We start from the raw sequence: 72089 nt of genomic DNA, 5'->3' as shown, positions 1-72089 counted from the left end.
GAATCGAACCCGGTTCTTCGGCACGACGAGCCAACGCTTTAACCACAAGGCTATCCAACCGCAGGCAGAAGGAGATAGAGGGGTATGGGAGAGATGAATGTTGTTTAAAACTAGCTTGTTTGAATGTATAATCGCGATTGGACAAGAAAAACCGGTGGTCCGACTTTGTCACAACCCTGACTTGAATGTCTATTGGTGAATATCTGTTGGTAGGCAGTCATTGATCAAAGAGATAAGTTACGTTTTGATTGCCCTGAGGTCTCTAAGATCATGTCCTATAAATATATAACTATATACATCTACATACATGTTACTTGACATTAATAACACGTTCGACACGTGGGAGTACATGCAATTTGCACCAACAAATCGCCCTTAAAAGAACTACATGAAAGCATGGAGCCGAAATTCTGCTGACGAAGTGTTAAGACATATTTTCTCACAGAATTCAAAATAAACATCCAATTCAACCATTCACCCACAAGTGCTTATATCCAACAGTTAGCCACAAAATGACCTAATGATACCAATCTTCAACAAACGGCCTTAGAAGTGGTGACCAGACACAAACACTCATCAAAGAGATCGATACTTCGAGATTCACCTTGGTACATCCAGCAATGTTATACAACTATCAGGAGAGACACGTTTGCATCGACGAGGCTAACCGCTGCAGCAGTTGTAACCACGAGACGAAGCCAATCACGTCGTGTATGATACCGATGTCAAAGACGCTGTTTTTGAGTTCCCAATCAGCTTCGTCTGTACTCAAGTATGTATTTAACACCCCAGCAATCCGTCTGATGGTGGTGTGTAGACGGTGCTTCGTCTTGCTGTAGTGTTTGGACGGAGACAACTTGGAGGCGGTGAGGGACATGGAGTACCGTGTTGTCTGTTTCTTTCTACAGATCGATTATGTCGTTATCGATCTGACGTTCTGTATGTGCGGAATGGGAACTAGAAAATCTGTGAATGACAGGAGTGTCAAATATCTTCTTGACGGGAGTATCAAATGTCTGACTGATATGAGTTTACACATTGTGTGACTGACGTGAATATCAAATGTCTGGCTGACATGAGTTACACATTGTGTGATTGACATGAGTGTCAATCCTGTGAGTGACAGGAGTATCAAACGTGAAACTGACAGGGGTATCAAATGACTGAGTGGCAGGAGTATCAATCCTGTGAGTGACAGGAGTATCAATCCTGTGAGTGACAGGAGTATCGCATGTCTGACTGACATGATGACATGAGCTACACCAGCTACACGTTGTGTAAGTGACATGGGTATGAATCCTGTGAGTGACAGGAGTATCAAATGTCTGACTGACATGAGCTACACGTTGCGTGACTGACATGGGTATGAATCCTGTGAGTGACAGGAGTAGCAAATGTCTGACTGACATGAGCTACACGTTGCGTGACTGACATGGGTATGAATCCTGTGAGTGACAGGCTACACGTTGCGTATCAAATGTCCTGTGACTGACATGTGTCTGACTGACATGAGCTACACGTTGCGTGACTGACATGGGTATGAATCCTGTGAGTGACAGGAGAGTAAATGTCTGACTGACATGAGCTACACGTTGCGTGACACGTATGAATCCTGTGAGTGACAGGAGTGACTGACATGGGTATGAATCCTGTGAGTGACAGGAGTATCAAATGTCTGACTGACATGAGCTACACGTTGCGTGACTGACATGAGTATGAATCCTGTGAGTGACAGGAGTAGCAAATGTCTGACTGACATGAGCTACACTAGCTACACGTTGCGTGACTGACATGGGTATGAATCCTGTGAGTGACAGGAGTATCAAATGTCTGACTGACATGTGCTACACGTTGCGTGACTGACATAGTATGAATCCTGTGACAGGAGTAGCAAATGTCTGACTGACATGAGCTACACTAGCTACACGTTGTGTGACTGACATGGGTATGGATCCTGTGAGTGACAGGGTATCAAATGTCTGACTGACATGTGCTACACGTTGCGTGACTGACATGAGTATGAATCCTGTGAGTGACAGGAGTAGCAAATGTCTGACTGACATGAGCTACACTAGCTACACGTTGTGTGACTGACATGGGTATGAATCCTGTGAGTGACAGGAGTATCAAATGTCTGACTGACATGTGCTACACGTTGCGTGACTGACATGAGTATGAATCCTGTGAGTGACAGGAGTAGCAAATGTCTGACTGACATGAGCTACACTTGTCTTGTGACTGACATGGGTATGGAGCTATCAAATGTCTGACTGACATGCTACGTTGACTGACATGAGTATGGATCCTGTGAGTGACCGGGGTATCAAATGTCTGACTGACAGGACTATCAGTGTGGCAGGTGTGGCAAAAGTGAGATTGACAGGAACATCAAATGTTTTATGACAGCAGTATCAAATGTTTAGTGACAGGAGTATCAAATATTGTGACTGTATTTGACAGGAACATCAAATGTTTTATGAATTTCAAATAGTGTAATATTGTGAATTTCTAGTGAATTTCACAATGTCGTTCACTTAGTGTTGTATAATGTCGTTCACTTGGTGTATTGTAAGGAGACGCAGAATGTGTATTGGTGTATTGTAGTGGAAACGCAGAACATGTACATGTGTATTGTTGCATTGGAGTGGAAACGCAGAACATGTGCATTGGTTTATTGTAATGGAAACACAGAACACGTGTATTGTAGCATTGGAGTGGAAACGCAGAACATGTGTATTGGTGTATTGTAGTGGACACGCAGAACTCAAGCCGTTATATTCCTCTTCTCTTTATTCTAAATTGCCGCACTTAGTTTTGTCATCAAGTCAGGATAAAACACTCCTGTGATAGTAGTTTTAGGTGGTTTATAATCAACAACTTAAGTGGCCCTCGAACCTCAGAATATCTTAGCCATTATCTTCCCAGCTGATGGTTGATTTCGAAACTTCCTCGGTGCAGGGGAAAGCTTTCCTTCTGCATGTATTCCTGCTTGGTGACTTCATCTCAGCGATGACCCCAGGCTTCATCCCCAATAACAAGCTGCGAATAAAATTCAGGCGGTAAAACCCTTTCCTCATCCATATGAAATCTCCTCTAAAAGCCGAGACGACTGCACAATTCCAACTATATCATGTTCATGTATCTCTATCAAATACTGATGGCACCCAATAGGTGATCGTATCTAGCCCCACCGGTGGCACCCGTCATAAACAAATGCAAAGGCGAGTCAATTGTTCACCTGCATCTCTTAAGCACTTGGAAGCTCTCAACTGGATTCATTGGTCGTTGGTGCCATTCTTTGGTATTAATGTTTCGGGGTCCCCATCTTGCCGAGACCTTGGACTTTTCGTGGATTATTAAGCAAACACTTCTATGAGTAATATCACACTCTGAAGCAATCTCCTCCTCTTGTACTCGGCGATCAGTCATGATTAAAGCCTGGAATCCTGCAATCAAATCTTTAATGACACAGAAGGTCTTCCCGACCGAGGGTCACCTTCGAGGAAGCTGCGACCATGCTTAAACTGTCCATTTTGCCATGGTGGAATATTGAGGTCCTGTTGCCCCATACATGTCAGCCATTCGTTTGTGGATTTCTGTTGCTTTAGTGCCTTTTGGGTGAGAAAGCTTTTTTACTGCACTGTTTCACACTCGACATATAGAACAGTAATAATGAACAAGCAACCATATTGCAACTGGCTAATGGTGAGTGCGTGGTTTTACGTCGCTTTTAGCAATATTCCAGCAATGTCACGACGGGGAACACCAGAAATGGGCTTCACAGATTTTACTAATTTGGGGGATCGAACAAGGGTCTTCGGTGTGACGAGCGAAAGCTTTAACCACTATGCTACCCCACCCAATACTAGGCTAAGCAAGGAATACACTGGAACTGATCTGGGGTGTATTTTGATATTTTATGAACTGTTTGACAGCTCCTCGTACCATACTCACTCACTCACTTCAACCACACCAAAACCATTACTCTAGATCGTCATCGAGTCAGTGCTCAGTTTTTTGTACAAAATTGCCTCCCTTACATTCGCCAGTATCCGATGATCGACAGTTCGTATCCAGGATTACCGCTGACTAGGATATGATCTGTTACCGTATGTGTCACTAACACCCCTCCCCAACCGTACACGCACGCACACGCACACGCACACAAACCGCGCAAAGCTGACACTCCCAGATACAAACGTCATCCTCTTCAAATCGTCATTAAACCAACGCCTTCACTCACACACCAGCGCCTAATACCACCCCTCTCTATCTCTCAACAATCCATATTAATCCCTGTGCCTCTCTGAACGCTATGGTATCAATGTCTCCCAATCAGACGTCGTGGGTTATCATCGTCTTCATCCACCAGACTGTCTAATACCGTTATACGATTTATAACCCCACTCTGTTGCTTAAGTATGTTTGTACAAACACATGTTCGATTAGGCAGCGGGGCAAATAGCTTCTTTTAATGTCTTTTGTCATTATACGGACGCGTTATTCCTGCAATTCTGTCTTTTTATTGTAAGAGGGCTTCCCCAAACAGGATTAGTACACAATGAGACAAAGAGTAAAGGGGAGATACTCTCTTTCATAGTCGCACTCGAGCTTTAAGTCGCACAGAAATGAGAACATCTGTGAAAGTTTAGTCATGGTGGCCGTGAGTCACTTTTTGATGTCAAAAGGGTCGAGAAATGGTCTTTCTTTATAACAGTTTTCCATCAAACCGAAAATTTCATTCGCGAGTGTTAATGTATGATTAATTACGAGGGTCGTAACATATGATTTGTTTCAGTCAAAGGGTCTATGAATATGTATGAGGATATTATTGGTTAATATCGCAAAGTGTTGTATTTTGTGGGGAAATAATAACAATATCGATAGACTGATGACTAGTACGGTCAGTAATAATACACGTCATTTTGTTTTATCTCTTGGTACACGATATTGATGTTATAACGTAAATTACACATTCTTGTCTTGTAGGAGTCGATACGTGTTATGTCAAACTCAGATCAAAATCATCGAAACATAATGACTTGGTGAATTATGCTAAAACGGAACCCACATATTTTAATTGTATTCTGATCAAATGAGAGGGTTGGTTTGGCGAAAGACATTTCCATGTGTGAGTTGGGTTTTACGCGGCTTTTAGCAATATTCCGGCACTGTCGCGGCGGTGGACAACAGAAATTGTCTCGACACCTTGCATCCATGTATAGAATCGAACCCTGGTCTTTGTAGTGATGAGTGAACGCTTTAACCACTAGGCAATACTCCACCTAAACCCTCACACCCACATGACGTGGTTGATGGGTGTCATGGTATCCTAATTGCCTGGATCGATTGTCGGGATATTAACCACTAGGCAATACTCCACCTAAACCCTCACACCCACATGACGTGGTTGATGGGTGTCATGGTATCCTAATTGCCTGGATCGATTGTCGGGATATTAACCACTAGGCAATACTCCACCTAAACCCTCACACCCACATGACGTGGTTGATGGGTGTCATGGTATCCTAATTGCCTGGATCGATTGTCGGGATATTAACCACTAGGCAATACTCCACCTAAACCCTCACACCCACATGACGTGGTTGATGGGTGTCATGGTATCCTAATTGCCTGGATCGATTGTCGGGATATTAACCACTAGGCAATACTCCACCTAAACCCTCACACCCACATGACGTGGTTGATGGGTGTCATGGTATCCTAATTGCCTGGATCGATTGTCGGGATATTAACCACTAGGCAATACTCCACCTAAACCCTCACACCCACATGACGTGGTTGATGGGTGTCATGGTATCCCAATTGCCTGGATCGATTGTCGGGATATTAACCACTAGGCAATACTCCACCTAAACCCTCACACCCACATGACGTGGTTGATGGGTGTCATGGTATCCTAATTGCCTGGATCGATTGTCGGGATATTAACCACTAGGCAATACTCCACCTAAACCCTCACACCCACATGACGTGGTTGATGGGTGTCATGGTATCCTAATTGCCTGGATCGATTGTCGGGATATTAACCACTAGGCAATACTCCACCTAAACCCTCACACCCACATGACGTGGTTGATGGGTGTCATGGTATCCTAATTGCCTGGATCGATTGTCGGGATATTAACCACTAGGCAATACTCCACCTAAACCTTCACGCCCACATGACGTGGTTGATGGGTGTCATGGTATCCTAATTGCCTGGATCGATTGTCGGGATATTAACCATTCGACTGCCTATACTGATTCGAATACAGGCAGGTATCAGAAGGCTGGAAAACTGCTGAGTCGGGCGTTCAAAAACAAACAAACTAGTACACAAGTGATTGGGTGAGCTGGTGTATCCTAGTTACGTCAAAGTTTTTCGTCTTCATATGGAATGAAGAGCTCCGTAACAGGGACCCTACACGTTTAATAAGCTGGTGAAGCTCGTAAGTCCGACTTTGACGCTCACAGACCAAGGACCATTCTATGGTGGATATACAGTGTCAAAGTGATGCACCTCTACACCTGGCGCCCTGTAATATTGGTCCACTATCGACATCATTCCAGGGTGGATTTAGTCTGTCAAAGTGATGCACCTCTACACCTGGCGCCCTGTAACATTGGTCCACCAGCGACATCATTCCAGGGTGGATTTAGTCTGTCAAAGTGATGCACCTCTACACCTGGCGCCCTGTAACATTGGTCCACCAGCGACATCATTCCAGGGTGGATTTACACTTGTCAAAGTGATGCACCTCTACACCTGGCGCCCTGTAACATTGGTCCACCAGCGACATCATTCCAGGGTGGATTTACACTGTCAAAGTGATGCACCTCTACACCTGGCGCCCTGTAACATTGGTCCACCAGCGACATCATTCCAGGGTGGATTTACACTGTCAAAGTGATGCACCTCTACACCTGGCGCCCTGTAACATTGGTCCACCAGCGACATCATTCCAGGGTGGATTTACACTGTCAAAGTGATGCACCTCTACACCTGGCGCCCTGTAACATTAGTCCACCAGCGACATCATTCCAGGGTGGATTTACACTGTCAAAGTGATGCACCTCTACACCTGGCGCCCTGTAACATTGGTCCACTATCGACATCATTCCAGGGTGGATTTACACTGTCAAAGTGATGCACCTCTACACCTGGCGCCCTGTAACATTGGTCCACCAGCGACATCATTCCAGGGTGGATTTACACTGTCAAAGTGATGCACCTCTACACCTGGCGCCCTGTAACATTGGTCCACCAGCGACATCATTCCAGGGTGGATTTACACTGTCAAAGTGATGCACCTTGGTCTACACCTGGCGCCCTGTAACATTGGTCCACCAGCGACATCATTCCAGGGTGGATTTACACTGTCAAAGTGATGCACCTCTACACCTGGCGCCCTGTAACATTGGTCCACCAGCGACATCATTCCAGGGTGGATTTACACTTTCAAAGTGATGCACCTCTACACCTGGCGCCCTGTAACATTGGTCCACCAGCGACATCATTCCAGGGTGGATTTACACTGTCAAAGTGATGCACCTCTACACCTGGCGCCCTGTAACATTGGTCCACCAGCGACATCATTCCAGGGTGGATTTACACTGTCAAAGTGATGCACCTCTACACCTGGCGCCCTGTAACATTGGTCCACTATCGACATCATTCCAGGGTGGATTTACACTTTCAAAGTGATGCACCTTACACCTGGCGCCCTGTAACATTGGTCCACCAGCGACATCATTCCAGGGTGGATTTACACTGTCAAAGTGATGCACCTCTACACCTGGCGCCCTGTAACATTGGTCCACCAGCGACATCATTCCAGGGTGGATTTACACTGTCAAAGTGATGCACCTCTACACCTGGCGCCCTGTAACATTGGTCCACCAGCGACATCATTCCAGGGTGGATTTACACTGTCAAAGTGATGCACCTCTACACCTGGCGCCCTGTAACATTGGTCCACCAGCGACATCATTCCAGGGTGGATTTACACTGTCAAAGTGATGCACCTCTACACCTGGCGCCCTGCCCCAGCGACATCATTCTGGAGTAACATTGGTCCACCAGCGACATCATTCCAGGGTGGATTTACGCTGTCAAAGTGATGCACCTTTACACCTGGCGCCCTGTAACATTGGTCCACCAGCGACATCATTCCAGGGTGGATTTACACTGTCAAAGTGATGCTCCTCTACACCTGGCGCCCTGTAACATTGGTCCACCAGCGACATCATTCCAGGGTGGATTTACACTGTCAAAGTGATGCACCTCTACACCTGGCGCCCTGTAACATTGGTCCACCAGCGACATCATTCCAGGGTGGATTTACACTGTCAAAGTGATGCACCTCTACACCTGGCGCCCTGTAACATTGGTCCACCAGCGACATCATTCCAGGGTGGATTTACACTGTCAAAGTGATGCACCTCTACACCTGGCGCCCTGTAACATTGGTCCACCAGCGACATCATTCCAGGGTGGATTTACACTTTCAAAGTGATGCACCTCTACACCTGGCGCCCTGTAACATTGGTCCACCAGCGACATCATTCCAGGGTGGATTTACACTGTCAAAGTGATGCACCTCTACACCTGGCGCCCTGTAACATTGGTCCACCAGCGACATCATTCCAGGGTGGATTTACACTGTCAAAGTGATGCACCTCTACACCTGGCGCCCTGTAACATTGGTCCACCAGCGACATCATTCCAGGGTGGATTTAGTCACTTTGTCAAAGTGATGCACCTCTACACCTGGCGCCCTGTAACATTGGTCCACCAGCGACATCATTCCAGGGTGGATTTACACTTTCAAAGTGATGCACCTCTACACCTGGCGCCCTGTAACATTGGTCCACCAGCGACATCATTCCAGGGTGGATTTACACTGTCAAAGTGATGCACCTCTACACCTGGCGCCCTGTAACATTGGTCCACCAGCGACATCATTCCAGGGTGGATTTAGTCTGTCAAAGTGATGCACCTCTACACCTGGCGCCCTGTAACATTGGTCCACTATCGACATCATTCCAGGGTGGATTTACACTGTCAAAGTGATGCACCTCTACACCTGGCGCCCTGTAACATTGGTCCACCAGTGACATCATTCCAGGGTGGATTTACTCTGTCAAAGTGATGCACCTCTACACCTGGCGCCCTGTAACATTGGTCCACCAGCGACATCATTCCAGGGTGGATTTACACTTTCAAAGTGATGCACCTCTACACCTGGCGCCCTGTAACATTAGGTCCACCAGCGACATCATTCGAGGGTGGATTTACACTGTCAAAGTGATGCACCTCTACACCTGGCGCCCTGTAACATTGGTCCACCAGCGACATCATTCCAGGGTGGATTTACACTGTCAAAGTGATGCACCTCTACACCTGGCGCCCTGTAACATTGGTCCACCAGCGACATCATTCCAGGGTGGATTTACACTGTCAAAGTGATGCACCTCTACACCTGGCGCCCTGTAACATTGGTCCACCAGCGACATCATTCCAGGGTGGATTTACACTGTCAAAGTGATGCACCTCTACACCTGGCGCCCTGTAACATTGGTCCACCAGCGACATCATTCCAGGGTGGATTTACACTGTCAAAGTGATGCACCTCTACACCTGGCGCCCTGTAACATTGGTCCACCAGCGACATCATTCCAGGGTGGATTTACACTGTCAAAGTGATGCACCTCTACACCTGGCGCCCTGTAACATTGGTCCACCAGCGACATCATTCCAGGGTGGATTTACACTTTCAAAGTGATGCACCTCTACACCTGGCGCCCTGTAACATTGGTCCACCAGCGACATCATTCCAGGGTGGATTTACACTTTCAAAGTGATGCACCTCTACACCTGGCGCCCTGTAACATTGGTCCACCAGCGACATCATTCCAGGGTGGATTTACACTTTCAAAGTGATGCACCTCTACACCTGGCGCCCTGTAACATTGGTCCACCAGCGACATCATTCCAGGGTGGATTTAGTCTGTCAAAGTGATGCACCTCTACACCTGGCGCCCTGTAACATTGGTCCACTATCGACATCATTCCAGGGTGGATTTAGTCTGTCAAAGTGATGCACCTCTACACCTGGCGCCCTGTAACATTGGTCCACCAGTGACATCATTCCAGGGTGGATTTACACTGTCAAAGTGATGCACCTCTACACCTGGCGCCCTGTAACATTGGTCCACCAGCGACATCATTCCAGGGTGGATTTACACTTTCAAAGTGATGCACTCCTCTACACCTGGCGCCCTGTAACATTGGTCCACCAGCGACATCATTCCAGGGTGGATTTACACTGTCAAAGTGATGCACCTCTACACCTGGCGCCCTGTAACATTGGTCCACCAGCGACATCATTCCAGGGTGGATTTACACTTTCAAAGTGATGCACCTCTACACCTGGCGCCCTGTAACATTGGTCCACTATCGACATCATTCCAGGGTGGATTTACACTGTCAAAGTGATGCACCTCTACACCTGGCGCCCTGTAACATTGGTCCACCAGCGACATCATTCCAGGGTGGATTTACACTGTCAAAGTGATGCACCTCTACACCTGGCGCCCTGTAACATTGGTCCACTATCGACATCATTCCAGGGTGGATTTACACTTCCAGGGTCAAAGTGATGCACCTCTACACCTGGCGCCCTGTAACATTGGTCCACTATCGACATCATTCCAGGGTGGATTTACACTTTCAAAGTGATGCACCTCTACACCTGGCGCCCTGTAACATTGGTCCACTATCGACATCATTCTAGGGTGGATTTACACTTTCAAAGTGATGCACCTCTACACCTGGCGCCCTGTAACATTGGTCCACTATCGACATCATTCCAGGGTGGATTTGCGCAAAGGAATGCACTTGTACACGGCCATGGTGCCCTAAGACACCGATCCAGAGACGACTCCAGATTAAGTGGATAAAAAATGTGTATGGTAAGAATACCCCGAAGGTATTGGCATCTTCACATATTTCACACTTGACTGTTCAACCAGCTAGAAGAAGTTAGAAGGACCAATACTGTCCTGAATATTGACATTTGCGTTGATGCAATATGTAACACAGAGTTGCAGACAGCATGCCAGAAGATGACATTCAGGCCCATCCAAAGAGACCCATAGTCGCCAGAGAAAAATGCAGTGGTATATCAATTACCTTCGATTTTATTATCCCGAACAGGTCACATTCACGATAATCACGGGGAAACATCATTGCGTCCGTTGTAACATATTACCACCGACAGGGTCCTGATTAAGAAATGTCCTGATTAACAAATCATTCATTCAAAATTATGTCACTTTGTAAACAAACAAACGTTCCAGGTAAATACATATCCTGCATGAGAGGTTTTTGGATAAACGGAATACGGATTAGCGGAGTTTTTCAATATTCGCTGTATCTTATATATCGTTGTATCTCATTCCAGACACAAAGGCGTTATTTCAAGACTTTAAAGGTTTGTGATAGTGGAGTATGATTGCGTTGAATATTATAGTGTGAAAGTACGTATTGTGGAGGAATGTCTGGTTTAAGGAGGGTCCTGTTATTAAAATGCCCCCGCAGGCACAAACTATTTCAAAACAGACGTAAAGGGTAGACAAATAAATGCAAGCTGGGCAGAAAGATCTTGGGAAATCAATGTAATTTTGCGTAGTTGATGAAAATGCTTTTTTACGAGAATAACCTATTTTTTACCGCTTTATAGACCATTCAGCACCTTGTGACAATAGCCTAAAGTGCAGTGTGTCAAGTGTTATTTACAATGATTAGATTCGCGCAGATCACTCGTTGCTCATGTAATTTCTGTCTTCACAAATGTTATGTAATTCACACAAAAATGTGAAAAGCCTAAAAACGTAGTGTCATGTCCTGTTTGAACATATGGGATTCCAACAGAGCACTCTCATCAACTAAAGATACCGCTAATCGAAAATCCATGCCCACCGTGTCTGCCCATGCGCAGCAATCTGCCGACGGCTTCGAACCGGAAGTACCAGGGGAGCCATCTTGTCCCTGCGTCCGGCCCCCTGGGATGTAAAATTTGGCCGGCAGATCTCAAAAAGTCATTCCACTGATGGCAAAGTTCTGTCAACTGAGAAATGTTCCCCAGGATGCCGTTTTTGTAAACAGATTGCAGCGGAGCTGGTAAAGTCACAGAATTTCTGCCGGAAGCTAAATGAAGCATGCATTTCGTAATGGCGGCCTCCTTAGAGGGATTCACTTAATGTGGAAGTAATTACAGACAGGACATATCAGAATTCAGACTAATGTGCCTTGAAATGTTCCCCAGTCGCTCCTCAAGGTATGTGGAAGTGACATTTTAAGCTATCAGCCACGGTGTTTGAGCGCCAGGGATGTAGCAATTCCAATTCGAAAAGTGTTGTGTAGTTCCATCCTCGACTTCATCACAGATCGTAAATCCGCCTTATTTCAGGCCCCTTTGTTCTGTCTGCAGTACAAATCCCCAGGGATTTCACACACATGTATAATCATATCATTACCCAACAATATTTGTTTACAATTTCACGCTAAAATAATAACATCCATTACTGACAAAAACGATTTCTTTATAAAAATTCACATAAGAATACAATAGAAATCTATTTCGAAGAAACCCAACATTATTCTTGTAATGCATCTGTACATGGCTGTCTCGTACAACAATTGATGTTCATCTGTCAAACAAATGATAAGATAGTAATCCAGATATATCGACATTCAAAAATTACAACGCACCACTTTACAAATTCTTTCCCCATTATTCTATCGGTTGTTTGTTGGCAACGCGTTGTTTGTGTCCTAAAAGCAAAGCGGGGTCTCCTTTGCAGTAATTCACTCTTCCCAGTGTTTGTTTTATCGACTTAGATCCTCTTAAACATCTCAACACAAATTGCGCTGCATGAAGAACTGAAGTATGCTTCAGTGTATTGTCTGCTTCCTCCCAGATCCATCAGCTCCCGACAGTTTTTACGTAGGGCAAAGTTTTATCTTTAACGAAACGGTCACTGCTCTTTGTTTCCTCTACACTGCCTTAAGTCATTTCTAATAGGCCTTGGAGCTGTAATCAAGCTTTAAAGATAATGCAAATACGAGTGAATGATTGATCGTGGCCGGAAAGGCTTTCTTACACGAAGAAGATTGAACAAAAAGTTACAATGAAAGCATAAAACCCTGAGTTCAAAAATCCAACGACGTTTCAAACTCATCGAAAAAGCAAATCTTCACGAACTTCCTAAATATTCTACCGCAATCAAATTACGGAAACGTGTGAGTTTTTGCCCCGTTGACATGACAACAGTATTTTTTTAAATCCAACAGGTCCTTGTGAAGATATTGCTGAATGTAATTTACTCGACTCTTATGAAATGGTAATTGGGCTGGATACGGTCGCATCTTCTGGTGGCATTGAATTCATAAATAAATATTAGCGAAAGATATCGTCTTTTCTGATTGCCCGATCACTGTATCTATGCTTGACTATCGACCTGGAGGAATGGGGGAAGGGATGTTTACACTGGGCTGTCCACAAGTCGATTGGTGAAAGGCAAGATATGATCGTATTATGTTTTGCTATAATTGCCTCGCTCGTCAAGTCTCGACACAGAGTCCGGCAGATCGATCCGGGAATGGCTCTTGAATAACAGCCGGAAAAACCGGATGTTTGGAAGAGGAAGAACGAAGGAAGGTCGGTAGCTCTCCAAACTTTCTCTCGTCTTGTTGGGTCAAGGCATTTGATACCGTTTGCTGTTACAGTGCTTTCATCTACAGCCGATGTGGTGTAACCTAGGATGCTGGCATTTATCCGAATATCGATATAAACTCAATTACCTTATATAAAACTCCCCATTAACTTGCAACATGCATAGGCTCGGGGCTAGCACAAATTCACGTGTTGACAAATATGTCACCTTTAAACATTATATTTGATATTTACTAATGGGGAAACCCGTGAAGATCCGGGTTAGATTAACTATTGGTCTTCAGCAACCCATGTTTGTCGTAATTAGCGACGAACGTGATTGGGTGATCAGGCTCGCTGACTAGGACGACACATGTCATCCTATCGAAATCAGAATTCGATGCTTTTGCTATTGATCACTGGATTGTGTGGTCCAGACGTATTTACTGCCATATAGCTGGAATATTGCTATTGATCACTGGATTTTCTGGTCCAGACGTAGTTACAGACCGCTGCCATATAGCTGAAATATTACTCAGTGATGTGCTAAACAACAAACTAATGGGGAATCGAACTACAAAATGGACACTTATCATGCGCTGCATGTATATTTCAAATGTGAAATTAAATTAAATGGATTTTATGCACACCCAATTTGAAAGTTTGACGTTGACATTCTTTGCAATCAACGAAAGCATAGATGGGAGTGACATCTTACCAAAACATTAATCAAAACCTATCTGAAAATGTTCAACGTATGTCTATCTAATGTTAATGTTCATTCCCAAGTTGAAAGTTAACCGAGAATCAGTCCGTGAGAAACCAGCAAACAAGAAAGAAATGTGCTGTGATTAACAATTTTGTTTTTAACACAAGTCCACAAATCAGTACAAAGGTATCTCTCTGGTAGTGCAAAATAAAGTGGTCATATGAATTCAGAGGCAGCATGTTACAAGAGCCATGATTATAGCACTATAGACATTTTTAAAGATGGTCCTATTCACCTCTCACGGAGTGAAGGAACAGGGGAGTCAAATTTAAATATTATGCTTTCATTTACTCGTTACGCCAGAAGTGTTTCTGTAGAATAAATTTTACGAAAATTCTAACAATAACGACGGCAGATAAGAAAAATAATCCCCAACAGTTTAACGGTAAAATTATACAATATGATATTTGTGTTTAATTTCTGCTTATTCTTGTTCCTTCACTCCGTTGAACCGGAAGCTGGCAGGGGTAATGGAGGCGAAGAACGATTTGACATGCCACAATTTGCGCTTAAAATGTTGAATTAAATATACTGTCCGTGAGTATTAAATATGAGGTTGGAAATCTGAGATCACATCTCTGTGAGGAAATGGGTGTCTACCTTTGATGATGGCGATATTTTATTTTGATATTAAATATATTTTTCGAACCGAATCGAGGGAAGCTCGTTGCCAACCTTTGCTCGCTTCGCTCTCTTATGGGAAGACTGGTCATTTTCTCTTTGTTGCGCAGCCCTATTTTCGCTACAATTTGCCTGTGGATGGATAAAACTGGCCTTCATTCGTTATTCAGGACATTTGTCAATCTGGTCAATATTTACAATAGTTCTGTCCGGAATTGCCTGGCACTCGTAGGTACCAGTGTCAATACAGGGATGTTGAAATAACGACCAGCCTGGCACTCTGAGGAACCAGTACCAATACAAGGACGTTGAGATAACGACCATCCTGGCACTCTGAAGTACCGGTGCCAATACAGGGATGTTGAGATAACGACCAGCCTGGCACCCTGAGGTACCAGTGCCAATACAGGGATGTTGAGATAACGACCAGCCCGGCAATCTGAGGTACCAGTGCCAATACAGGGATGTTGAGATAACGACCAGCCTGGCACCCTGAGGTACCAGTGCAAATACAGGGATGTTGAGATAACAACCAGCCTGGCACTCTGAGGTACCAGTGCCAATACAGGGATGTTGAGATGACGACCAGTCTGGCACTCTGAGGAACCAGTACCAATACAAGGACGTTGAAATAACGACCAGCCTGGCACTCTGAGGTACCAGTGCCAATACAGGGATGTGGAGATAACGAAGGTTGTGTTAATAGGAGTTCAACGTACGCTCGTTTGTTTCGTGGGACTATAACATGCCCAGAACCCCTGATTAGCCATAGAACAAGGAGTCATCTGGTATTCCTCCCCTTCTGAATCGACCTATCCTCGTGGCAAATTTGAGACAACCCAGACCCTTACCGTCAATATTGTCGCACAGATCTAATTCACCCAAAGCCAATTGTTGTCAAATTTAGCGTTTCTCGTTCATGTGTCCCGCGCGCTGTGCAGGCTAATTGTTTTAATATTCACGACAGCGGCGTGGCTGCCGCTCCAGAGATGGGTGTCGTCGATGACGGAACCTAGCGCCGTTATTTGCGTATTAGGCGAGAGCGCTCAGGGTGGTTGAAAAATCTTGTTAAACCTGATAATTGGTTTAACAACTATTGTATGTAGGTGGTGCTGGAATTGGCGTGCCTGGAATAGTCGATCAGTGGTGTTTGGAGAGCCTTGGTCTCATTGTGCGTAATGATTATACATTCTTGATGGTAAACACCTCGCCATGAGGGGCACCTGTTATCAGATTACACATCAATTGCAGTGAGAAGCTGAATCAAAGTAAAATAAGATTAAGGTAAGGGTGCACTTAAATCAGATGGGCTTTAAAGGCACAAGTCCCTTTTGGACTTACACAATATTTTTCGTTTTTTAAATATATTTTCATTCAGACTTTCTGTAAGACCCTGGCCCCCGGAATCTTTATTACCCTGTCTTGTTCCCAAATGAAACTGTTAATATGACTGTCGGCTGAAATAGATCCGCCAGAATGAAGGGATGTCACTACACCTCATGAATATGACACAAAACCAATAACCGCTATGTGTGGGAGGGCTTCTTTGAAGCGAGATAGATAAAGAAATGACTGTGCGGAGCTTTGGCACACACGTATTAGACACATGTCGATGAGAAGAGTTGTACTAGACGAGACGATGTTAAAGCGCTTTGGAAAAAAACGCCTGACCGGAGTTAATCGGGTTGTAGTTAATCGGATTGTACCAACTGTAATAAAACCGGGCTGTTTATTTGTTGTGCATATTTTATACACTTTGTCGTTTCTGAGCGCCATGGTATCTACACCCTTCAAGGGATATGCGCTTCCTGACTTAGTTTTCTTAATAAATTCTTAATAATTCTTAAAATATTCTTAATAAATCGAAATTTGTTTAAGTATGTGATAAAACTTTTTACATATTCATCACAAAGCCCTGTTAGGATCAGAGTCGACTGTATGATTCCGACCACAGGGGCTTGTATTGCTGAAATAATACGTCCTGGGTCCTACAAGCGTACACTGATATCCATATACCTTCTTTATATGTATATGGATATTTATATGTACATTTATATGTACGCTTGTAGGACCCAGGACGTATTATTTTCAGCAATACAAGCCCCTTATGATTCCGACTATATCATGAGCATGGCTTTATGAATTACTGTCCATAAGTGATGACACTACGATTTCGTACAAAGGTGAGTGTATCCTGCCCTAGCGATGGCATCAATTCACCCGACAAAGATGAAAGAAATATAGGCGTTTCGTTTGAGACGGTTGCCTCATGGACATGTGAACCCTTCGCTTGGACAAGGTTCAAGTTCCCTAACGTTCCCCCGTATAGGCGTCTTCACTCCTTGCGACGGAGAACTGTTGTATTGGTGTAACGTATTGGATGGTAAAGGCTTGAATGATGTTGAGATACAAATGCATACACATTGTGTGAATGGCGGTTGCTTGGGTAGGACCTGCGGACACCTGGTCATCTCTGATTTCAGTAAAACAAGTGTATATATCACACCACCATTTTGCCTTTAACACCAATGGAATCTTTATGGTTAATCCAATCAAGTTTTCCCTAGGCGCTCACGTTGAATATTTCATGTACACAGATGCTCGCAACACATTCCGAGTCTTGACTGTCATTCCTAGGCTACGTAACAGCACGCATATGTGAATAATTTATCAGTTACAACTCCAAGGGTCTCAGTAAAGTCAATGAAGAATATACAGCTCGAGATTTATTTATATCAATAAGTAAATATTAGATTAACCGCCACTCTTTAATAGCTTTCAACTGGCTAACTCCAGTCATCACAGAATGAGTTTCCCATGTTGGAATTAAATCAAGGTCTTCGGTGTGATAAACCAAAGTTTATTAAAGAATTGGCTGCCGTGTTATCTAACTGTAAACATTCAGCGGTGCCATTCTGCGTCTACGTTCTTTCTTTGGCGATTAACTTTGTAAGATAGCAATTCTGCTGGCCCCATGATAGTCCTTATGAAAACACCATTCCAGTGTCCATATATATTCGAACCATCTTCTGGTGGCCTGATGTACCCATAAAAAAAAGAACGAGAGAGAGATAGGACAAAAGTTATTGTCATAGCGTCTGTCGTGTGAAGCGCTAACCCTGTGCGGCTTTAGCAACAAACACTTTTTTCCGGAAATTATGTAAGAGGTGATGCTATTTGTACGGTAGGAGACAATTACCTTTTTCGCCGACATGTGGTGACATCACCGATTTTCAGTGATCAAGTCATATGATTTTCAACATTTTAGATCTGTGAAGATCCGGCTATAGAATTGGTGTTCCGGAACCTATGCTTTTCGTAAGAGGCGACTTACGTGATCGGGTGGTCAGGCTCGCTGACTTGGTTGACACATGTCATCGTATCCCAGTTGCTCGTGCTCTTGATTGTCTGGTCCAGACTCGATTATTTACAGACCGCCGCCATATAGGTGGAATATTGCTGAGTGCAGCGTTAAGCAACAACCAAACCCAAACCAAATCATCAGTATTTGCCCTTTGCGCTTTAGGATCTTGGGATTGAACGTGATTATTGTTGACGTTTTATATTTTGTCGAACCCATGACTTCGAGTCCTGGTAAGGGTAAGAAACGCTACAAAGCCAGGTCTTGCGCCTTTGACCATACACACACGCACACAGTACGAAAAATCGCACAAAAACAATCACAAAGTCATCTCAATACCTTTGTGCCTGATTGTTTCTTTGTTAATTTACATTCCAGCCATTCCATAAATCCCACGTCATTTTACCAAGTTGAATGCAAACTGCCAAAACAGACAATGTTTATGCTCGGGGGACAATACATTACACATTTGTAACATAAAGACCCGCATCCATGCTGAGACACCATTACTGCATCATCACGCCTACCACAGCTTCACTATGTCAGTTGTCTATAGTCACGACCATGTTAGGTGAGCTGCAGAACCTCCTATAGTCACGACCATGTAAGGTGAGCTCCAGCACCTCCTATAGTCACGACCATGTAAGGTGAGCTCCAGCACCTCCTATAGTCACGACCATGTAAGGTGAGCTCCAGCACCTCCTATAGTCACGACCATGTAAGGTGAGCTCCAGCACCTCCTATAGTCACGACCATGTAAGGTGAGCTCCAGGACCTCCTATAGTCACGACCATGTAAGGTGAGCTCCAGGACCTCCTATAGTCACGACCATGTAAGGTGAGCTCCAGCACCTCCCCCACGTACTCCCACAGGCTTGTTAAGTCCGTGCCCCCGTCAGTACATAGTCCCCGGGGAAGTTGTTCAATGTGGTCAGATGTGTGTATCCACGAGGCTTCCTGTCGCTGGTTCCGGTATCTCACAATACAAATAATTAGTCGTGTTGTGTTATGGTGAAATATGGAGCTCTGCACGTGGAACCTCTTGGTAGCGTGTGCCAGTCGCGTGTACTGATAGCGTGTCTGGGTGGCGTGTCCATCTCACTCTCCGGTCTTGTCTGGTATGGCATATCTGGTTTAATATTCAATATAATCCCACCTGCGGAGTACTTACAAAAATTGGATTGAGTACTTTTGATTAATCCTCTGATATATTGTGACCATACTGCATGCGAGTGATTCATTAGTAAACGAACCACAAGGAAGGTATGGATTTGACACGATCTGCAGTGTTTATCCTCCCGGATAAGATGAAAACATTTATATTATTTACACAATTTACGAAGGTTAAAACTCACGGATTGTTTGGTTTTATGATAACAGTGCCAATAAAGTCACGGTTTTCATGCACCAAGCATCACGGGGCTTTGAAATCAACAATATTAGCCTAAACAATAATAATAAGAACTTCTACAAAAACAACAATAATCATAATAGCATACAAAACGGCAACGCAAGAGATTAACCAGTCCCAATTATCCGACTACAAAGATTCATCCTTTATTACGTTTATATGGCCATGAGGCCAACAGCACAACATGTGTAAAACAGTATGGTAAAGACATGCATATGCGCCACACTGAGAATGTAGATCTTATTACAATTGATACGATTATGTGTTCAGAGATTTTGTTTCGATCGAAGTACAAACACTTTTTAAGAAAGATACAAAGTCTTAATAGTCTATTCTTATCGCTTGTTCTCATCAATTCAATAAACATTTGGACATGAGGGTAATTACGACAGCATTCAGGTAAATGTTTAACGATTCCATTGAGCGTAAAACAAAATATAGCGGTTAAACATGAAGGTTGGCTGGTTGTTTTAGGCCGCACTCAGCAATATTCCAACTGTATGGCGGCGGTCTGTAAATAATCGAGTCTGGACCAGACAATCCAATGATCAACATCGGTCTACGCAACTGGGATACGGTGACATGTGTCAACCAAGTCAGCGAGCCTGACCACCTGATCCCGTTTGTCCAAACATGAAGGAACATACTGAAGTCATCATTTGAATATGGGATACAGATTTACACTCAGCTTTACGTCTCATCCTACCTGGTACCCATTCACTGATGGTGAAGAGGGGCATATTTCGAACAAGGACAACTGCATGGGGAGACACCTAGTTACTTGTGTTTCAGGGCGGGACAGGAGCGAACTGCAAAAACTAAGCTGTCGAACAGCGGTCACCCATCCGCCACCACCGTCACTCAACGTCAACGGATGTTTGACGTGTACGCACTACTCAGGACCACGTGTAGACTAACGCTTAGTCTCTAAATATATAAAATTTTGATTGTAACAAATAAACCCATTTAAATTAAAAGGAGCCCCAGGGAGACCAGAGATTCTGAACCTGGGAAATCTAGACTTGCTTCATTTAGGGCATTAGCACTGCAAGGAGGGCTAGGAGGTAGGGAAAATAATGTGGTTCAGGGACTGTGAGACTTACTAGACCACGTGTCACCAGCAAAATTTCAACCTATTCACATGAAGAAGATTAAGTGGAGATCCAACGGCACCCATCAGACAGGCCATGATGGACAGAAATAGAATATTCTCTCGTGCCATCAGCCATTTAACTTCAAAATCTGAGTTCACGTTACTCAAAATGAAGCTATAAAGAACTGCTCGCGCGTTCAATTACCTTTGATTTACCTGAGCTGATTACATGGGTCGCTAATGACAGTAACAAGATAATGAAGTCATTCTTTGAATATCAGATAATTACATATGGGAGTTCATCACTGTGATGAAAGGAATGTTTCCATGGTAACAGAGACACAAGCCTAATTTGCTGCAAAGAGTCGGTATATCCTGGACGAGTGGAGGACCACCATCAACAGGATGATCGATGACGATTGGTAAGAAAGAGTATCGTTTAAGACAAATCTCATGGGATTATACTAGCAAACTGTTAGTCTTCTTAGTTAGTACGTTGGGGTTAGGCGGTGCGGTGAATATGTTGTAGGTTATTCATGAGCATGATTCCTTTCTCCAAACATACATATTACAAACTTGTCGATGGGGCGGCGGGGTAGCCAAGTGGTTAAAGCGTTGGCGCGTCACGCCAAAGACTCGGGTTCGATTCCCCACATGGGTACAATGTGGGAAGCCCATTTCTGGTGTCCCCCGCCGTGATGTTTCTGGAATATTGCTAAAAGCGGCTTAAAACTAAACTCAGTCAGTCAGTGGTAATGTCGATTATCTATTTTAAGCACCTGCTGCTGGCAACCTTTTATACAAAGCCAACAAAATTGTCGTTTTCAACCTATTCTCAGAGCAAAGTATATCTCGACAAAGTCGGGTGTAAATGGAACAGCTGGGTTTTACCGTTATGATGAATATGCCAAAATGAAGTAAAACGAATTAAAGGTGTATGTAACCAGGGGCTTAGCTGCCATTATAGAAAAAGCCTGGGCATACACATGATTTTTGGTATGAAAGTTGGGCAAGCCCGCAATACTATCTAACTATAAAGTTTTGCAACCAATCGGGCTTACACGATAAAATTGCTTCCTATACGCGCCTGATAACTGTTTCTAACAAATCTGTATTATTTCATAACCGCTTATAGTCTAGATACTGAAGCACTAACCATGTGATTAGGTGTTATCCCAAAACTGGCAGTCTCCCGATGACGTAATTGCCGGAATTGGGACATCTACCATCACTAATTAGGACTAATTGGTCTGTGTGAAAATGAAATTGGGTTAATTAATCCTCTATTAATCCATTGCTACCTACCTGATCACTTGCTACTTGGGCAGATTAATGATTTGCTCATCTATGAACACAGTGTGATATGGTGTATATGGTTATGAACACACTTTGTTTTGTATTATAAGTACATTACACTGGGAGTCAGGAAATGTTTTCCTGCATTTCTTTGGTACATTGAGAGAACGAAATATGACTGGCATAAATACTTGTTAGTCAGTACTTTGGTCACACATAATAAGCATTATGATGGCAGAGAAAGGTGAAATGTTAGATGGAAGGAAAGTAGGTGGGGATTTGATTCTGGGTGGTTACAGATATACACGCAGGAAGGAAAACAAGAATGGTTCAGTTCCCTGGATCAGGGATTGAGTCAACCGACTTAATGAGCCTACTCAAGTTCAATTAGCAATTTATTACCTATCAATTAAGCGGTGTGAACAGCGTACTGCCAGAAATGGGACTTACGGAAATCGCACTGCCAGAAATAGGACAACGCGCTACACCAATTAAAAGGTGTGATAATCTCACTGCCAGAAACGGGACTAAATCTGTGATTATTCCTGAACCACATTATTTTTACTTTAGCCGAACCCTTTTTGAAATTCTACAGCCCTAAATGAAGCAAGTCTAGATTGGTGCAGGTTCTGAATCTCTATTCTCACTGTTTCTCCTTTTCAATTGAAAAGAATCGTGTTTGTTTCTATCTAAATTATACATATTCAGAGACAAAACGTTGGTCTACCAAGCGATGAAAGCGTGTCTTGTGATGTAAAAGACCCGGGTTCGACTCTCAACATGGGTAAAACGTATAGTACTCATTCTTGCGGTATTTCGCCTTCACTACAGCTTAAACATTGGTAAGACGCGGCGTAATTCATTATGCTCTTATTCTTAACAAGATTAAAACGAAAAGATTTCGCCTGACAATATATCATCCATATTCAACGGGGTCGACATTTCATTCCGACATCTCACACCAGTGTAACATGATATTCTGACACTCGTGAATGCTCTCTTCTGTGACAATGTGTTTATCTAATGTATTATTCATCAACAAATCTGTTTTAGTGCTACCATACTAATAAAGTATTCAACATATTCACGTCCTTTGGCCATGTTGTAAAACGTGAAGCCTTCCATTGTTGAAGGTGTATTTAGGATGGTGGAGCGTCCACGATATTATAGCCTGGTGCAATACTACGTGAAGTTGGGCAGTGGGCCGGGGTAGCCTAGTGAATAAAGCGTTCGCTCGTCACGCCGGATGACCAGATGACCCGATTCCAAACCCGGGTTCAATGTGTGAAGCCCATTTCTGGTGTCTCCCGCCGTGATAATGCTGGAATATTGCAAAAAGTAAAACTAAAGTCACTCACTCACTCCTACGTGAAATCACACAACATTCAAACATTGTGGGAGAGCAATTATGGTTGGGCTCGTTTCTTGATTCATGGATGTCATTCTATCCCCATAGATCGATGCTCAAGATGGTCACTTGATCGTCTGGTCCAGACCCAAAGATTTACCGAAGTAAAGCTGGAATATAATGCATCCTTAAACAAAAGGTACAGTATGACCAGCAAACGCTTTAACCGGTAAGCTACCCAACACCCCTCCTCGTGTTAATATAGTTACCATAGAAACCAACGAAGGTTAACAACCGGGATAACCTCTTTTTTTTCTTTTGTCATCGGTTGATATAATCCCTGAAACGAACTTGGTGTGTTGACATCGTTACATCCCTTTCCTTTTATATAGTGATAAGACCCCGTTAGTGACAGTACATGCCCTGATGGCAGTTTTTAGCGTTACAAGCCCTGTGGATATAATCATCAACGTCCTCGTCGTTGGACACGTTGACAAGCAATCAACTAACTCACCGGGCCACACGATCCAATTTATTCTCCTCAAAAGACCAGCAGTAGATCGCTGGGGACCTATTCCATCCTTCGGGTTGATTGTCTATTTTGTTTGTATCTGGCCTAACTGGTGTTCTGTAATGTTTCAGCTCATAATAACTACTATTCGTGCGTTATTTGCACACAGTTAGCGAGTGAGTTGGGTTTGACACCGCTTTAAGTGAGTGAGTATGGTTTAACGCTGTTTTTAACAATATTCCAGCAATATCACGACGGGGGGACACCAGAAACGGGCTTTACACATTATACCCATGTGGGAAACGACCCGGGTCTTCAGCTTGACGAGCGAACGCTTTAACCACTAGGCCACCTTACCGCCCCCAACGCCGTTTTGTAGAGTGTTCCAGCTGTATCAGGGCGGTGGGGTAGCCTAGTGGTTAAGGCGTTCGCTCGTCACGCCGAAAACCCGGGTTCGATTCCCCACATGGGCACAATGTGTTAAGTCCATTTCTGGTGTCCCCCGCCGTGATATTGCTGGAATATTGCTAAAAGCGGCGTAAAACTAAACTCACTCACTCACTCCAGCTGTATCAAGGCGTGTCACCTGATGTGGGCGGAAAGCCCGAAATTATGCATAAAAACCCATGTGCACGGGTACGGTGCCGACCAATATAATATTCGGGGCCACCCGGGATTCGAACCCCGGGATCATAGGTTTCAACGCACCATGTTTAAATTTTGCCAGTTAAGACAACTGTTCCACCCGTGCGCCCCATTTTCATACAGTGAGAGAGTGAGTTTAGTTTTACGCCGGTTTTAGCAATATTCCAGCACTATCATCAGAAATAGGCTTCACACATTGTACCCATGTGGGTAATCGAACCCAAGTCTTCGGCGTGACGACCAAACGCTTTAACAACATGGCTACCCACCTCCCCCTTTCATACGGGGGTGTTCTCGATCTCCCAACATTTGGGACCGTAGAACAACACATGGATTAAGTGGCGGGTAGGTCTAATTATTGCAAAAGGGGTGGCAGGTTTCCCAATGTAAGCTTATCATGGTTTATCACCGGGTAAACCTTTCATACAGCCAACAGGCCCAAGATCAGTGTTGTCATACTAACCAAATCCAGACCGCTATTGTTTACACGACCCGTGAACAATACTTCTTCTCACGTTGTGCGTTGAGGGTTAAGCATGATTCGCGTGTGTTAAATGGACAATTTCACCGAACTGCTATCAATCATGTAGACATATAGCAACATAGGCATCGCCATTATACAACTACTACGTTCGACCTCCGCGTCAATTTCCGAAGAGGAGCCAGTTAGCTTTATGTTGATTCCCAGTTCAGATAGGACACCACGATAGAGCCATTGTTTTGACAGATAGGCTACAGGCTTTCCTTTTGTCTGTGAATAGACATGTAACGATCGATCTAGCATGAAGGACGATGTTCACAGTCCACCACAACGCTGAACTATGGTGTAGAGGAGGAACCCAGGCCTTTTCCTGTCGCATTACGACTTGAAGAAATTAGCACAGCTACAAATGTACAGTTGTGATGAATGGAGAGACGTGCCGGGTTCTGCCAAGAGATGGGAGGCGCTTTTCAATCGATGGCTTTAATTACCGTCAATGGTGCCTTTGCTCACCGCAGTCCTAAACCAACCAGCTCAACCAATCGTTCATAACAATGAGTGAAATTTGTTGCAGGAATTCTTCCGCACTCATTTGGCAATGAACGCCACGGTGTAAAGTCACGTGAGGTGCACGCGCTCCTCGGGATCGCTGGACGTGTCGTCTGCTCCGTCCTCGTTTTACAGATCATTGCACGAATACAGATAAAAAAGGAATCGAAATCTCCTCCAAATATTTTGTGACACTCTTTAAATGACAATTGGCGATTTGGTTGTAGAATACTGGATGACAGGATGTCAAAAACAAACCTATCAACGTGTTCCTGTTAAGTATTGGCGATACCAGGATCATCGAAAATCGAACAACCTACTCCATATCCATCAACAGAAGTAGTCCCAGCGATACCGTCACCTTACAACAAGGAGGTATAAGTTTAAACAGACAGACAGCTGGAGAGAAGGTTAGCCCGTAATTCATCAATATGCCATTATAGCTACCATTAAAAGTCGGATCAAAAGCGCAAAGGACGGCTCGAAGATCTGCTTCTGGACGCACTTCTAGTCTTTAACTGCAGCTGAACGAAACACACACCTGTGTAAGGACCGCTAATCCTCAATCATCTCCTAAATCTCTGCCGGGGTTTCTGTCTCATCTTCCATTCATTGGCAGGCTGGCGTGGCCCGGGAGTTCCGCAGAGATTGGTGACAGAGAGTCTGGTCATGAGAGTGTTTACCTTGCAGACTGGTCGGAAGTATCTCTCACGTAACTACCGCTGTTGGAGGAGCTCCATTGTGTTTGTCAGTAGAACCCAAGCATAACTTTATCAATTTCCTGAAGCAAGGCTGAAAGTCCTGTACGATCGGATCCCAGAGTAGATGTAAATATGGACAGACATGTAAGTTATCTTTGATTTATCGTTACTGACTCCTAGCTTGTTTTGTAAGTGCTTTAAGGTGTACTATGACTTAATGTTTGGAAAAGTATTGAGAAATTTTGGGTCCAATTCCAAATTATGTTGATGCATGTCGTATTCCTTGACAACCAATTCGTTAGCTTCTCATTTATTTGTTATCATACTGAATGCAGTGACGACCGAAATATACAAGATACAAAAGGACCGCTCGTTCGTAATAACCGTGGTTCGTTGTACGCATTTCGACTAATATAATACAGCAATTGGTTGGGGCGAAGACTGTTATATCTCTCAGTTCGTTATAACCGTGTTTGTTGTAAAAGGAATGTTCGACACCGACACTGTTTCTTGAGAGGAAGATATAATAAACTCTAATTTATATATATCATACACCATTTGCAGATGATAACTACCACGTTTAGATTATAACCAATTCATATATATTCACAACAAAATGGTTAAAGATGTTCTAAGAACTTGTCATGGTCTCTAATTTAATTACATCTTTGGTATTCCGTTTTCGTCGTGTTTCCTCAAACAGCTAGACATATTTTTTTAGAAAGAAATATATCATAATCGGCATTTTTGTTAAAACAGAAAGAATTACTCAAAAAACATCTTAAACAGATTAATATGTTGGCTACCCAGTCTGTTATAGTCTGCATAGGGCGTAATAGATGGATTTTTGCAAGTTAGAGAAGGAGAAGTATATTAACAGTAAGGATTTGCGGCGAATTTTATTCGAGGCGTAAATAAAGATTTGTTGAAATAAAGCTGTATAAATCTTCCGCGTTGCTGCCACGAAGCTTGGTGTGCGTTTTAAATTCAGAAAAATGCCTCTTTTATCGGCTTTCCTTTTCCACCATTAACAATATGTATCTTTTTATCTGGTGGAGGAAATGAAAGGAGTCGACATCAACGCCATTACTGTTAGGCCTCAATCCTAATCAAAATGTCACTTCCTCCATTCAAGTAACATATTTCACTTTGATAGACATACAAGGAAGCTAAACGTCCGTATTCCAACGAGAACCTCTTATTGTACATCGTAATGGTTTGGGCACACTACTTGACCTTATCTTTAGGAAAGCAATCGCCAAGTTCTCCCCGTAGAAAAGATCTATAATGTCTCTCCGCGGCACCTACACTGCACCTATAGGCAGAGCCATCGTTTTATAAACACACGTTGCATAAAGGTACCTTTGAGGCATGAGAAACGCGTCCGTCTCAATCAGAATAGTGAAATGGGTTTCAGGCGATTGGTCTTCAAGAACGATTTCCAGAGCTCTGATTTCGGTACAGGGTTGATGTGACCCCCTCGTTAATGCGATATTTCCATTAAGATTGCTATGTTCATCGCCAGTCTGATGCCGTGATGAGGCCTTGTTTCATTGCGTTTCACTTCCTATTGTTTTTTTGAGACTCTCAGATCGCTAATGACGTTAGATAGGGATCGCCATTAACCCGGGTTCATTTGGGAGCTGTGTTGTTCAAAAACATTTACAGCATTCAGACATATTGCATTTAGATTAGTACGGAGAGTTTAATCTCGTCGTGTTGGTGATTAAGATGTACAAGAAATGTTATTGGATACGGGATATCGTACTTATTTCCTTAGCTGTTCAATAGTTTTATATAAAGTCACTGCTTTAGCACTTTCATTAAGTTGTAACAGCTACATCGTGGACGTCTTTGTGGGGTTGTGAAGCAATAAAACGTTTATGGGGGCTGTTTATAGTCCCACTAACAACTGATTGAACCAGGTTATTGCGTGTCATATAAGGAAGTAAGCCTACGAGCCTGAATTGTACCATTCCGAACCGGATTCAACCATAACCTGCCAATCCTTGAGTGTTTCAAGTCGTTTATTTAAATAGAATGATTGAAAGTTATTTCCTTTTATTAAAACAATAACATTCATTACATGATTGAAATTGAAGCAATAATATGATATGAATGAGTAAACTATCGGCATATATCACTGGCAAACTTTTTGGGTTATTGCCTTAAACAATAAACAAAGAAACAAAATGTTTGGCTAGAGTGCCGACCAACCATTTGTTTATGCCACTTAAGTTATCATTCTCGATCATTTGCCTAAACGCGCTAAAGGCAAAACAGTGAACTTCGAGGTAATTGTATGAATGGATCACTGAAAAATCAGCCATAACACCGGGTGTCAGCGACAAGGGTAAAACATCCTTCGTCCTCCACCACCCCCTTGCTCTACCCACATAACTTCAGACCCCTGCATGGATTTTCTTTCCTGACGGAATTTAAGGGGTTACGAGTCGTACACTGAATTCGACGTGCAGAGTTGCGTCCCTTGGGGACGACAGATAACTATGACCATAGGTACGAATCCCAGATCAATAATACAAATTACAACATCTCTTATTAGGCATACGGCGGGAGGTTAATGGTGTTTACGCTCGTCTTAGGTACACAGTATTATATACAGATGATACCTGTAACCTACACTGCACCAGTACGTATATTGGATGTTTCATGTTCAAATTTATCAATTTCATAGTTCTGAAGAAAAATATTAATATTCATATTGTTTTGATCGTGTATCGTGCGTTAATTATGCATATTGTATGTCGTTCTCACTTGTCAGCTGTCAGTTTATGCCGCAAATGTTCATCAATCACCACGGGTAACCCTGCTTTTCTTTCATGGTAACCTTGTAATAGAGAATAATCGTGCCACGAATACATTAACACCATGTTGAAACATCAGGAAAAATTACATGCTGCCCAACGAGGGGATACATTAATGAAATCTATTTCTTTTGAATAAAAAGAAGACACAAAAAAGACGGTACTATGGGTGAATTATCGGCCAGTGCGATCTCTGGGCTTTTAAGCCTTTCTGAACAAATTGTTTTTTTGTGACATCGATTTTTTTTATTTGAAAAGCGGAGTGATATTTTCCAGGCTGCATAAACACAGATAAAATGTCACTTTTGAAATTTGGGCAGAGTTATCCGGATCGAATTTCAGCCATCATGTTTCCTTGAATCCATAATTTTCAATTTTAAGCACCCTGAAACCACGAACGACGGAATGTTTCGGAGTGAAAGCCACATTGAACAAGATAATCTGTAGAAAATGAATTAATAATTGTTCAGCTTGAGTAATTTGTTCTTTCAGTAAATCATCTTTTTCCTGACACACGCAATGAAATAATTGAAATAGCTCCATCGATTAGCTGATACACGGGTAATATCATCTTTCTCCACTTGATTACTGTAATCATAATTAGTGTCACATAATGTCATTGTTAGCGTTATTTATTATCCGGGTGATGTAAAAAGAAGACTATTATGTATAGAAACGAAAAAAACATGTTTTGGTTGATGTCGAGAACGAGACTTCTATATTTACACGACGTTTTGGTGTAGATGTGGTCGTTCAGTATACATCAGTAACGTCAAATGTAAGTACAGCTGTGGTGTAGCCTAGTAGTTACAGCTTTCGCTCGTCACGCCGATGACCCGAGTTCGATTCCCAACATGGGCACAATATGTGAAGCATATTTCTGGTGCCCCACGTCATGATACTGCTGGAATATTGCTAAAATCGGCGTAAAACCATACTCACTTACTCTTGATTCGTACTTGAACGTTGAATTTATAAGTATATATATTTCTAGAAAGCTGTTATTATTGTACCCATGCAGGGAATAGAACCCGAGCCTTCGACGTGACGAGCGAACCCTTTAACCACGAGGCTACCCCACCACCCCGACAGACTCGGTTACTTACAAGCCACCGTTATATAGGTAACATATTGCTAACTGCCGCCAAGACCGACATAAAGTCACCGACTGCCCGTTTGAACACGTGTGATGCAAGACGCTGCTGTTGATCTCAGAAACCATTGGCTACAGGTGGTCCAGACGTCTTAGGTGCCGCAATTCTCTCTCCAGAGTTGCCTCCCTTTGTTGTGCCGGAAACCAAGGGTTTGAATCCTGGCGCGCCCGAATTATGTTTCTAGGTTTGTCGGTATCAATCAATCAATCTTTATTTCAGTACTTAAAAAGGCCACAGGCCTGTAGTACATTTAGAGTTTACATGAGTAGATAGAAGTCATTTATAAATTCTTTTCTGCAACAATACTTTTTCTTAATCTCATAGCGAAATAGATGTATATTGCCAGATTCTGTAATATTGATGTAGTAGTATCTGTTAATAGTGAAATTAATGTTCTTACACTTGGATGCTTATAATAGTATGGCTTTAAGTACATTGTAGTTCGTTCGTAGAGTCGTATAAACAGGACAGATTAGAAGGAAATGTAGTTCATCCTCAACAGTACTCATATTACATAACTGACATATTCTGTTTTCTCTTTGTATACCTGCATACCTGCCAGTTTCAATAAATAATTCATGGGAAGAGCAACGAAAACGAGAGAGACGTTTGTCGGTATCATACCAGGGCTCTTGCGTCATTTCGGGCTTTGCTCCAAGTTGACATGAACATAAAACTGACAAACAACTTCAATTCAGAGTTACGCCAAACTCACTTGGTTACTCGGAAACACGGAAAGAGACAGTAATGTATCTGAGCGACGCGTTTTGTTTGCCTGACTAAACGTAATCATTATCACTCCGGTGTCCCCTAGAGACCCACATCTGGTTGTATATTCTCGACGATATATGTCAGTGTAATCTAATAAAGATACAAAACAGCATGCGAGTGTACCACACCGAGAAACACCACGTGGCGATTAGGCTTAAACAGCACTCCTCCGGGATCTATCAAATAAACTGATATCACATATATAACATATATAACATATATAAAACATAATTGAAAATAAGTACGTATGGTCGCTGTGGTTGTTCACGTTCACGTTAAACATCGTTCCCTGACTAACAGATCACAGATATACGAAATACGGCTTGGAGAATCATCATCATCATTATCATCATCATCATCATCATCGTCATCATCATCATCATCATCATAAAATTTGAGACCTACCTGTGAAGCCCATTTCTGGTGTCCCCTGCCGTGATATTGCTGGAATATTGGTAAAAGCGGCGTAAAACCATACTCACTCACTCATTCTGAGACCTACCACACATCGGGGTGTTTCTCCCTTGCCAAGCTAATACGCCGGAGGCAACTAGAAAACTGTTCAAAGCGGTATGAAGCCCAATGCACTTAATCGTCCTATATGGCTGAAATAATGCCGATGCCACATAAAATTGTAACTCACTCACTCACTTAGTCTAGTCCCATGGCAGTACATATGAGAAATGAAAATGTCAATAGTTAACATCCATGTTCTGATATACTATTGAAAGGCGTAATGCTACAACAATTTATATGAATTCATTTACTTTTCGACGTCCTTTAATCGCCGTGGGGTAGCCTAGTGGTTGAAGCGTTTGCTCGTTACGCCGAGGACTCGGGATCAATTCCCCATTCTAAAGTGCAGCTCATTAAGTTTACATCTTACATACCTTTTCTTGAAATCTCTAAACTTTATAGAAGAATCGATCTGCTTGAAAAATATTACTTTTTCGGACAGAAAATGGTTTGCGTTGCTCCTACCACCAAATATAAGACCTGGTCTGCCACTGGATATAACACAAAACGTGTTTAACATTTCTAGTATACAGGTCCACGGCTACCAGCCAGAATATCGTTAGCACCGAGGGCTGATTGTGATGGGGAAAACGAAATAACCCAGGGCTTCCTTTGACATGAATCTAGTTTTGATGTGTTTCAATTCCCTCTCATCCCTAAATATAATCAAGGAAATTATTTACCCAGTCATACCTCCCTACTTTCAGAGAACCCGCAGTTACGCGTCGTCTCTTTATTCCAGACGAGATTTATCAAGGGCTATTCAAGAGTACATTTCATACATTTTCTAATTTCATTAAACAGAGAGTTCCGTGGCGACGAATGCATGTGATAGTACCAAGCTTACTCCTTACAAATCACACTTAAAGAGAGTACATCGATTAGTACGGGCTAAATGCCATATTTCTTCCCGATAGAACGGGAATGCACTCGTATGGTTAATATAACATGAAGCGTAAACAAGTTTGGGTTCTACTCATTATCACGGGTTAGCAATGACCTTGACCTCTTCAGATTCGGCGTCAATTTATCAGTACGATAATAGCCGTTATTGGGCACTAATGAGTCTAGTCAATGGTTAATAAATCACTGTTCAATCAGATTTAGATGCTGGGTCTATATTCAGATGAAACTACAGAGCCATGTCTGCAGAGCTTCAGTCTGTTTCACAGTCCCTGAACCACATTATTTTCCCTTCTGCTGAGTCCTCCCTGCGATGCTAATGCGCTAAATGAAGCAAGTCTAAATTTCCTCGAGTCCAGGGGCTCCTTTTTGATTTCATTTGTCAATATCAAAATGATACATATTTAGAGACTATTCGTTAGTCTAGCAGAGCTTCAACATTGAAGTTATTTGTTAAAATCCCAGTGACTGAAAACCCGTTCAAAAACTACTTCCCTTTCAAATTGTTGAAAATGCAATGCTGCACATTAATACACAGCACTAAATATGTCCAGCGAGTTCCATATAGCTTCAAATTAATGCGAAATGAACCCGAGCCAGCGATTGTCTGTAAAACCCATTATGACAACATAACTGTTTAAATGAATTAAGTTCTGAATGCAGAGAGACTCGATGGGAATGTATACACATACATATATATAAGCATCACGTTAATGGACGGTCATAAAACCCCAGTGACTGAAATCTAGCTGCTTTTATTGATAAATTTCTGTTTTCACAATGAGTGTTGAAATGGAATACTGAGCGACTGTATGAAATATATACACATTCTCATGCATGACTTTACACGGGGGAACTGTTTGGAGACATTTTGCTGAATGAGTCCATAACAAAAACATGCTGAAATTCATATTCGGAAGAACCCGTTGTCTTAACCCCGTGACAACATCAGAGCTGATTTAATATTCAAATTATAAAGGAACCCGTCTCAAAGGGGATTAAAAAAGGACACCCTGTATAATCGAATGTATATAACCGAGATGCCGGAAGTGACGTTAAAGCCGTGACCTTGAGATAAATCGCTCTCTGTATAGGAAACACAAGTGACTGCAAGAGCATGAAATTCCAATTTGTCTTGTGTGTTTGTTCTGATCTGGCACAGCAACTTCACACTTGACCCGGGCTGTATCCGCTTGGGAGGAAACCCAAACAAGGAGGATGACTAGGTGGCGAGGACACGCGATTTTCTACTTGCCCGTGTTTGGCCGGAAGAGGTCAAGTCCTGAAGACGTCCTGGTGGACCGCGAGGTGGCATCTACAGAAGTGTTAATGGCCATTTGCTGCTGACGGTTCGCATAACATACATGATAATGCTACAGATGACGACCTTCTGTAGCTGGATGGTTGCCTTGGTAAACGTTGAGCATCCATATTTTCACAACACGGACGCGTTGTACAAGCGGACTTCAGATATTTGATATAAAGACGCTCGTCAGATGCATATGGTTAGTGTGCGTAAAATGTATTGGCATTTCATCGAAGAAGGTTAAAGGCCTGGGTTGGCTTTGTAATGTTACACTTTTAGTATACCTAAAAACATGTATTAATTAACATTGAACAAGTATAGTGAACTAAAATGGTGAAGGTATTTTTATCAAAGAAGGTTTAGACTGGCTTGCAATGAAAGTTTTCCAGTTTGATGATACTTAAAACATATAATTCACATTTAGCCAGTTTTCATATTGGATGCAAACTTTACAAACCCGTTTGAATTGGTGCTGATGTCATATGACTGAAGGTGAAATAATCGGACATGGTTCATAAAGGTCATTTATTAATATTCATTGTGTTTGGGATCTGTTAATATAACTCGGTCTTATATTCTGCTCTCCAGTCGAACCGTAAAGATCCGGGTTAGAATTGGTCTTCAGCAACCCATGCTTGTCGTAAGAGGCAACGAACGGGATCGGATAGTTAGGCTCGCTGACTTGGTTAACATATGTCATCGTATCCCAATTGCGTAGATCGATGCTCATACTGTTGATCACTGAATTGTCTGGTCCAGACTCGATTATTAAAACAGATCGCTGACATATAGCTGGAATATTGCTGAGTGCGGCGTTAAACAACAATCAAACCAAACCCGCTCTCCAGTCAGATATTGAGGGAGTGATAGTTTACATTCTGCCCGTACCTTGTATATGTATATTTCAGTTTGAGCATCCCATTGACACATGGGTCATCTGTTTGGTATCGTGGATAGGCTGCCCCAGTCACGTCATACAAAACACGTTGTGATGCTTGTTGTTGCTCTGGTGTAAGAATTTTATTCATACATTCTATGCCAAATGTTGATCTACACGTTGTCATTTGTTGTGAAGTGCCTCCGTGGTCGAGTGGATAGCGTGTTCGCTTTGAGAGCGAAAGGTCGGGGTTCATTCCAAATGGCATTAAAAGATAGTATTTGGCACTAAGAGGTTTAAACTAGGACTGGTTGGTGAGTAATCAGGGTAGGAGGCATGGTAGCTCGTGGACATAGCTCAGGACTAGTACAAGAAGTGACCGACACACACGCACGCACACACATCGATATATACTAGTAAGGGAACTAATATTTAACACCACGTTACACCCCATTTCACCACACAGAAGAATGGACTCGTTTCCAAAAACGTCCTCATTTCCTCATTTCCCCATCCAGCAGGTACTGTCATTGTTTTATGGATGGCTCTGTAAATGATATCATTGATATCACATAATCCTTCGATGATGTCCGTTACGAGTGTTATACCCAGAGCTGGCACAGTTAGCAGTGTAAACCAACGCGGCGTGGTCAAGGCTACAGAACATGTCTTCAGTAATAATCGCTCTAATTGGGACTGTTTTGCCGGATCGTTAACGAGACACATCTCCTGCTGCAAGACAGGTTCTCTGTCATGGCGACATGATAGGATTTGTTCCAGTCATTTGCATGTTTTAAAAATTTCAAACTGGTTAATTGATTTTTTCGGAAATTCCGAAGCTGTTAATTTTGACGGATTATGAATTGTCGAATATGTTTATTTTTTTAACACCATCCCATTTGTCAATATCATTACTTCGTTTTAAAACAATGATAAAAATGAAGGTGAAACATTTGTCGAAGGATAAAAAATGCCGCAGAGGTGATAAAAGAGTAAAGCATTTAGAAATTTGAACCAGATGATCTTTTGCCAGCAATTTCAGCCAAACAAGACCCTTTATCAAACTAGCCATTAAATCGGGAAATTGCAAATAATGATTGCTTCAACGGCCAGCCTATTGATCACCTGTTTTGTCCATTCGAGATAAGAGCAAGTTACGGCAAATGTTAAAACATGCTCTAGTATTAAAGAGACACTATAATTTTACAGCGTCGATATCGTGACGTGATTCATGGTTTGGATTAAATTGTGAGTGAGGTTGATTCTGCGCTTCTGTGGGCAATTATGGCATAGCGATATGACGGTGGGAAAAGAACAGACGGATTTCACTGACCTACGTCGGGGATCGAACCCGTGTTTTCTTCTTACGAGCGAAGGTTTTTAAAACTCGGCTTCACTATCGACTATTGATACGAAATATATAAATATATTCAGGAGACATATACGTATTGGATAAAACACCGATATATTGAACAGAAAGTGAATTTTACCATATTGTTTGTTGTTTAACGCCCAATTCAGCAATATTTCAGCTGTATGGCGGCGGTCTGTAAATAATCGCGTTCGGATCAGACAATCCAGTGATCAACATAATGAGCATCTATCTACGCAATTGTGATACGACGACAAGCCTGGCCACATTGGAACCTGTTGATGATTAAATTGAAAATTTAAAACAATTTACTTTTTTGTTGTATTTAATTATTTAATGCGGTATTGATAAATTCGTGCATGCCATATCACCCAATTTCTTTTCTGTTTCAGGAGGAACGTAACCTTACAGACGTCACATGACCATTACGGCGAGATATGATTGGTCGACAGAAACCTAAACGTCAACGCCGCACAAAGGACACGTAATAAACGGGAGATTTGTAAGGGTTCCATGACGCCATGCTGTAAATTATGGAACGGACAAGCTGACTATTGCATGCTCAGAAATCATTGGACTTATTGCGAGACAAAAAGTGGGAAACATAAAGACTGACGTCTGCTCTCTGCGCAGCAGACGACAATAAAGAAGACAAATAGAGATTTTACGAGGACAGTGACAGATCGAATCTTGCAAAAGGGAATTTAAAATGCAAACTTTCTGACAGACGAAAACTTCAGCTTGTTTGCCGACCTGGAAGTTTTGATATTAGCTGGCGGTGTCAATTCAAAGGAACGTGATTGTTGATTTAAATGTCCAGATGTAGCAGACAACGATTTCAATAAGAAACCAACATACGCAGTAGTATTTCATCCCGCTCAGAACGTCTACATCGTCTTTGAAGTTGCTCTTGGTTCCCCAGCAGAACATAGAGCAAACAATATTCGTTTAACTTTATCACTCACAAAAGGTCAATGAGCTTCAGCGGCAGATGTCATTTAAGTAAAGCCAGTTAAGCCGGTGCGGTAATACGCGTTGTACAAGCTTTCCAGACTCCAGATATTTGATATAGAGAAGCTCTTAAGATGAATATGGTACAGAAAAGCCTAAAAGCCTTATAAGTGGAAGCTTAAGAAGATTCATGCTTTTCATCCCGTGACGGTTGATTTATGGCTTTCTGATGGACTTGAACGACTTGAAACTGATACAAGCACCCATTGCAAAGTGCCCGTGAGACTTGACGAAAGCGATATACTTCAGTTAAATAGTATTAGTAATCAGACCGACGATATTATTGTTCAAGTGTTTTACGTCTTCTCGAGTTTTATCCAGCCGATTATAATGACAATTGTCCAATCTCAAACATAACTACACATATTGAGGAACCGGCTGATGTTCTTGGTCGTTCTATTGGTATTCGCTATAGCAGAGAGACATCTCTTAATATTGTCTCCTCGCTTACGTTTAGTTTCAAGAATTTGTTCGTCTTAATTCTTCTATTCTGAGTCATACGCTATTGCGACGTTCGATCATTGAAAAATGAACGAAGTGGAACCCAACGTCGTGAAAACCAATATTCCCCGTGTGTGATACGCCTGGAGATTGAACAGGTGTTTATTGCAAACAGGGATCTCAGACATTACACGTTTTTTAAATGAAACCGATTTAGCCCACTATTATCTTGTACACGTGGAACCTAAAGGAAGCGAAGTGTTAGGAGACGCAGGAATGGTAATCTTTAGATATAAACATAATAACAAGATTGTGTTCCCCACAGACAAATTGACCGTGTAGAGATAGAACCGTAAACCAGCATGACTGATGGTTGTGAATGGAATCCTGCTATTGCATGATTAAGGAATAATCGGCTTAATTCCATCTTTAGTGTGTATGATCAAATGAAATTGATTTCCTAAACCACGTCTGTTGTTTTACATACAGACTCGCATCGTTGCCGTTCAAGCGTCATATTTCAGTCTCTTAGCAGCCTCGTTGGCAATGGCTTGTAATTTTGGTCTCATTTGGCTTTGTTTGGGCTTGAGTCGGACGCTGTGAAATCTCCGTGGAGCTGGCTGCACGTTGTGGGGAAAACGCCCATGTGGGGCTTTAAACCTGATTACTGTAGCCAAACATGATTATTGGTTTAGCACGAAGCCATGCGCTTGATCTTAGACAGATACAGACGAATTAAACTACGCTCACCTCCCTGGACATACAGCGCTACAGACTCACTTCCTCAGCGTAAACATAATGTCTCAAAGGGATTATTCCATTTAGGTTTTGGACAGTTTTCAGTTTGAATATTATGTAATGAATAATTGACTGGTTGGAGTTCATGCATGTGACTAACATCTGTTGCTGTTCGGGCGCGACAGAAACGTTTTCATCAAGAGATATCGTTGTGGAAGTAACTGCTAGTTTGGCATTTGGGCGTGATAGGTCCAGAGGGACTTAGCTATATCGGCTGCAAGCGCTGCTAACTTAATGAACGCGTGGCTGTGATGTGACCATATCGATAGATACGGAGCTATGGAATATAATGTTACTTCTACCGCTTCCAATTTAACCGACTGGGCTGTGGGCAACATTTCCACCACAGGGATGTCCTCTTCTACCATGTCGGCGATGTGGACGTCAGAGACGCGACAACCGGCAACAGAGACGACATCCGCAGCACCGGAGACGACATCTTTTGTGACAGATACTTGGACGAACGCAGTAACGGACTTGTGGACAAGTGACGTTTCGTCGGAAAGTGTGTCGTCTGCTTTGTCTTCCGAACTGACGTCTGCTAATTGGATAAGGGAAACAACGTCTGCCGCGACCAGTTACTTCACTGAAACGATCACATACGTTGACAACGACACAGCTGGCTACAATCGGACGACATCTCCTGTGATAGACTTTGTGACTACAGCCACCACTGTCTTGACGTACATGACATCGCACGAAGCTTATAAAGGGATACCAATTGATGCACTCGTGCTGAAAACAGTCTCCCTTGTGCTTATAGCATTATCTGGAGTTGCCGGTAATGGGTTCATCATTTACACAATTGTCAAAGAAGGCAATCTCCATCGTCCTCCATTTTATTACCTGCTAAGCCTTTGTGTGTCAGACTTGTCCCGAGCGGTGTTTTGTGTTCCACTTGTGCTAATGACGGTGCTGCAGGGGTCTGTGTGGAAATATGGAACCTCTGCCTGCAAACTCTTTGCCTTTGCCAACTCTTTCTTCATCTACAGTTCATCTGGAGCTATATTAGCGATATCGATAGATCGACATTTCTCAATTGTGTATTCCAAATTTTACAAACGGAGATCCAGAGGGCTTGTCAACCTTATTGTGGTTGTGGTTGGCTGGACAATCGCTTTTGCAATGTCCTTCCCGCCCGTGGTAGGAATCGGCACATACGTCTTCATTCCGGAGGAAAGCCAGTGCACCTTTCATCACAGATACTACAAGTCCAACGATACACTGGGATTCATGCTTGTGTTCTCTGTTATTGTCTTCGTATCTGTGTTCCTCTACTTGCGGGTGTTCTCCTTTCTGAGATCTCACAGGAAGATGCGCCCACTGGAGCACCAGCCTGCACGGAGTTCCAACTGGACATTCTTCGGCCCCGGGGCAAATGGACAAGCACTTGTTAACGTCATGAATGGATTCGGTGCCAATCCGGCGATGAATCCGCTACGGATGCAGGTGCGTCCAAATTTTGGCAGGGTTGTGAATTTGCATATTGTGAAAAATGAACACCTTACGAGGTTATTTTTTGTTGTAACCTGTTCGTTCAGCTCGCTGTGGTTTCCTTATATTGTGCTTGCGTTTTGGCGAATGTTTGGTGACACTGGAACGATTGGATCTGTGTTCGTGACCATTGCTGCTTGGCTAACATACACCCAGGTGGCGCTGTGCCCTCTTATGTATATTGTGTCCCGTGGACCAATCAGGAAGCATTCTCGGACAGTACTTGATGCAAATGACAAGAAGGAGTTTCTTTTAGAAACAAGGAACCGGAAATGAACGAATCATTCGTTCTGTGATAGAACAATAAACATTATATTCTATTTATCTATTTATTGAGTATTTATCTTATAAACGCATTCTTGTATGAAGACATTGATGAGAATGTATGCGTATGTCATCCATGAAAAGCGATAAATACTACTTCAGTGTAAGACCTTTCATAACCTCACGAGACAAAATTAATTCTAAAAGGATTTATATTTATATATATATATATATCTTCGAAAAGAGTTTCAATCGCTACCACATGTTGAGAACTAAAACTAGCAAGGTTAGAAGGGAGCATGTCATAATTCTCCAGGTCCCTATTTGACTTATATCTATTATATAGATAAAATAAATTACTTTTCTATTCCTTAATGATACAAAGTAAACGTTTCCATGGTTTCTCAACTATCATGATATTGTTTGACAAACGAAAGTCATTCATGACAACCAATTTGGACGTCACATCTGCTCAACGGAAATATCCAATAACCCTTTTGAGATGACTAAATCACGAAAACATTATTAGTGAACTCTCTATTGAACTCAGCCAAGGATCAAATTTACTTCCACACTGTGTTTTTGTTCTTTAAATGTCGCTTTCTTACAGCTTACGATACATTGTGGTTACATTGTCCTTCTGTAAATTTTAGTGTTTACGCTTTTGGTAATCCTGGAGAAAGCCAATATCTAAATGTAGAATTCAGCGTGCCAAACACTGTAAGCTATAGAAGGTGTTCCATGGTGTCGAGAGTATGGATGTGACGGTGTGTGTTGCATGTCGTGTGTAAGGAAGACTTCTGTAAATCTTAATCTATGATGTGATTTTCGTCAAATGATCGTGAAATTTTTAAATATAAATCATGAAAACTGTATGTCACTGAATTAAACCCTTTGATTCTGTGAATCAGTGTGTAATTGTGTATTTACATGTCCTCCGTTGAGATGAAATGTAAATGGGCCAGATACCCTAATGGGTAATCGTGATTAGGGTAAAACAAGATGCTCATCACCTAGTGCGTGGTACTCCCGGTTCGAATCCTACATGGGCACAATGTGTGAAGCCCATTTCTGGTGTCCACCGCCGTGATGTTGCTGGAATATTGCTATAAGCGGCGTAAAACCAAACTCAGTCAGTCAGTCAGTAGTACGTGGTACTGAGCAGGACCTGAGTAATTAGGGAATCTGATTTGCCTGATATCGATTGTATGGGTCATCAGGCTTTGGCTCTCCCGACCTCAGATGTGATTATGTACACACACTACCACCACCATGCACACACAAACACATGACCAATAATATACACACACTCCATACACATATGAATGCATACAGCCCACTAAACAAATAACACAATACAACACATACACCACCATACATACACATGTATAGACATATACAAGACATAAACACAGTCACACATCCCCACGAAAACACAACACGCACACCATACACACACAATAACTTACCCACGAACACAAACATACACAATATAACACATACACATGTAAAGACATACACAACACATAAACACACACACAACACACATACTCACGAACACGCAACACATACACACATAAAACACACACCATACACACATAAGCATTTACCTTCGAGCACATACACCGTACACATACATACTCATGTATAGACATATACAAGACAAACACATTACACACATACACATACACACGAACACACATGAGAAGAGGCATGAAGGTCAGAAACTACGGATTCTGTCGTTATGTTCAGCATCATATGTTGTTGTGAGGAAGCAAATGTATTTATAAGTATTATCTATTTTTCATCTCGGATAATGAACACAAACCCTTCTGAATCGTGTACTGGTGGATAGGGCTGGCGTTCACCTGGGAGACCTAACCATCATTTATCAAAGATACAAGATACAATATATACTCATGTTCTGAATAGTAACGGGCGCTGCTTGTAACAGTAACTTCTTTGGTTTCGTCGATTGTATTTATATAACTGGTCTTATCGCGGCTACAAGACTAACGCTTAGGCTCTGAATGTATATAATTTTGATAGAAGCAAATAATTCTACTTTAATTGAAAATGCGCCCCAGTGAAATGGACGATTCAGAACCCAAGGAACACCCTGCTGCTCCATTTAGGGCTTTCGCGCTGGAGAGAGGCTGGGCGGAAGGGAAATATCTGGTTCAGGGTCTGTGAACGAGCCAACGAGGTCACCAAAGGACATTACACCTTTGTCCATGTACAGCTATGTTCTTAAATGGTTGATGAATTGTTCATTAGCAACTTGCTGACAACGTCTCCTGTTCCAACTGTCCATCATTGCCATCGATTGCCTGAATTTAACTTCATTAGCCTTCCCAATTACACTTTTAGCAGTAAGATGTTCTTTAGTCTCACTCGGCTGTGTCTGTCCATTCCAAGGAGATAAGCGATGACATTTGTCAAACAGATCTCAATGTCCACAGGAAATGACTAATGGCTATGTCACAACGACTATTTCATACGACAGTCTGCCATGATTGATAGCCTCCATGGTTTGCCTGTTGTCGGTGCATGGCTGCTCCTGTGAGTGACGATGTGCCTGGAATGGGAGCTATGCTATGTGAGTAGCCTCCTCTAATTGGGTCAGGACATGGCGAAGCCGAGTTATCATCATGGCCCTTCCTGACTTGTTTTGACTGAGGGGGGCTGTGGGGTAAATGAGAAGCGTTTGCCTGTCAATCCGAAGACTGGGTTTAATTGCGGTATATTTTTCTTGGTAAAGATGACCCTGCTTGGTGTTCTTCTTTGGCTGGAACAGTGCTTATAGTGTACACATCCTGCTTACTCATTATTTTGTATATTCTAAGATGCTGGTCAAAGTAGCGTCAAATAATATCGAGTCACACTCACTCACTCACTCACTCAAAACCTACCCGCCCGTCCACTCACTCACTCACATACAATATATGAATGTCAAACGACTTGATAGAAACAACACGACGACAACTAATTAAATCAGCTGTATCAAATGTTAAGTGTGTGATATCGTGTCAATATATTTATGAACACGATAAAAGCAGAGACCATATACCGATATATGGTCTCATATAAAAGGCATGTGATGAAAGTGATCAGAATTTGCTGTCTGAATACATGAAGACCGTTAATAATACAATACACCACATATACCACAACCAGAATATGTTGATTAGGTCATTGCATTGAATCATATATCCATATGAATCATATGAACTGTCATCACCACTTCTTTGACATTTCAGCTGAGTAAATAATTTAGACCATTCCAATATCCAAATCATTATATTCCAATTAGCTGTACGCCCAACCAAAACTTGGCAATATACTTTCATTTCGAAATTGGTTACCGATAAAAGTACCATTAAGCACGTACGTATTTTAAAGGAATATGCTAAAGGAATATCTTGCTGGAAACTTTTATGCTTAAGATATCTATAAATGTGGTTGGGTGAACATGGTCTTACGCCTTTTAGAAGTATTTCAGCAATATCACGGCGGGGGAAACCAGAAATAGGCTTCACGGTATCGAACCCGGGTCTTCGCTTTAACCATTAGGCAAACGTGCAGAGACAAACATGTAAAGAGACGTGCAAACTGCCACTTTTCTCCAGTACAACTCATAAACCCTTCGGGGATGTTGGGGTAGCCAAGTGGTTAAAGCTTTGCTTCGTCACGTCGAAGACCCGGGTTCGATTCCTCACATGGGTCAATGTGTGAAGCCCATTTCTGGTGTCCTCTGCCGTGACATTGCTGGAATATCGCTAAAAGCGGCGTAAAACTAAACGTGTAACACGTTTGAGCTTCGTGGGAAAAATGGGCAGACTTAACCTGGTTTACGTATAGTTAAAAATGTTTAATCATTTATTGACACTCACTCACTCACTCACTCACATAAACCCTTCGTGTTCAGTTCACTGAAGATGTATGCTACTTTACATTGGACTGGGATACAGAAATATTTCATACTCTGGACTCTGGAGCGAGAACATTATGGTTTTACGTCGTGTTTAGCAATATTTCAGCACTATAAAGTTAGGATCACAAGAAATGGTCACACAGATGACAATATATTGAATTTATATACATGGGTGTGTCTGTGTGTGTGTGTGTGTGTGTGTGTGTGTGTTGTGTTTTTACTTACATTGACTTGGAGATTAAAGTACGCCAGTTCCTGAACCCCATCTCCAAGCTGCCAGTTACACTCACAACCAAACACTCAATATATTTTTACCAAAGCTGAGTGGTCCATTACAGCCAGTTCCTGGAGAGAGTTCAGCAGTTGTTGGCACTGGAATGTCTCCAGGTTTGAATAAGGCAATGCGTTACAAGATGAGGTTCATATTCCAGATTTATCTGGGATTGATAAACATGTGTAACCACATTTTTTTATCAAACACAACAGAAGACGTTTTTCATCTCCGAATTCATCCGAAGATGTTATTCCAGCACCGTCAGGCTTTACGTCTGAAGGTACATCAATAAAACACTATCTTAGAATAACCTGACTTAATAGACGGGCTTTTATAGACCCATCTATCGTGTCTATCTACAATCCTACTTACTTTTCTATCTGTATGTCTAACAGCCCGCCTGTCTACCTTCGCGACTATCTATTACAGTAGGATGGATTTCTACAACTTCAATTTCCCCAGCTCTTTCTTGTTCAAGATGTCTCACACATGTTGCTAATGCAATTCTCGTCTGAAACATCATCCTTTTTTATGAGACGCCATAAAAGTTTCGGATGCTGAATTATGCATCCCCATACTCGTGGACTTGTAGTCTAGCCACCACGACAACCGCTATGATCCAGGAGATGTTGTAGTAAGCCCCTAATCAATAGGGCGGTCCCTTATGGGGCGTCCTTCCTCCATGTCAAACGGCGACCCTGCGTTTGTCTCGCCGAATAAAGACAATCTATTATGCATTCCTTAGGATGCTCTGACGTCACGGACACGAGTTGAAATGAAGGTTTAATCACCACTTGAACGGAGCCATTTATGCCTGATAGTTACCGTGCTCATTCATTTAACCGTGGAGGATTGGAATTTTTATGTGTTCTTGTTTAAACGTCACAGCATGTTTCCAAGTTTGCTTATTTCTCCAAGGCAAACTTGTACGGTTGACCCAAGGAATGCCAATATTCCAGATGGACTGTTTCCGTTTTCCTTCAGAACCGTGTTAACGTATTGCAGTTTGGTTTTCTCCCGCTAGAAACCTCCTTGTCATTGCCTTTTAATCCCAGGTCTGATTATGTTTGGATTACAATTAAAAAACGTATTACTTGTCGTTGCTTCAAATATAACTCGTCATCCATTAATCTGAAGTTCTCTGAAGTTGCATTTCAACCAATTATCCCAGAAGATTTTGTCAGCAGCTGTTCGCATTTGTCATTATCATACTGTAACTTGGGTCGCGTGAAAAAGAATCTAATGGAAATAAAATGAAAGAAATTATTCCCCGCGGTGCATTAACAAAGACTGTTGATCCATCATTTCAAACAGGTTCAATCTTTTCAGTTTTTACGATGGTCTCTACAGAGATGAAGTGGGACGAGATGGAGAGGAGCGCACCTGGAATTTGTAATCTGGAAATAAACGAGATAGCTAGTTCAGTAACAAAAAATAAAGTTTGATTAACAATTACAACCAAGTATTTCAAATGATTTCAAATTCTTAAGAGTCGTATCAGCCTGTACATTTGGTTGCATTTCCAAATGTGTCATGACTGTTACTCGGAAGCTTTTAAGGATTCGGCCAGTTCTTTCATCTTCCGAAATAGAATGTAAACGGGCTCACGTGTGTAGCTTCAAAATGGAGAGATGCACGCATCTTAAATGTGCAATTTTATAATGGACTACATTGCTACACGATCAAAGGGTTTATTGCGTTTTTAAGAACGTGGGCATTTGGCGAAACTGTCACCAGTCCCTTCAGCATCTATAGTATATTCTATGATGGGCTGTTTCTTAATAGATATTGATTAGACGTGTCGTTGAGTATAGAATGGTTTCAGCTGGTCCGCTTTGGTATCAAATAAATATCATTTCAGTAAGTATGCGTTATCCATTGAGGTTCTCGGTCCATCAGGGTAATTGTGCTCGTTGAGTTCATTGTGTTCAGGGTAAGAGTGGCATAATACCATTCATCTGTTCACTGGTGTAACTGGGGAGGTGGGGTAGCCTAGTGGTTGAAGCGTTCGCTCGTCACACCAAAGACCCAGGTTCGATTCCCCATATGGGTACACTGTGTGAATCCCATTTCTGGTGTCCCCAACGTGATATTGCTGGAATATTGCTTAAAGAGGAGTAAAACTAAACCCGTAACACGTTTGAGCTCCGTGGCAGAAATGGGCAAACTTAAGATTTACATATCGTAAAAGTTTTAAAATAATTTATTGGCATGTTTTAAAAAAAAAAAATGATTGGCTTCTATTTGAATTGGTTCCGAAGTTTGTGTACTACAGATGGATGTGCGTTAGATCACACTTTCATGATCTACCAATTTTCACACTACCAATGATCGCCTTAATGTCATGTGTCCCTTGCCAGATATATTTTATTGGAGGGGTCAAAGATCACCTCAAGCTTGCCTCCCTCAGGCTGACCGGCCGTCATAAAGCTGAAATGTCGACCAAAGCGGTGTTCATCCTAACCAGGTCACTAATTTTGAAGTCCATGGACTAAACGAGTCAGCTGGTCCCTGGTTCCACGAGACTGATTCTACGGGACTGACTTGAAAATCGATAGTGTCACAGAAAACTGCCAGTAATACATAACTGACCCATATAAACTGAAAGTACGCAGCTCGCTGCTCCTACGCTAAAGGGTACTGTGGTTTGAACACAGCAAGGTTATGGAGTGTCCGATCAGAGTTAATACAAACACACATTGGTCGGCCCACGTCATAGCTGGGGAGGCCACGACCACATTGTCTACAAATCAAGGATAGAGAGCACATGTGATAAAGGACCGATCATGTGGCGTGTGGGTGATCGCGTGCGTGCGTGTCTGTGTGTGTGTGTGTCTCTGTCTCGTATCTCTGTGTGTCTGTGTGCCTATGTGTGTTTGCATTTGTGTGTCCCTGTGTATGTGTGCGGGCGAGTGTGTGGCAACATTATTGCGTTTTCACGCATTTTCGGGGACGATCTATTTTTCAATAAATTCCCGACCCCAAGAGTATCAAATGGTCTGTACTTGAGCGAACCGTTTTCTCCTGGAATGGTGAGATATATACGAGAAGAGAAGGTATTGCAACTGCCAACAGACTAGTACTGTACCTCGGTAGAATATAATACAACAATGTAAACCTTGGATTTAGAAGTACTGTGGACATGAAGCTTTTATGGATAATTAAAAAAGTAGTGAAAAATAATACCAAGTCTTTACTATGCTCAGAAACACCATTGGGTGTACAGAGCAAAATAGCTGTGAAGATGTGACGGGACCACTGAACATTAGTGATAACACAAGTTGTTCGCGAAAAAAACCCATCTCGTGGCTATTCTTTGTCCACCTCATCATTTGAACACTTTTGTCGCTGCTGAAACAGATTTTGGTTGGTCTCCCGCCGCTGTGAACAGTATTCCAGCCATGTTACGGTGTGTTAGCTTACTGTGGAAGGAAAGTGACTAGCGATCCTGAGAAACCCACAGGCATGGTGCTTACAAACCAACAAGGGATTCGAACCTATGACTGTCGGTTTCTGACACGAGAGGCTATGCCTGGCATATGTAATATATACTATCCCAAAAAAGAAACGCATAGGTCAGAAATCTGTTGCGAAAATGTTGTATTTTCAAACATGTATAACTCATGAATTTTTACACCAGTTTAGAAGAAGGTAATGTCTATACAACCAAGTGGATACTTTTAGATAACGGAGACGCTGAGCGCGATGGTGACGACATAGCACGATGTTGGGCCTCCTAGCTCTCAGACCAAGCTCTTTCAACCTGTTCCGTACAGTTTGACCAGATATCTTCCGAAGTCCAGGCAACCTGGCTGCTGTGCTCTAACCCGTGGCAGTACGATCACGGAAATGTAGTACCCGGATGTACCGATCTTGGGCTGCAGTGGTGACTCCAGGTCTGGCTGTACGGGGACGGTCATTTGTTATACCTGTTTGGTTGTAACGAGCTGTAAGCTGTGATATTGTACTAAGACTAACATTCAGACGCCTGGCAACAGAAGAATCTCCAACGTGTATTCTTTCAATGGCGATGTTCCGTGTCGCAGAGTCAAGACGTGGCGTGGTGATTTGACCTTGAAACTCCTTCAAAATGAATGCCAATTTCCGAAAGTAATCTGGAATTTTATTGCCAGACAGTGCATGCTCTTTGCCGCACAATTTCAACTGGAATGTGATTTCTGTTGCGTTGTGGCGATGCCTTTTTAATCCTTGTAAGAAATCTCATCAAAATCAACATTTTCAGGTAATATCGATTTTTTACTTGTGCAATTGAGTAAAATCATGTTATCAACACTTTCGTTACATATGTTGACGATTGTTTGAACACAATAGGTAATTAATAGATTTTAAAAATACAAATCGCCTATGCGTTTCAGTTTTGGAATAGTATATCTGATAATAATGTACTGCTATCACGCGTGTAATATATCTGATGATAATATACTGCTATCACACGTAATACATCTGATAATAATGTACTGCTATCACACATGTAATATATCTGATAATAATGTACTGCTATCACGCATAATATATCTGATAATAATGTACTGCTATCACACATGTAATATATCTGATAATAATGTACTGCTATCACACATGTAATATATCTGATATATTTGATAATAATGTACTGCTATCACACATGTAATATATCTGATAATAATGTACTGCTATCACACGTGTAATATATCTGATAATAATGTACTGCTATCACACATGTAATATATCTGATAATAATGTACTGCTATCACACATGTAATATATCACACATGATATATCTGATATATGTACTGCTATCACACATGTAATATATCTGATAATAATGTACTGCTATCACACGTGTAATATATCTGATAATAATGTACTGCTATCACACATGTAATATATTTGATAATAATGTACTGTTATCACACATGTAATATATCTGATAATAATGTACTGTTATCACACATGAAATATATCTGATGATAATGTACTGCTATCACACATGTAATATATCTGATAATAATGTACTGCTATCACACATGTAATATATCTGATAATAATGTACTGCTATCACACATGTAATATATCTGATAATAATGTACCGCTATCACACATGTAATATATCTGATAATAATGTACAGCTGTCACACATGAAATACATCTGATAATAATGCACGGCTATCACAGATGTAACATATTTGATGAGAACATACAGCTATCCCACAAATAACATTATCTAGTCCACAGATATCGCATTTGCATCATATGTGAAACAATTAACAGCTAAGAATGTAAGTTAATTTCATATCATATTTCGCCACTAAAGTAAACTATGAAATACACAATGCCATTTAGAAAGTGGTCAAATGTAACATATGTTATATTTGGGATTTGTTATAAAGTAAACTATCTTTTTTGAGCGAGTGAGTATAAAGTCTAATGCATCTTTCAGCAATATTCCAGGAAGACTTGCGCCAAGAAGGAGCTGTAGTCATTGATCCCATCTCAGAGCCTGAGATCTGTAATTGAAATAGACCTACTCCAGCCGTCAGATTTACTCTGTTTTATAACGTGGCTATGACGAGAGCTAGAAGAGCGACGAGACTTCCGGTTAGTGTCAAACACCGAAGCACATGTTTAAGAGCCATTCGCCCTAATCGTACACACAAAGGAATATCTTTGAACAGAGGAGAGATCAAATGCAATTAAAATTCTAACTATCCCATCTAAATTGGTTAATACAAATTCTAAAACCCTAACTCAATTACTATGCAATAATTACAAACATTGATAATGCATTGTCTCTGAAGCAAATTGTATTGGGCAAGTCCAAGATAAGGCCTTTGTTTGAGTTCTCCCGTGAACAAAAGTCGCAGGCCTCTTCTCGTGCAGCACGTGCACTCGAGACAATCCGGTTATAGTAACCAGTTTAGACCACTTGAAGGCTGAGTTGGTGGCATGGCATTGAAGGATTTTCAGAGGAGTGGCGGGTCGGGTTTGACAGGTCAGTGAGATGATGAGAAAGAAACATCCACTGCCGTCTATCACTCCGTTTTCTGAAAATACACCATTACAAAGAAGCGTTGAAGTGTTTCTAGGCAGAGAAAAGGCTTTGCTGGAAAGAGAGACAGAGGAAGAACGACAGATAGAATACCCTGGTGGTTTTGTGATGAATCTCTAATCATTTTTAATGTATTTGCAAGGTTTGGTAACTTTGCGATTTAAATGTCCACTCATCACAACAGAGGTACTGAAATCTGTGTAAACCTCACTCACTCACTCACTCACTCACTCACTCACTCACTCACTCACTCACTCACCCAACCAACCAACCAATCAATCAATCAATCAATCAATCAATCAATCAATCATTTTTGTTTAGTCCTCGTTTCGTACGAGACATAAAAATTACTAAAAGAGAAAATCTAACCTTCACATATAACGAATTGTTTTAAAACGTTGGACCCATGTCGGACCCATGCAACCCATACTTGTCCGACCCGAATACGCTGACGATTCTGAATATATCATAAACATAAGCCGTGAAGATCCGGGTTAGAATTAGTCTTCAGTACCCACGGCATGCTTGTCGTAAGAGGCGACTAACGGGATCGGGTGGTCAGGCTCGCTGACTTGGTTGACACATGTCATCGTATCCCAAGTGCGTAGATCGATGCTCCTGATGTCAATCACTGAATTGTCTGGTCCTGACTCGTATATTTTCAGACCGAGGTCATATAGCTGGAACTTTGCTGAGTTAAACAAACAAATAACGAGCCATGAAGGTCAGTTGTGTTTTGCAACTGTGAGCTGTAAGAAAAACACTACATGTATATAGTATATAACAATCATATCTGACAATCGCAATATTTTAGCATTGAATCGATGCCTACTTTCCCTATTCGCATGAATACATAAGAGCGGTTACGAGTGACGTCATCTGGAATACTGTTTAGGATCCTCCACGAGTAGGATCCTCCACACACAAAACAAATCAGTCATATCTGATAAGAGATGCTGTTCATGCAAACTGGATACGATCAAAGAACATTAAGAGTTTGTTAAACTCGCGAAAAATGTTTCGTCACGGACGGACGTGAATTCGACTGAAGCACGAGATCAACATCAATAAATTACAATCAAGCAAATGTTCCATCATTATCTGACTGTAGGTCAACACAATGGCGTACCCAATCACGGACGAGGGATTCGATCCCTCACACATCTTTGATACAGGTAAAAAGAAAGAAAAAAACTATTCAATGAGGCATCAAAGCAAGTTCACTCATACCACGATTACGTACAGCCATTAAGTGAGTGCTTACAAGCAACATGTCATTTTCAATTAGGTAAATGACGTCTTGATAATATTTGATTCAGAAATATCATCTTGAAGTATCCCGACTACCCCTCTCTGGAAAGCAATTATACATTAAAGGCGTTTGTCATATTTGATTTGGATAAAAAGGTCAAGATTCCAATACGAAAAAGTAAATTGATTCGAACATTACTAATTGAATCAAGTTATAAAACAAAATGCCATCTCTCTTTGATAAATCCTTTCTTCTCAAAACTTGAGTCATCACAATCTTCACTTTTATACACAGGAAACCTGACACATTTTTTCGGATTCCTTTGACGGATAAATGTCCCTTGTCTTCTACAGTCGCTGAGAAAGACTTCAATGCAGAGCAACATCAAAGCCTCTTAACAGAGGAGGACGTAGAGCAAACCCTTGTCACATCCCTCTCGCTCTGAGAGCAGCTTCAGCGGCTAAGTCAACCCCTCAACAGTTCATCTCATGGCACGGGAAAGCGCATCCAGTGAGAATCTGCTCCAACACATGCGATTGTATTTTTAAAGGCATTTCTGTAAACAAGTTTCATTATCGAACTTCGAGTACAGGAATTTTGAGTGTCGTGAGGATTAGAAAAAATGCGCACCCAATGTCGATCTTGTTCTCCTGTGACACAGATGGCAGCCAAATAATCACGCGCGCCGGTTCCAATTATTTTAGTATTAGCATAATTTGTGGACTTCGGATTGGAAGCGAAAAAGGTCGAACCGACTTTCTTTGTCTGAGAGTCCGCTTCAGGCAGCATTCCGTCACTTCCACACAAAACACGTGCATCATTATTTTTGGCAAACTGAAACGCGCGTTTTTTCACAAGGGAGATGCACGTGTATTAACGTCAAGCCAGCAGACAAGTGGATGCGATGCACGTCTGGGTATGACTCAGTTTTAGTCTTCACATGCACGATGTGGCAGCGAAGGGGACGAAATGATCACTTATATTTAAAACGTTGACATGTGAAACGGTCGTCTTTTTTACACGTCGCTGTTATTAGCGTTCGTGATCGCACATAGCATATTTCACACAAAGGGGAACATTAATTTTTTTGTGCAAATGCTTTAAAAACACAAGTCGGTCATTGAGATAGAACATAGAAATAGGGAGAGGTCTGGCAGTCCCAGTGCAGGAAAATACGAATTTTTCACTTCCTGTGTATTAGCACAAGATTTGCTGATGATTTCCCAAGAGTTCACGAGAGTTTAACCAATTTTGCTATGCATCCTCTTAACACAAGATAGCTTTCGTGTTGTCAACTTTACAAAGGTTATGTAAAGGAAACTTTTATCTTTAGGCTCAATGTACATGTATTAATGATTATTATCTAGTGATACCTCTAGCACCTTTGTGTAAAAAACAACTATCAACTCATCTTCATCTTTTTTAAACAGTGTTCATTTAAGAGACAGGAACCCGTGAAAATCCAGGTTAGAATTAGTCTTCAGTAACCCATGCTTGTCGTAAGAGGCCACTAACGTGATCAGGTGGTCAGGCTTGCTGGCTTGTTTGACACATGTCATCGTATCCCAGTTGTGTAGGTCGATGCTCATGCTGTTGATCACTGGATTGTCTGTTCCAGACTCGATTATTTACAGTCCGCCCCCATAAAGCAGGAATACTGCGGCGTTACACAACAAACACATATGAAACAGGGTCATTTCTTCTGGGAGAGACTGTATATAGTAGTGTGTGTGTGTGTGTGTGTGTGTGTGTGTGTGTGTGTGTGTGTGTGTGTGTGTGTGTGTGTGTGTGTGTGTGTGTGTGGAGGGGGCAGTTCAGCAACTCATGAGGATGTTTTCATCCATACGATCATGATAACAGCTTTCTAAAAATATATTCCTATAAATTCAACGTTCAAGTGCGAATCAAGAGTAAGTGTTAATGGTTTTACGCCGCTTAGCAATATTTCAGCAATATCACGGCGGATGACACCAGAAATGGGCTTCACACATTGTACCCTTGTGGATAATCGGACCCGGGTCTTCAGCGTGACGAGCGAACGCTTTAACCACTAGGCTACCCCACCGCCCCAACGAATCAAGAGCTTTCTCAGAATGTTACGTTCTGTTCACATATGTTCCAAAATGACCTGTGTTCTGATTCATGTCACAAGCAATAAATCCACCTCGTACTGCTGCGGTTAACCAGTGTATTTGGTAATGCGAGGCCAATATTGTGTCATTATTTATTGGAAATGCACAACCTTAGACTTTTCTACTTCATCATAGAGCCAAATTGGCCATTGGCCAACCAAACGTGTGGAATCATAGATCATGTTGGATGTTATTACAGTACGAAAGCGTGTTTGATGTGGAAGTATCATGCCGCAGAGAGGTGAAGTGAGTTCAAAGTAGAGTCCAAGATCATCAAGAGTGAGTGAGTGAGTTTAACACCACACTCAGCAAAATTCAAGCTATATGGCGGCAGTCTGTAAAGAATCGAATATGGACCAGACAATCCAGTGATCAACAGCATGAGCATCGATCTACGCAATTGGGATTCGATGACATGTGTCAATCAAGTCAGCGAGTCTGACCACCCGATCCTGTTAGTCGCCTCTTACAAGCACGGGTTACTGAAGATCAACTCTAGCCCGGATCTTCACGGGTTTATTCATCAAGATGTGCATGCACGTGTATGTTGGGCTGTTTGTACAGGTTGTGGCTGATGCAGGTTTTACAGTCCAAGACCGCTGAGACACCATTCTGTAGTTTTACATAGGTACATCACTCATGTTCCAAAGCGACAAGACCCTCTGTTATGCTCGTAACAGGCAGGGCAGCAACAAGTACCACATTTTAAAGGCATTTAGTATCACGCGTCTTCGGATGAAACCTCCAGGCCCTAATGGGGCGGCGGGGTAGCCTAACGCTGAAGACCCGGGTGCGATTCCCCACATGGATACAATGTGTGAAGCTCATTACTGGACTATTGCTAAAAGCGGAATAATACCATACTCACTCACTCAAGGCACCAACCTACCGCTCTCCAGACATACGTTCTCTCTGCTAGACTACTGTGTCGCAAAGAGATCTGGAATCTGCTGAAATATCGACCGATTCATGGCTGACCCACTCTTCAGCGACATTAAAACGATCAAGTTAAAGTTTCACAGTTTTGACATCGTCTCATAGATACTTACTATATCATTATTTAATAACGACGGAGTCCTTTCCAAGCACTTTTCCATCCTCCTCTATCGATCAACCAAATATTACTCCAATTCAGAACGTCCGTCAGCAAATAACACAGAGGAGAACGCCATTAGGCCATATGAATATTGTCTATATGGCCGGGTATTAAGTCAGAGAGCGATACCAGCTTGTCGTCCCTCGTCATGTGGTGGCCCCACAAACATTGATTCAGATGACATGGTAGTCACTCAAATCACAACGGCTTTCAACAAATTGCCCACTGGTGTAATCAATTCAGACCATACTTAATCTATCACGTTGTTTTGAGCTACGACTGGCTTCTCTTGACATATGCTGGAACTTACGACAGTTGAGTCCTGCTGCGGTAGCCAGACTGAAGCCAAGTTATCAGACAGTGCCTCATATCCATGTCTACCAGTAGAGCTTGGAGATGGAAATCACGCTGGAAATATGATTTGAATGTGCATATTGCAATATGTTTTCATCTCTTGCACGTAATAAATACGTTTTTTCTATACGTCAACGAGCATTTGGACAATATATCAGACGAGTGCTAAAAGGACGACCTTTGGAATTGGCTCTTGGGGACGTGTAATGTTCGACAGTAGCACCTTCGACACGGGCGAGTAAGATGTTAAACAGCCCGGCAGTTAATTATCACAGCACATTACGAAATATTTTGGGATTGAGGTAATAGTGACTTAGGTTTTGCACCTTTGTGGTATCATTATTAGCAATATCAATCCAAAGAAAAAAGAACAGGTTTCAAACATAGAATTGAACCAGATCTGTATAACGAGCTCACAATTAGATATAAAACGTCAACGCCAGGATATAGCCAGTCTCGATTTTCTGACAAAACAGATTCCACGAGGAGTAAAAGTCAAAATAGAGCTGAAAGTGTTATGAATTGTGATGACACCAGGTGTTCGCGAAAACCAAAAGTCCTGTCCTTCCAGTAGCACCCTGACCGCCTCCGTGGTGTAGTGGTTAGAGCGTCCGCCCGGAGAGCGGAAGGTCAAGGGTTCGTTCCCCGGCCGCGTCATATCAAAAGACGTTAAAATATGGTACTTGTTGGTCCCTGCCTGGTGCTCAGCATTAATGGGTACAACAAGGACTGGTCGGTTCGGAGTCAGTATAATGTGTCTGGGTGGGGTATTCATGCTTCCCTGCGGCGTGGTATCTCAGTGGGCTAGCACTATAAAACCAGCTTCAGTCTGGGCTAGTACAAACAGCCGCACATACACATACACACGCATGCACGTCGTCATATGAGCGAAATATTCTCAAGCACGACGTTAAACCCAATTTCACCTCACCTCACCTCACCACCAGTAGCATCCGCCACTCACACAAGTGAGTGAGTGAGTTTAGGTTTACGCAGCACTCAGCAATATTCCAGCTACAATCGAGCACCGTTGTCTCGATATTCAAGGGACCAAGAAAAAAGATCGAGTTATCCGAACTTCGAGATATCCGACCAGGGCAAATCATCACATATCACTATGAACGAAAACAAAACAGAAAGTTTCGAAGCTATAATCCGTTATCAGTAGTGTTTAGACGTAACAATGAGTACTTCCTAATCAATTCCTTCTTAATTAATCCTAATTAAATAACAAACAGGTGACACCTTCAACTCAAGTTTACACTACCGCATCCCTTTGATTCATGCCGCACCGTGTGTAAACGTGTGGAAACAACCTCAGTTCAGAGGGATACTTGTCCATGAAAGGTTAGTGAATATCGAGTTTCTTTGCAAATATCGAATTAAAAGGGTAATTTTGCTTGTTGGGGCCATGACATTATATCGAGATATTGTAAATATCGAGACATCCGTATCGTGTTAAAAGAGCTTGAGTAATGATAAATTATGAAGGAGTTTGCCGGGACCGAGATGTTATATCGAGACAACCGAGAGATCGAGTTGTCAGAGTTCGACACAACGGTGCTCGACCGTATATGGTGGCGGTCTGTAAATAATCGAGTCTGGACCAGACAATCAAGTGATCAACTACATGAGCATCGATTTAAGCAATTGAGATACGATGACATGTGTCAACCAAGTCAGCAAGCCTGGCCACCCGGTCCCGTTAGTCGCCTCTTACGACAAGCATGGGTTACTGAAGATCAATGTTCACGGGTACACTCACACAATGTGCATGAAAAGTGTATATTGCCTGACGTCGCAATGCAGTGCACTGGCCATACCACACCGGCTTATGGCACGTGGTGGATGTTTTTGGTGTCTTCGTGTTAACCAGGTCCCAGGAACCTCCTGATTACGCTCTACATACATTCACCCAGATCCATAAATGGTGCGCCTTTTTTATCACAGTCAAAGCGACAAAACCCTATCCATGTTCATAAAGAAATCTCTGGTAAAAGCAGTGTCGATATTCCCGACCATATCATGTGCAATCACTATCAAATAGTGAATCAGATGATCTGTGTTCGCAAAAATGTTAGCTTAACCTGCCCTACCGGTTGTACTTGTCACAAAAGCACTACCATAAAACGTTCCGAAAGTTTTGCTGAAAGATTGAATGTTGTGCCCTTGATAAAACAGCTTTGGGCTAAGATTCATATGACACCATTTAAATTTTGTAATTATGAGCACGTTCTGTAAGACCTGAGATTTAAGCTGAACCCTTGACGTTCATGAACGCACGAACGATGATCGCGAACCAACCAGTCAGCTGTAACAGTTCAATATTCACAAGTATTCAGTAGACATTCACGGCTCCCAGTAGACATTCATGTCTCACAGTAGCATTCACGTCTCACAGTAGCATTCACGTCTCCCAGTAGACAGATACATCTCCCAGTAGACAATCACGGCTCACAGTAGGCATTCGCGTCTCTCAGTAGTCATTCACGTCTCTCAGTGGACATTCACGTCTTCCAGTGGACATTCACGTCTCACAGTAGCATTCACGTCTCACAGTAGACAGATACATCTCCCAGTAGACAATCACGGCTCACAGTAGACATTCACGTCTCTCAGTAGTCATTCACGTCTCCCAGTAGACATCCACGTCTCGATGTTGGATATTCACGTTTCCCAGTGGACATTCACGTCTTCCAGTGGACATTCACGTCTCCAAGTGGACATTCACGTCTCCCAATAGACATCTACGTCTAACAGTAGACATTCGCGTCTCTCAATAGTCATTCACGTCTCCCAGTAGACATCCACGTCTCCCAGTAGACATCCACGTCTCGATGTTGATATTCACGTTTCCCAGTGGACATTCACGTCTCCAAGTGGACATTCACGTCTCCCAATAGACATCTACGTCTAACAGTAGACATTCGCGTCTCTCAGTAGACATCTACGTCTCCAAGTGGACATTCACGTCTCAAAGTGGACATTCACGTCTCCCAATAGACATCTACGTCTAACAGTAGACATTCACGTCTCTCAGTAGTCATTCACGTCTCCCAGTAGACAACCACGTCTCCCAGTAGACATTCACGTCTCCCAATAGACATCTACGTCTTACAGTAGACATTCGCGTCTCTCAGTAGACATTTGCGTCTCCCAGTGGACATTCACGTCTCCCAGTGGACATTTGCGTCTCCCAGTAGACATTTGCGTCTCCCAATAGACATCTACGTCTAACAGTAGACATTCTCGTCTCCCAGTAGACATTCACGTCTCCCAGTGGACATTGGCGTCTCCCAGTAGACATTCACGTCTCCCAGTGGACATTCTCGTCTCTCAATAGACATTCTCGTCTCCCAGTAGACATTCACGTCTCCCAGTGGACATTTGCGTCTCCCAGTAGACATTCACGTCTCCCAGTGGACATTCTCGTCTCTCAAAAGACATTCTCGTCTCCCAGTAGACATTCACGTCTCCCAGTGGACAGCCACGTCTCTCAGTAGATATTCACGTCTCCCAATAGACATCTACGTCTCCCAGTTGATATTCACGTCTCCCAGTAGACATTTGCGCCTCCCAGCAGCTCATCACCCAGTTGAGTCAAACCAAACCGTTGAGATTCAGATTATATTTTGACCATGGAAAACATTTGAGTACTATCTGAAGAGAGCTATCATCGCCATACAGCCGTCTTAGCATTCCAACTGATGCCAACTGAAAAAGGTTTTGAATTATACTTTTTAAGTAACTGCTAGGTTTCTCTTCTAGTTCCAGTGCTTCTTCTAGCGGTTTCGATCAATGCATTGGTGGCCCCCGATCCTTTCAATGTAATCAAAAGCGACAAAGCCATTTTCATAACCAAGTGAAGTCTCCTTGTCCGCTGTAGTATCCCGACTATATTATAAGCTCGCGGTTATGAATCACCATCAAATAGTGATTCACTACTATCAAATAGTGATTCACTACTATCAAATAGTGATTCACTATTATCAAATAGTGATTCACTACTATCAAATAGTGATTCACTACTATCAAATAGTGTTTCACTATTATCAAATAATGATTCACTACTATCAAATAGTAATTCACTACTATCAAATAGTGATTCACTGCTGTCAAATAGTGATTCACTACTATCAAACAGTGATTCACTACTATCAAATAGTGATTCACTACAAACAAAAAGTGATTCACTACTATCAAATAGTGTTTCACTATTATCAAATAATGATTCACTACTATCAAATAGTGCTTCATCCATTGTAACCATGTGGGGAATCAAACTCAGGTCTTCGACGTGACGAGTGAACACTTTAACCACTAGGCTACACCACTGCCCCTTTTGTGGGATGAACTCGACAGACGTTACCAACGTCAACACAACTGGCCAACGCGTTGCAGGAAGAATAGAGGAAACTTACACAGGGTAGAACTCATAGACTGAATCAGTCTGTGACAACGAGTCTGGTCGTACAGCTGTATCACTGCTGGATGCTGCGTCAAACAAACACACATGATGTATATGTCAGAATTGTACAATCGACTCTGCGTTTAATGCAGTGAAAACAACAGACGTTGTCACAAACGGTAACAGCACCCACCACCTGAATGAAACTTTCTTGTGACAATCAGTATTACCATAATATCTACAGAATATGTGATTATCAGCATGCTACGATTCATCCTTATCTCAATAAAATATATTGCAATATGCCCAATAAAAAAATCAAAGTTAGCCATTGCCATTCTATTTTTGATTATTTTTTAAAAGCGCATGATTCAAGAAAAAATCGTGAATTGCAACGGACATCGGCTTGGTGGCCATCGATCGCAGATGTGGAAACGTCTTCATCATTTATCTAAAAACGTTTTGAAAGCTTTTCTAACACCGCCAAAACTGTAAAACACCATCAAACAACTTTGGAGCAAAAGCAGTGTGACGCTCTATTTAGCTAAAATGCTTTGTAGAGAAAAAAAGGAAAATAGAAGAAATTGTCGATCAAATAATTACGTTGACTGAAAACCAACACCAACCACAAAAACAACATTTTTCGCTTGGGATACATCTTTCAGTTTCGACCACTGGTGAATCTAAAGCTTAAATCTCACATGTAGATTAGAGTGAGTGCATGATTTGAGTTTAAAGCCGCTATGTAATAAATATTTCAGTTGTATTAAATGAGAAAAAACCTCAGGCCTTCCAAGTCACGTGTATCAATATTGCGAAAGCCAATAGTGCTGTCAAGCCAGGAATCAAGATAAGGGCGAAATGTTGAATAAGATACCACTTCAGCTCCTTACATACGGCAAAGTTACTGTTCAAGGTATCTAGATGAATCCCTAGATTATAGATTAGTGGGGCCTTGTCTTATAGCAGTGTCAAAAAAGACAACAGAACCTTTTCCATAATCACAAGAAATCTCTGCTTGTCCAGTGCCACCTTCTGACCATATCATAGACATCGACAAAACAAAACGTGAAAATATAAAAACATGCATGTGAATAAAATAGACATTGTACGTTCTCTTTTAAGCACCAGCAACCAAGTAATTGTTTGGACAGTAATTTCTTTATTCCAACTGTAGCATTTTGATGTAGAATCTAACAGTGTTTTACCAGTCCAGATTATCAAATCACACATGCATAATGTATTAAATACAAACAGGAAGACTTGATTCTCCTACAGTGATTCACCAAGGCACGGACACTACGTGTTCCTGTAAATACCAGACATTAATGACAAGGGATGTCTGTGTTGAAGTGAAACCCTAGCAGCCTTTGACTTAAACAGTGCGTGACCCAACACAAAAGACTGATTTAAACAAGAATCAGATCTACCCTTTGTTCATTCACAGCAGCGTTATGTTTTGTATTTCTGTCAATACAGAATAAACACATTTGTTAAAAATCACACTGAAAAATAATGTCAATGAATATAAATGTTTGTCAAGTGATATATATTGCGTCCATTTCAAACATTCTGCTTTTGAAACTCCAAAATGTCAGATTGTTGGCGTTCTCTTGTCAAACGATTTCTTGTCCGATAATTGTTGATTTGTTTATTGGTTTGTCCAGTGTTGTTACCGTTTATTACGGGATGTTTTACTGTTTGTTTTTTAACTGTTTGTTGGCCTATTTTCTTCTTGGGTTTTGTCAATTCCTGTGATAAATTAAAGAGAGCTCTGGTAATTTAGCCATTATCCATCAAGTTCCAATCGCAAGGAATCGAACTGATTTTTTTCCCTGTTTCTGTCGTGACACTTCAGATAGCCTGTGCAGCTCCTAGAAATTAAAGGCCTTGGTTAACATTGTAAAGAACTTGTTTATCATGACATTAAAAGTGCACGGGACAAATTAAATATTTCCTTAACGAAAAGATCTTCCCACGGATCGCCATGAAGTGTTGGAATGTCGTCTCCGACTGCATTAAACCGGTCAATAATGTGATGAACTGTCCCCAATCCTGACCCATCCTCAACATCATGCAATTCAACACAAAACAAAAAGTCGTATTTGACGACAAGAATTGTCAATGCGGGCCTGAAAAGTAATTAGACCCAGCCGAGAATTCGGGCCGCGGCCCAGAGTGATAGACAGCTGCCGATAGAGGACGTATCCTTGCCATGGCCCCAAGCAGTGACCTTTATTGTGTCCACGGGGCAAGGACTTGCTGCATGTTGGCTAATAATTTCAACCAAGAGTCCTCGAGAAGACGTGACATGTCGAACGAAGGAAAAGCAAAGGGACTAGTGCCTCCGTTGTGAGGGTCTGAACCTGTCGATTTTTATCTTGAGGTTTGGGGCAAGATAGCAAGAAGTCGACAGTTGGAGAATGCTTTGCATAAAACAGCGATGACTAATGATAACCAAAAAAACTTGTGGATGTAAAGTGATCAATAATTCATTATCTTAACATGTTTTTTTATATTTTTAACACGATGCGGAAATAGAATGTGGAGAGCGGAAGCTGTTCAAATGTCCTCAGAAAGTTATCATCGAGATCGGGTTTATGATCGGACTTTTTGCCACAAAAATATGTTTGCTCTCAAAGTATATCTCTGGCGTCATCTTTTGACGAGGATCGTTTTTCAATCGCAGCACTGTCTAGATTTCCAAATCAGCTTGTTCGGCCTGCATGGCAATAAAGAAATAGGTTTTTTTAATTCTCGTCGAATGGTTCATGAATAATCCTTGACATTGCCCCAGTGGCAAAAGTCGATGTTGGGACAAGATTCAGTAACACTTTTTCCAAATATCTCCAAAGATAAATCAAATCAATTGACAATTTGTCAGGAAATTATTTTAAAGAGGTAAATCCTATTTAGTTCATCTGGCTTGAGGTAGCTCAGTGTTTGAAGCGTTGGTTCGTCATGCACAAGAACCGTTTTCAAACTCTAATATGGCATAGGCATCAGAAGCCTGGTCCTGGTGTCTCTACTCTGTCTACCCATCAGTCACTCATCGGGGCGGTGGGGTAGCCTAATGGTAAAGCGTTGGCTCGTCACGCCGAAGACCCGGGTTCGAATCCCCACATGGGTACAATGTGTGAAGCCCATTTCTGGTGTCCCCCGCCGTGATGTTGCTGGAATATAGCTAAAAGCGGCGTAAAACCAAACTCAGTCAGTCAGTCATCTGCTTTCCTGACTTTAGACGGGCTGTGGGGTAGCCTAATGGGTAAAGTGTCCGCCCGTCACACTGAAAACCCGGGTTCAATTCCCCACATGGGTACAATGTGTGAAGCCCATTTCTGACGTCCATTTCTGATGGAATATTGCTAAACGCAGCGTAAAACAGTACTCTGTTCACTCTTGACGTTAGAATACGTAACTGCCGTGTTCTGTTTCTTGAACACTGTACGATGATTCTTCTTTGAAATCCTTCGCTCACGTACTACAGAGGGGTTACGACAGTCACTTTTCTTCCCACTACAACCTACACCACTTTTTGTTCTAGCTATACAAGTTTTTATGTTGCCAAGTTTCAAACACGAACATTTCCTTCTACGGGCCAGGACTGACAGAACATTTTTTGTTATCCATAATTAATAAAGGGTCCCAATATACATCCGGCAAATTATTGCTTTGGTGAAAAAACAGAAGCTAGGTTTCATTTCTTTTCTAAGGGTGGAGGGTAATATGTATGTATAATGCATAACTTGGCATTCTTGTCTTTACGCTTAAACGATCCGCTGTCTCAAACTGTCAGATGTGACGTTGTATCTCACGACATGGAGAGTGTTACTGAGATCTGCTTATCGCCGCTTGGGAAAGTATTTAACTTACATATCAGTCTGTTTCATGTGCCCGAAGTGATGCATGTATCGGAACTTTACACCTTTGAAAAATACCTCTAGCAGGTTATGGTGCAGGGGGGCGGTGAGGTAGCATAGTGGTTAAAGCGTTGGCTCCTCACGCTGAAGACCCGGGTTCGATTCCCCACATGGGTACAATGTGTGAAGCCCATTTCTGGTGTCCCCCGCCGTGATGTTGCTAGAATATTGCTAAAAGCGGCGTAAAACCATACTCAGTCAGTCAGTTATGGTGCAGGGAATACTAGCATAATACTCAAGGCGAAAGTTGAATAAATACCCACCGTAATAGGTTTGTAAAAGATTTAACTCCTCAAATGGAATTTACCCGTGAAGGTCGGGGTTAGAATACTGATCTTCAGTAACCCATGCTTGTCGTAAGAGGCGACTAACGGGATCGGGTGGTCAGACTCGCTCACTTGGTTGACACATGTCATCGGTTCCCAATTGCGCAGATCGATGCTCATGCTGTTGATCACTGGATTGTCTGGTCCAGACTTCCGCCATATAGCTGGAATATTGCTGAGTGTGGCGTAAAACTAAACTCACTCACTCACTCAAATGGAACTGGAACTGAACATTCGTTTTTGGAGAGATAGCGTCGAACATTAAAATAGCCACAAACAGGTCGAAGGTTTGTTAAATTAATGGGCCATATCACCGCAGATTCTTGTCAGTTTTTATTAACGTCATCTTGCCTAAATATTATGCGTCGACAATTAAATGTAAAGAATTAGAGTGAGCCAGCAGGCTGGATATAATGTCGGTTAGCGTGAAGTACAGGATAGTCTCCCTTAAGGAAACCCGTTAACGCTGATCTGATGTTTACAAACAAAGGATCGTAATCGAAAAGAATCTTGGCAGGAAACCCACGTACAGCGGATCCTAACATTAACAAGGAGACGCAACTCTGTAAATCAAACCAGGCGAGCCCGACAACTGAAGAATGGGAAGGCTTTACATCTTGTGCAGAGCGGGTCCAACGTCCAGTTAGCTCCATAAAACATATATCAAGTCAAATATTGTTTCTCTTATCCAAGAGGGATGAATTAAATGTCCCACATGCCTTACAGTTGTCAGTGAAAGTCCAAAGGATCCCTGTGACGCATACGTTAACGTCCAAATTCCACTGTAGTTGCCCTTTCGAGTTGACAATGACCAAAATAAATCACGTTGCCATTTCCAACCTTTATAATCAAAATCTAGATTGATTATCATCCTCGATAATCTCCTGGAAATATTTCATTGTCTTAAACAGGCTCGCGTGACTGTGGTAATGGAAGACCAATGTATGTGCGTGCCAGAATGATGGAATCATGGCAGTCAAAGACAATGGCGGCTGTAGTGTACAATTGAGCCAGGCGTTTATTACTTCTTTCATCTGAGGTAACTTTGCAAGAAAATTATTTATGTCTTTTCTGACAATGAAAATATACACCTATCTCGTTTTGACGACTGTTGTCAATTGATTCGATTACATGAACATTCAAAACATTTTTGAAATACTATTGATAACATGGTTATCTTTCAACCGAGGTAACTTGGGAAGAAAATTATTTATGTCTTTTTTGACAATGAAAATATACACCTATCTTGTTTTGACAACTACTGTCAACTGATTCGATTACAAGAACATAAAAAAACATTTTGGAAATATTATTGATAACATGGTTAGTGCATTTTTTCAATGAAAATGTCGTTTAAAACGAAAAACCTATTATATTGTGTGAAAGCATGAGATATATATATATATATAATGATGAAAGATAAGGTCTCTCTTCCGTAATGGCATTGCAGTGAGACTGGTTGGCAGGTTCACCAACGTGAATGTAGCTGAGACAAACTCCAGATATTCGGCATAGTCAGCGGACGACATGGCGACGGTGAAATAGACTAAAATTGAAAATCGAATTGTTTATGGGATGTGTTTAAGGCGATAAGGCCTGGTTGTCTTTTTTACTTCCCATTTCGTGACATTTATGTATTAGATCCATGTGAGAAACGTGAACATTTTTTCTGTGGTTACAGAACTAAATTGTGAAATACGTAAAAGGCCAGAGATCGATGAGGAATGAATATATTATATTAGTAGGTTTACAGGCACAAACACCAATACAACGGGACAAATATGAGGCAACAATAAGTAACGGTTAATGTACAAACATCCTTGTGTCGAACTTTGATAGTCGAACTTACGATGTCTCGAACTAAATACTTGGTTCCTTTGCATCCTTCTCCCATTCGTTATTTTTCGGTGGTGTCGAAGTTCGGATAACTCGAAGTATATATGCAGGTTCCTTCAACTTCGACACAACGGTGTTTGTCGAAGTCAGACTTCAGTAACGAAGTCAGGCTTCAGTCACGACTGTATTGAAAAGTCCCATCTCTTGTCCTGATACCAGAATAGCTTTAGAGCTAACAGGGCTTCGGTGTTTTCAGGTCCGCACTTGGCAAGAAGATGGGTGGTGGAATGGGGTTTAACGTCGTGCTTGAGAATATTTCGCTCATATGACGACGTGCATGCGTGTGTATGTGTATGTGCGGCTGCTTGTACTAGCCCAGACTGAAGCTGGTTTGATAGTGCTAGCCCACTGAGATACCATGCCGCAGTGAAGCATGAATACCCCACTCAGACACATTATGCTGACTCCGAGTCGACCATTCCTTGTTGTACCCATTAATGCCGAGCGCCAGGCAGGGACCAGCAAGTACCATATTTTAACGTCTTTTGGTATGACGCGGTCGGGGATCGAACCCGGGGCGGACGCTCTAACCATTAAACCACGGAGGCGGTCTGGCAAGAAGGTAAAAAGTGATTGATTTAATGATATTTTAAGACCCACCAGCAGTTCCGCAGCAGGAAAAAACTAACAAACGTTTTCCTGTTCATAAAACATAGAATGAAAATGATGACAAAGATCAATAAAACTTCAGCCCATTTTCAGTTAACGATAAACTCTTGACATCTACAGCGTACCATACAGTTTAATTATCCGTGAAATAGGCTAAAATAAACCACAGTATTAAAATGTTCAGAAATAGTTTACATAGTATGAACACGTTGTCGAATGAGTGAAAATCAACACATTCGAAAAACAGGTGCTTGACAGTCATAGAACTGTCATCGGGAAACATAAACTGGGATCCTTCTCTTTTTTAAAACTAGTGAGTATAGTGATTGTCCAATGAGACACCTTCGGATCACAACGTCATCGTTAGATTAGTATGGGCGCATTAGATCTATCAGTGGCTATATTGCATGAAGCTTAATAGTGTTTACTCCATTACACTGTCACATATTTCTGATGCATTGTCAAATAAAAGGTTTTAGAACAATGTATGGAGAAGTACAGCTGGATAATGAATTCTCTCTACCCTCAAGAGTAGATTTAGCTGCAGAATCTACCCTGGAATTTACCCTAATGCCAACGTGGCTGGGTATCCAAAAGACGAAGATGTTATTATTAGCTATAGCCACAAACATTTAAATGACATTTCAAAATTTTAACTAAAATAGGATGATCTGCTTTACGGGGTTTTATTGCCTGTAAACATGAAACACTATCTGAAACAAAGTGATGAACTAGATCTACTAAGGCCGTTTCATAAGTTGCAAGCTTATAGGATAGCCTCAGCTTCTGCCGTAAATACGTCCATCAGTTAATGTAGGTGATACTCATGTCGAGGGCTGTAATGATGCATCAAACTATCGATGGATTGCAGTTGCTGAGTCTCCGATAGCAATTAATCGATGGTAGAACCAAAACAACTATCGATGCATCGATAGCATGTGTGGCTATCGATAAATGCGCAGCACAAAATACAGGAAGTACCAGATTCGTTCACTTTGATCCGCCCCTGTTATGTTTTAGCTGTTTACTTGATCTGGGTTAAACTACTTCAACTTGTTTTATTTCATTTACACTATACATTAATTTGGGTAATGAGACAAGTCAAGGAGAAAACACTATTGCAATAGTTGGTCACAATAGGTTATCGCCATTGCAATAGTATGTTGCAATAGACTATCGCTGTGGCAATAGTTGTTTCCCCCTCAATAGTCACCCCTACTAATGTGACAATGTCGTGTTGTAATATGCCTAAAGACGCATTTGTATGGCTGTTATGCATACATGTAGGTACACCGATATTGTATAAACGCTCATAATGAAAAGCCTCGAACGATTAATTGAACGCACAACACACACCACTAACCTTCAGCATATTTTCCGGGTTTTTTAAGTGGAATAAATTACAAATTATGACAGTTTTAAAGAGGAATGGTTGAGCTTTACATTGCGGCAAATGCACTCTGATTAACGAGGAACAACCGACGCCCAAAAGAACATCCTTGACACCTCCAATGAATGGTCCAAATTTCTGTACTAAAAATGTACAGCTACCTTTTTCACTGAATAGGAATGAATAACTGTACCCAATCGTCATATCTGACTTGAAAACAGAAGTAGAAATCCATCTTAAGTCATCGATACCTCAGCTCCTGGTACCACGTAAAGATTGTTTCACAAAACAAGAAAATATGTTAAGTAAATCGTCATGATAATTAGCCAACCATTATGTTCACTAATGGCACTGTCTGAAGCACTTTTACCGCTTCCTTCGATACCATTAGAAGACTGTTTCCTCGAAAATTTGATATCAAACTCACGTTTTTAGCAGCAGAAAATCAATTACCCGAACAGACAAAAATGACAAATCTTTGGCACTCGAAACCCCACGATCAGCGTGAAGATAAAGCTGTCTGCAATCTTTCATCTTCCGGCATCTTCGATTCGTACCAGAAGGTTGTTCCAGCTTGACTGTTTGCCAGACAAAAGTCATGCTGAATGGCACACCCTGTACATCATCCTGGCCCTACAGTCTGCTTCATAAGCCCTAAATGAGCATATTCATGTTCATGTCATAGACAGCATGTGTCAGTGAAACCTTGGAATGATAAGGCAAAGAGAACCAGAATCTGTCATGTGTAATTATGAATATGATGAATGTTGTATGCGTACAATCTGCATGGTTGGTGGGGCGGTGGGGTAGCCCAGCGGTTAAAGCTTTCGCTCGTCACGACGAAGATCCGTGTTCGATTCTCCACTTGGGTACAATGCCTGAATCCCGTTTCTTTTGCGTCCCCCTCCGTGATATTGCTGGAATGTTGCTAAAAGCGGCGTAAAACCACTCACTCACTGCATGGTTGGTTGGTTGGTTGGTTGGTTGGTTGGTTGGTTAGTGTTTAACGCCGCACTCAATTCCAGCTATATGGCGGCGGTCTGTAAATAATCGTGTCTGGACCAGATAATCCAGTGATCAACAGCATGAGTATCGATCGACGCAATTGGGATACGATGGCATATGTCAACCAAGTCAACGAACCTGACCCCCCGATCCCGTTAGTCGCCTCTTACGACAAGCATAGTTTGCTGAAGACCAATTTTAACCCAGATCTTCACGGGACCTCTGCATGTGTGTGAAGGTTTTTCAAACCGCTATCAGTAAACATTGGCTGGCCAAGACTCAGTTGTAAACAGTAAGAAATAATTTTATGCAAATTGTGTAAGTGTCGGATGCTTCCGCTAGACTGTCAAATCCATTCCCTTCTAGCAAACAAATGATGTCATCACTGATTTTGATATATTGATGATGCCCACTGACAAACAGGTGCGGTGAGGTAGCCTAGTGGTTAAAGCGTTCGCTCGTCACGCCGAAGACCTGGGTTCGATTCTCCACATGGGCACAATGTGTGAAGCCCATTTCTGATGTCCCCTGCCGTGATATTGCTGGAATATAGCTAAAGGCGGCGTAAACTCAACTCACTCACTCACTGACGAACAGGATCCGGTTATATGAAACTGTTATGATTCATTAACTTGCCATCGAACTTCCATTAATTATAAACTAAGCTTTTAATAAATAATACGTGCACTAAGGGACCATTTACTTGATGGGGATTTGGCGTACGATTAACCCTTCTTAACTTACACAGGCCTAATGATATTGGCTAATACGTTGATAAAATGCAGGGTCGATGAAAAGGCTTTCTTTGTTACATTGAAACCAGGAAATCATGTAAAGTGCATGTCACCATGTAGGTCAGAATTATAACCTACAAACTCACATATTGTAACCTTACACATGAAGCTATTAAACATCTTTTATGTAGCTGTGTACATGTAAAACGCTTGAGGCAACATCATATAAATCTAATATCAAATATAAAACTGGAATCAATTTAGAACCAAATGCAACACACATATTTGGTTACAAAGAAAAAGGAAACGATGTACTTAACTTGATTTATGTTGTTACCAAACAATACATATATACATGCAAATCACAGAAAAAAGGCGCACATAAATGGCCTAAAATTAATGGCCTAAAGTTTAACAAGATTCCCATAACATCTGTAAGCAGCTTCTCTAAATGCAAAAGCCTTTTTACATAATTCCTTTTTGTCATACTCTGCCATATTGAAATGTATGCCATAAATGAGAAACTGTCTTGATCTACAATGTAAGCTATGCTGAATATTTATGTTGTATATGTTGTGATGCCTAGTACAAAAAAAGAAAGAAAGTTATAAAAGAAAATAACTCACAAATTTCCGGTTCCAGGGACCACCTACTGTTCATGACACTTGGTAGAAGGAGGTAAGAAAAAAGTGTTTGTTCGCTGAATGAAACAAACTTGTAGGGATATTATAGTTGAATTACCTAATTTATTGGTGAAAATGTCACACTTGAATTAGCATTTGTTAATGAGCGCATACTAACTACACAGAACATATTTTAATACCGCCTTTCACGAATGAAACATGAATTTTATTAACCACATGGGTTTACTAAACCAATTACCTAATGAAGCTTTGATGCAACTGGATCCAGAACCTAATAATTAATGAATAATGAACATAATGTTTTAATGGAAATTGTGGGTGTCTGGTGCTACCGTTTGAACAGACAGGCTTATCCTAATTCGCTAACACCGGGTGTTATCACTTATTAGGAGTGACATCAACATATATATTTTCCATTGCTGTTTAGCATTTTTGACATCGACATATAGTTTTCATCGCTATTTAGCATTTTACATTCAATGGAATCTGTGTCGATTATTTTCTGGAGATGGCGTTTTAAAGCGGTTGCTTAACCTTCTGCACGTTTAATGATAACTGGGTGATTATATTATCGAAACTAGACCGCACGGACTGCTGTTGATACAGTCGACCTCTAGTTCGTGTGATCCAGGATGGGGTATTGGTCGCCAACTCGTCAAAGGAGCCGCAATTAGTTGAGCAAAGATGGATCCCTTTGGCACCTCAGAACCTTTAATTGAAGGTTCGAAGCCCACTTCTCCCTGATTACGTTTATCCGTGAAGATCCGGGTTAGAATTGGTCTTCAGCAACCCATGCTTGTCTAAAGAGGTGACTAACGGGATCGGGTGGTCAGGCTTGCTGACTTGGTTGACACATGTCATCGGATCCCAAATGCGTAGACCGATGCTCATGATATCAATCACGATTATTTACAGACCGCCACCATATAGCTGGAATATCACTGAGTGCGACGTTAAACAACAAAGACACAAGCCTGATTATGTGTGGGTTTTACGTCCGAGGCCTGCATCACTTTGGGATCTCCGCCCTATTCAACCTGACATCGCTGAAATACCGGAAAAACCAAATGGTCGTTAAACCCAACTTGCTCAACTATTCTGGTCGAGGATCAAAGTCTTTAAATATGCGTGATAGAGGTGAATATCAAACAGCCAAACCCACTCATGATCAATAATCTCTACCGTCCCCATGAGAGATATTCATATTGGGGTTTACCATCAGGGAAAACTGACGATAGAATGGTGGCAAATTCAGTGCTGAAACCACGACAGGTGCAAATATCCAAGTGCAAACAACAGCGAAGCATATTGCCTTTTGTTGGCCCCAGCCTCTTCTACACTGAACAGATGCCTCTGTGAATAATTGAACTGACATTCCTTCGTTTACCTTCTGACACGGCCATATAATTTTGTGGAATCGACATCCTTCCTAATAAAACAGTGTCTTCCGATTTCGTGCTGCCATTCCTAATCGCTAAAAGATTGAAAATTACGTAACAATACGTTACGTGCTTTTCAAATTCAAAAACATACACCGCTAAAGAATCCTGAATCAATTTTGCTCAATAATTGGAATTGATTTCAACCACCACTGATGTAAAACCCCGGGTCTCTCCGTGGCCTAATCCTTTTCGGACCTACTGAATGAGAAAATGTCGTTAATGTCCTGTCATCAGTTTTAAAACAACTGTGCCACTTCCTTCCCCTATCTTATTGGAATGCCGTTAATCAATGACTGTCTTAGTCTAGACCCAAGCCAAAAATCAAATACACTAGTTTCGCTTCAGCAGCTCGCGTGATGTTTAACATGGGGATGATTCCCCCGTTC

General features: G+C 41.9%; 1 protein-coding gene across 1 annotated transcript; it reads left to right on the top strand.

Annotated features, from left to right (window-relative positions):
• The first annotated feature begins 25491 nt into the window (after positions 1-25491).
• Positions 25492-41145, top strand: LOC124272536 (probable G protein-coupled receptor 85). Its single transcript, XM_046707746.1, has 2 exons — positions 25492-26650; positions 36623-41145. The coding sequence occupies exon 2, from the start codon at positions 38760-38762 to the stop codon at positions 40248-40250; it is 1491 nt and encodes a 496-aa protein (XP_046563702.1). The 5' UTR covers positions 25492-26650; positions 36623-38759; the 3' UTR covers positions 40251-41145.
• The last annotated feature ends 30944 nt before the right edge of the window (positions 41146-72089 follow it).

Source organism: Haliotis rubra, unplaced genomic scaffold (assembly GCF_003918875.1).
Source record: "Haliotis rubra isolate DU_JTF1 unplaced genomic scaffold, ASM391887v1 Scf170, whole genome shotgun sequence".
NCBI lineage: Eukaryota > Metazoa > Mollusca > Gastropoda > Lepetellida > Haliotidae > Haliotis > Haliotis rubra.
Note: the sequence above shows the minus strand (reverse complement) of the source record. Positions and strands in the feature narration are given on the sequence as shown.

What these genes read in the sequence shown, in the direction of transcription:
- LOC124272536 (XM_046707746.1), top strand. Translation starts at nt 38,760, where the DNA reads ATGGAATATAATGTTACTTCTACCGCTTCCAATTTAACCGACTGGGCT.